Source organism: Prunus avium, chromosome 6, assembly GCF_965620075.1.
Source record: "Prunus avium chromosome 6, drPruAviu1.hap1.1, whole genome shotgun sequence".
Taxonomy (NCBI): Eukaryota; Viridiplantae; Streptophyta; class Magnoliopsida; order Rosales; family Rosaceae; genus Prunus; species Prunus avium.
In genome coordinates, this window is record NC_142289.1 from 26,901,660 (window position 1) to 26,973,748 (window position 72,089).

Consider the following 72,089-nt stretch of genomic DNA (forward strand, 5'->3'; position numbering starts at 1 on the left):
AGCCAAGGAAAAGATCCGAGATGGTTATACAGCCTTAGATCATATTGGAACAGATTTCAATATTGCAGATCCCCTGAACAAAGGCTTGCCTAATCATGTTTTTCATAGGCATGTTAGAAGTATGGGTTTACAGATCAGTTTTGATGCTTGAAGTCTGTGGGAGTCAATGAGAGCCAGAGTTAGTTTTATTTTCTTTTAGCTAGTTTAATCGAGATTGTTTTACAGTTTATTTGATATTGTTATTCAAGTTTTCCTTAAAATTATGTTTTTACTTATGAATGTTTTGGCATATGGATGAAGGAAGAATCTGCAAAAATTTTGCTAGCACATGTGTTTTGCATTTTCGTATCCATGAAGGAGCCATGCAAGTTTATTAAGACCTTGGTAGTCTTGTAAGGGTGAGCTAAGCTTTGTTTTGATCATTAAGTTTTCTAAGGTAGATCACAACATTGCTTTGATTCTAATTCAGTTGGCAGTCGCATGGGTTGATATACATTTGTATGTGTGGTTGTAAAAGACTTGAGTTTGGTTGCTCAATGTTCTTTGACAGTTCCATATGAGTTTATATCAATGACAGTGGCTTGGTAAGAAACTGAGAAGGTTGAGTTCTAAATTGGCCATTAAGAGATTGCTCTTGAGTCACAATGAATATTTGACCAAGTGGGAGAATGTAAGATAGTTTATTATCCCAATCCTTACAGAATTGGTCTTCTATTCATTATCGGATTGCAAGACTCAAGATTGATCAAGAACTCAACACACCTCTCAACTTGCAGCCTCTGTATCAGTGTTCCATATGGATTACAAGGCTAAAGGGGTTTCTAGTTCTATGAGAATTAGGATTAACAGTTCTATAGCAATAAGGATACCTCAAGGAGTCTCTTAATGGGCAAGACTCCTTGAGTGATGCATATAAATAGAGCAGCTCCCTCTAAGAGCCGACACACAAAATCTCATCAAGTAATTCACCCCATCTGGAATCTGAGAATTAGGCAGTCGATTATCTTAGAGAAGAGTTGTTCCCCAAGTGTTCGATAAAAGGCTTCAATGGCAGATCAAGGTTAGTGTTCAAGTTATAATGGCTTTAAAGTTTACATCAATACCATCCTCTTATTCCACAATTAACCAACAATTAACAACCCTTTTTCTTCATCCTCTGCCTCACTCGCAGCCGCACCAACAAGTGACGCTTTGCTTCTCTTCAACAGGTGCGAAGCCTCACTTGTTGGGTCTTTAAAATAATAATTTATTCACCCTGAATGCCCAAAAACATCCGTGCGCTATTATTGTCTTGGGAAAGCAAAAGCTAGAGGAGTCTGGGGAAGGAAGGTGGAGGAAATAAATTTTTTATTTTTTTCTCACAAATGGTGAATAAAATTGTTTTTTTTAAATAATATATAAACTCTGTCTTAAGGCACAAAAAAGGCTTTCGTGCTCCATTCAAAGCACAAGTAAACTATAATAATCACTTATCACTAACAATGAGTTGACAAGATGGAAACTTATATTAATATTGGGCAACTCTAAATTAGGGGCATTTGGCATTTCACGTATGTTTCATGTTTCATGTTTTGATGAAGTAAAAATATTCATCTCAACTACCAATGCTCACCAACTCAAGTAAGCAAAAACTAATTGCCTTTTGTATTGTATCTGTTGGTCTTTTTTTTCTTGTCAGGTATTCTTTTCGCCGTATATCGTGATAGGCGTGCTCGGAAGAATATGGTAGCTGCTAGACCGACACCAATGCCCCGATTGTATCTTTTTGGCTCACGCAGATGCTATTTCAATCTTGAACAAAATTGAAAGTTGAATCAGATTGACAAAAATCTAGTCCAGCCCTGTCTTGGGCTTAACTTCCGGATTCCTTCTGATTCATGGGTTTTGCTTTATAGGCGTGCCACTGTTCGATATAAGACCAGTCCAACAGACCTGGTATGAGCGAGTGTGATGGGTATTTTGCGAAGTTTGCGCCTTCTTTCTGGACTTCTGTTCAAGCCATTGTGCTCCAAGTGGGGTATTGGCCTGGATTGGTTCTTTTCTATGCCCCAGTCAAGAGGACTTTAATATTCTTTCTCTCGTGTATATATCAGTCCTGGTTGGTGCGAGCAACACCTACCCAGGCAAGGGAAAAAGACAAAGTTCTTGGTTAATTAACACCTTGCGCGGGTTTATAAACCTAAATCTGAATTTAAATATATTTATATATGAACTAACCACAAATTCGGGCCTAACAGTATGATTTTTGGGCCCAACTGGTTTATATCCCTCAAGCTTATAAGGCCTGATTCGGGCTAAAAACCTTTTATGATCTTACAACTTAAATAAAATAGAAGCAGGAGAATGCTTAAATATCGCAAATATGAAGAAAGATGCAGATACAGGCATAACAGAGTTCTCTAGAAACGAGTTCCATCCTTCTTATTTATTCAGCTCTTAAATCAACGGTGGAAACAATAAAGATCCATATTTATTGGTTCCAAACTATGAAATACATTATCACAGTGATCTAAGGTTATAGCCGGCTAGATTATACAAATTCAAATTGAACATTTTCAGAAGTTAGTCATACCATGAAGATGGCAGAGCAATAAAAAGATGGACACAGAAGTCGTCTGGCTATCTGAGATCCAAGCGAGTTCGATTGGAATATCTTGGGTGCTTTTTTAAGTGTTTTACAAGACGTTGCGTCTGATTTTTGGAGAGAGAGTCCCCTTCTACTGTGCTGGAAGCTCTCTATTTATAGGAGCAGGGGAGGTCTTAAGTGATGATGACTGAGCGAGGATGTTTGGCTGTTGTCCAAAGTCAGCTTGCTGACTTGACGTCCTGGACCGGTCCATAGTAGGGGTGATTGGACTTTCTGACGAGAACTGCCGGTTCTTCGAAACAGCTCCCTGGTCTGAAGCGTTTTGTACTTGACGATTCACTACTACATTTTTTAGTTTGCGCGACAAAGATTTGCGTGACGAAGACATATCCGTCGCACTATGATGTTTAGCGCGACGAAAAAATCAATACTTCGCACAAACTTCCATGGATAATAATTTTATAATTTTTTACCCTCGCGACTAATATATTTGTCGTGCAAAGTACACTTTGCGCGACAAATAGTTTTACGGTCGCGCAAAGATGCGGAAAAAAAACCCAGGAAAATCGCATTTGGAGGCAAAACTTGCGCGACAATATATTCGTCGCGCGAAATAAGCTTGAGCGACGTAAACATTCCTCGTCGCGCAAAATAAATAGCGGGAAAACAAACAGTGTTTCAGATGTTTCGCGCCACAACTTTGCGCGACGAAATGGTGTATTAGTCGCGCAAGGTGGCTATCGTGCTGCGTGCGTGTCAAGTTGGCTTTTGAGCGACAGAAATTCGCTTTTGCGCGACTAACATCCTCGTGCGACGAAACGTTTTATTCGTCGCGCAAAGGTGTGATGTCGGCACGTCTTTGCGCGCCGCGCAAATCGATTTTGCGCGACGGATTTTGCCCGGTGCGACGAAAAAATGTGTTCGTCGCGCGAAGATGTGATGTCGGCACGTCTTTGCGCGTCGCTGAAGTGGAATTTGCGCGACGGAATTTGTCTTTTGCCCGACGAATTAAGACTTCGTCGCGCAAAGCCGTCTTCTTTAACAGATTCATTTCAACCATTGCAGAGGCAAACTGAAAAATCAGTTTTGCCTCTGCTTCTGCCCCTCTCTCTCTCTCCATTCTCTCCATTTTCTCCGCTGCAAATCAGTTCAAGACATATTGAAGAAGGTATTTTATTTGTTTTATATTTATTTTAAATATCAATTTAATTTCTTTATATATTGTTTTTGTGAAATTATATTTGTATTCCGTTGTTAAATTATGCACGGCAATGTACGAAGTTAATTGAAATTAACTTCGTACATTTTTTATTGTAAAGCTTAGTTCCCGTTCGAGGTTAGTTGGACAGCGCATGGGTGGGTAAACCACGACTACGGTCCAATTAATTCTTGAATTGTCCCATATTTTGGACAGTTTGGAAATGTATAGTCGTGTCACGTAGTTTACAGCTACAGGATTAGGTTTCGATTGTGGAGATTTCGGTGTCATCTCGGTACGTTCTTCGGGTGGTACGTAGGTATTTGATATCTACGGTACACCTCAAGAACTGTAGCGAGATGCTGCCGAAATTCATCCACGTCGAAATCTAATCTCATGTAGCTGTAAATTACGTGGCATGACTATGCATTTCCGAATGGGATAGGGCCCTTACTGGAGGCATAAGGTGACGTTATGATTTTCTAAGAATACAACATAATTGTTGTATTGTGATTGTGGTTCCAGGAATTATGAGCATAAGTTGGATACAGAACCCTAACAGGTGCGCAGACGAATACTTGGTTGGAATCGAGGAATTTATTCACTTTGCACGGTCACACAACCCAGGTGCAACTAGAATCAGATGTCCTTGTAGGAGGTGTAACAACATGTTGTGGGATACAATTGAAAATGTTCAATTTCATTTAGTAAGGAATGGAATGATTGAGACATACAGCAGGTGGAACCATCACGGGGAACAATTAGACATTGGTTCGTCTTCAAGGGCCACAAGAGTGGACAATGTTGAACATATTGTGGATCCTAATGAACAAGTCATGGATATTATACATGATGCTTTTTCATTTGCATCAACCAGCAGCAATTAGGAAGGGGAAGATGACGTGCCTACACCAGTGGATAGTGCAGAGTTCGAACAGTATGAAGAACTGTTAAGAAATGCCAACCAAGAGTTATATCCGGGGTGCGAGAGCTTTTCCGTTCTGACGGCGATTGTGGAGCTAATGCACGGAAAAATAAAATATCGTATGTCGAACCTGTGTTTCGATTACTTTTTGGGAGTTTTCAAGAGAATGCTTCCGACGGACAATTGTTTGCCGAAAGACCACAGACATGCACAGAAGATGTTGAGTGGTCTTGGATTGGGTTATAAAAAAATCCACGCTTGCAAAAACAATTGCATGTTATTCTACAAAGAGTATGAAACATTGGATACATGCCCTATATGCAATGAGTCGAGGTTCAAACAGACGTCTCAGAATAGAATGACTAAGGTTCCACAAAAAGTCATGCGTTATTTGCCCCTGAAGCCAAGATTGCAGCGATTGTATATGTCGACGCATACTGTCACAGACATGAGATGACTGATCGGTTCATAATTGTATATTATTTCTTACCCTTCTAGCTTATGATTTGGTTATGTTTTTGAGTTAAACTTGTGCTTTTAATCCTTTTTGTGTTTATCTTTCAGTTAATTGAGCTTTAGGTAACAATGATGGCTTTGGAGAACATAATTCATGCAATTCAAGCATGTTAAGGCCTAATTTGGATGAATTGATGAAGAGCTTAAAGACAAATTCATTATGGCTACAGCCCCCTGCCAGTCCAGTTCCGTAGGTCATATTGCAAGCTTTGTTTCAGCAACCTACATAGCTCGGATGAGGCCGCATTCTTCATGAAAGTTGCTCCAATTGGTGTGTACTATAACATATCCAAAATTCAGCCCCATTGGATAAATCTGGAGTCCGTTACCTAGCAAACACAGAACCATGCTCAGGATGGATCTTATCAGCGCGGAAAATGAGTTAGCAATTTGTTTCGGCCTTAACTTCTTCCTCCGACCTTGGATTGGCCCAAATAACATATGGCTGGAAAGAAGACATTCTGAACTTCAATTTAGAGTGCTTAAAGTCCTAATTTGATTAAGAGATGCCCAAGTTGTAAGCCCTTGAAGTTGCTGGTCATGCTGACCTCAGCATGTGCTGATTGGATGCTTGGTCATGGTGAGCTAGGTATGAGCTATCATTTCTGGTTGGAAGCTTGGTCATGGTGACATGAAGATGAGCTAGGGCTGCTGGTGGGATTTAGTGGTGAAGTGCATCACCCATTTCAGATTTTCTAATACAAGTGCATCAACCATTTCAGATTTTATAATTCAAGTGTTGTATGCATTAGTCTTATTGAATTCTGATTTTCACTTCCCCTAGGCCTATAAATAGGGAAGTTCTCTAAGCTTGTAATAACACCCCAAGGGGGGGAGCTCTCAAGCACTTCTCTAGAGCTCCCTTCCCTTATCTCCCTCAAATTCTCTTAATTTCCCTTTGTAGTTCTCAATTGTTGTAATATGATCCTTTTACTAAATCTTCAAACACTTCCCAAACACTTCTCTATTCTCTTCCAAGCATTCTCCAATTCCTCAAACACATGTCTCTTCCCTTCCAAAGTTCTCAAAGTTCTCCAATTTTCCAAACACTCTTTCTTCCAAAATCCACAAAGTTCCCAAACACAATTCCCATTCTCTTCCAAATTCCCCATGTTCTCAAACACTTCTCCCATTCCTTCATCAAATTCTCTAAACTTCTCAAACACCCTTCTCTCCCTTCCCTAAGTTCTCAAATTCTCCAAGTTCATAAACATTCTCCAAACTTCTCAAACACCCTTCTCTCCCTTCCCTAAGTTCTCAAATTCTCCAAGTTCATAAACATTCTCCAAACTTCTCAAACACTTTCTCCTCCCGTCTCTACGTTCTCAAATTTTCCAAGTTTCCAAAATCCACAAAGTTCCCAAACACCACTTTCCTTTCTTCTCCAAAAAGCCTACATATTCTCAAACACTCTCCAAACACTTCTCCCATTCCTTCATCAAATTCTCAATGTTCCCAAACACTCCTCCCTTCTCTTTCTCAAACACATCTCTCCTCTCTTCCAAAAGTCTCCAAATCTCTCAAACACATGTCTCAACCTTTCCAAAATCCTCAAAGCTCTCAAACACATGTTCTTCCAAAATCCTCCAAGTTCTCAATACTTTCTTCTCCCTCTCAAAGTTCTCAACACTTTCTTCTCTTCCTCAAAGTTCTCTTAATTTCCTTAATGTTTTCGTAGTTGTAATTTATTTTTCTTGTAATGTACATTCTTTCTTCTTGTTTTGTTTCTTTTGTTTTTATTTATGTTTTGTGTAGGAAAACTGAATTGGATCATTCAATCACCAATCCCTGTGGAATCGACCTCGCACTTACATACGCTAAACTATCAACGGTTCGTGCACTTGCGAGTATCACAAGTTGAGGATGCAGTTGAACCCATTTTGGTGCAGCTGAGTCTACGCAACAATGACATAAGGAAAAACGGGTAGACGACGATGTGATGTGGCATCCTGCAGATGGGGAGGCATGGAAAGAGTTCGATCGAACGTTCCCCGAGTTTGCTGCTGATCCCCGAAATGTTAGGTTGGGACTTGCCACTGACGGATTCAATCCGTACGGGGTTCTAAACCAACACCACAGCACTTGGCCGATTTTCGTATTCCCATATAATTTGTCGCCTTGGAAATGCATGAAAAAAGAGTACATGATGATGACTGTTTTGATAACTGAGGATCCTAGCAGGTCAATCGATGTGTACTTAAGGCCGTTGGTTGATGAGCTCAATGATTTATGGACAAACGGTGTGCGTACGTACGATAAATCCACTGGGAAGATATTCACTTTGCGGGCGGCAGTTATGTGGACTGTGAATGATTTTCCCGCATATGCAATGGTGTCGGGGTGGAGCACAAAGGGTTATATGGCATGCCCTGTATGCAAGGAAGATGTAACTTCTGGTTGGCACGCTGGAAAAGTGTGTTACCTTGGGCATCGAAGATGGTTGCCATGGGACCACGAGTGGCGGGAAAAGGATAAAGAGTTTGACGGGAACAAAGAGCGTCGCGCAAGACCTAGAGAATCGTCCGGTGATCAGATTTTGGAACAGCTTAACCGTTTGGATTTTGCTCCGTTTGGGAAAACAGTTAGTCGGACCAGACCTGCTACACATATGAACTGGACGCACAAGTCTATGTTTTTTGAGCTTCCATATTGGTCAAAACTAAAATTGAGGCACAATCTCGACGTTATGCATGTTAAGAAAAATGTGTTTGACACATTGATGGGAACGATTCTAAATATCAAGGAGAAGACAAAGGACATGATGAAAGCTCGTCTTGATTTGGAAAGAATGGGCATACGAAGGGGTTTATGGCTGAAAAGGGGCAGTGATAAAGTTATAAGAGATCTTGCATTTTTTTCCATGAAACCGAATGACAGAAAAGAGTTTCCACAGTTTGCATCGTCTGTAAAGTTTCTTGATGGATATGCTTCTAATATCGCACATTGCGTGAATGTTGACGGGGGTAAATTTACTGGACTCAAGAGCCATGACTGCCATGTGTTTATGCAACGCCTACTTCCTGTGGGGATTCGACACCTATTTCCGGAAGATGTAGTCAAGCCAATCATATTGTTGTCCATATTTTTTTCCCAACTGACGGAAAAAACGTTGCGAAAGACGGACATTGATCAGTTGCGCCATGACATTGTCCAAGTCCTATGCAAGTTTGAGATGATATTCCCTCCAGCTTTCTTCACAAGCATGATTCACGTGATGGTTCACTTGCCAGAAGAGGCATTGCTTGCTGGTCCTGTCAACTATCGCTGGATGTATCCAATAGAAAGGTATATAATTGTCATCATTTCTGTTGTTGCTTCTTTATCACATGCTTGCTACTTGCTAATTTGCATCTTTTCGTTTTAATTTGGCAGGCTTCTCGGAGAGCTGAAAAAAAGCGTACGCAACAGAGCGAAGCCCGAAGGATCAATTGTAGAGGCTTGGGTTCAATATGAGGCGCTTACTTTTTGTGGAATGTATTTAAAAGACGTGGACACGGCTTTCAATCGACCTCAGCGCAATAATGACGGAGGTGTGAGAAATGAGCAACTTTCTGTTTTTGCCCAAAGTGCACGACCCTTTGGAGATCCTGTACGAGGAGAGTCGTTTTCCAGAAATGACATGGAGGTAGCGCATTGGTTCGTATTGAACAATTGTGATGAGATAATGGCATATTTAGATGAGCATGAAGAGATGATGAAGTGAGAACATCCATCGCATTTGTATTCCAAGAAACACCGTGAATTGTTTCCAAAATGGTTTTTGGAATATGTAAGTTATAAGTGTTTTGTAATTGACATATATATTGTAGTATTTAATTTTCTCAAACTAACATGTGAATGTTTTTGTATAATATTAGGTGAATAAGTTGAAATCAGATAATTCCCCCACTTACAGTGAAGAGTTGTATAACTTGGCATTCGGCCCAATTCGAGCTGAATTATTCTCGGGTTGTCATGTTAATGGCGTCAAGTTTTTAGGGACTGCACGAGATGACAAGTTGTGTACACAAAACAGCGGTGTCCATGTTCCAGGTGGAGGCGAAAGTACGGACATTGATTTCTATGGCAAACTCACAACTGTCGTGCAATTGCTTTACAAAGACCGATACCAAGTCATCATGTTTAAGTGTCGATGGTTTGATACAAACCCAAATAGGCAAGGAAGTGTTAAAATCGATCAAGGGTTACTATCTGTGAACATGAACAGAACTTGGTATGATGACGACCCATACATTTTGGCAAACATGGCAAAACAAATTGTCTATGTAGATGACCCTAAAGCAGGGAGCGGGTGGAAAGTTGTTCAGCAGATGGATCACAGGAACGTATATGCTATACCAGAACTAGACCCATATGACGTTGATGTCGCTGACCAACGGTCAGAATCTTGCATGGAAAATGATGCGGAAACGCTTCACGATACAAATGTTGTTCAGGAACCGTTTCAGCTCGAAGGAGTGTCTTCAAGAGAAATACCAATTCAATCCATTACAATTGACCTCGGTGATCTTCCTAGATACGATGCTGCAGTGGGCCCCAACAACGACGATGATGTAGTTATGGAGGAGGAGGAGGAGGATTGGGAGACTAAAAGTGATGATAGCGAAGACAACGAAGGTTATTATAGTTCGGATGATGAATAATGCAATTTATTTGTGACTTACTATGTTTTAGTATAGGTAATTTCTTGTAATGTAATTACGTTAGTGTAAATATATTGGCAACTCTACTTTTGTTGAATATATGTAATTGTTATATCTAATTTCCCATTATATATGTATGTTGAAAAATAAAACGGAGTTTAAAAAATTTGGATATACTTACTGAGAAGTTTAATGTAAAAAGCAATGAACTCAAGTCATTCATACTTTTTTAATTAAATTATTTTACATTTAATTATGGCGTAAATGCAAATTATTACGGTTAGGAAATGAATCTCGTGTCTGAAAAGTTGCAGATTTTCCCAATTTCATCATATACATCTCAAATTGAGAAAGAATCTCAATGCTCTTGCAAATGGTTTACTTCAAAAGGCTCTCAATGCTCATGTACTTGAGTTGTACTAAAAAAAAAAAAAGTACTCTTGTCTAAAACGACCGGTCGTCATTTTTGCGGGACGGAAATCTTCGTCCGTAACTGTTTTTGACTTTTGGTCTGCGTAGTGTTCTTTGTTTTTCTATGCTGAATCCAACCGTATAAAGAAATCGAAATTTGAACATACGGTTTGGAAGTTATAGATTAAAAACTGAACAGAGGTCGGAATTGCAAAAAAGGGCCAAAGAATCTGTAAAAAAACGACCGGTCGTCGGAAATAACCGACCGGTCGCCGAAGCCTCTGTATAAAAACGACCGGTCGTCACTGTTAACCGACCGGTCTTATCTTTGCGCGACGAATAATACTATGGCGTCGCACAAGGAGGTTTTGCGGGACGAACAGTTTCGTCGCGCCAGTTAACAAATATGCAATAATCTTTGATTAATAGAAAATAATCTTGCGCGACGAAAATATTTACCCGTCGCAAGAGGAGGTTTTGCTGGACGACGAGTTTCGTCGCAGTAGTTAACACATATGCAACAAATTTTTGAAGTAATAGAAAATAATCTTGCGCGACGACAAAATTTACCCGTCGCGCATAAGGCATGTCCCAAAAAATCTCAACTTATTGCGAAATAACAGAAATAACCTTGTGCGACGAAGACTATCGTCGCGCCGTTATCTGCGCGACGAATAATAAGGCCTCGTCGCAATCCTCGTTTAAAAAATAATCAATATAAATTATTTATTATTTTCTGTTTCACTTTGCTCGACGTATATGTATATAGTGTAACTAATCGTCGCGCAAAGTGTGTTAAAAAAAAGTCGAAATTAAACTGTAAATATTTTTAAATGAACATCAAATTCAGTTATTATATTCATACGAGGTCAAGGTTTGTAGACGTAAAAAATCATCAAATTTGGAGTTAAATTAACCGTTAAAATTTGATTTTTCATTTGTAACGGTCGAAAATTTTGGTCCCGTTACATCATGTATGATTGTATATTTTTTCCAAATTTTGGCGTGTACGATCTCTGAGTATAAACCAACAACTCTACCGGTTGGTTCGTTGAAACTACTTTCCTAGAATGCGTGTGTCATGAAAACACTATATTAAAAAAAATGGAATACATTTTGTATATGTTTGTTAAATAGAACATACGAGTTTGTGGTATCCACTATTGTAAATATTTTTAAATGACGATCCCATTCAATCATTGTATTCATATACAGTAAAGGAGTGCACCCGTAAAAAATCATCAAAATCGGAGTTAAAAAAACCGTTAAATCGTGATTTTTAGTTTATAACCGTCGAAAATTTTGATCCCGTAACATCATCTATGAATCTTGCATTTTTTTCAATTTTTGGTGTGTACGATCTCCAAGTATAAACAAACAAGTTTGACGGTTGGATCGGTGAAACAAGTCTCGTAGAATGCGTAGCCCCATTAAAACAATATATTCACTAACATTTTATATTGTTTACTTTTTGTACTTTGCGCGACGAATATTTGTTTGGTTCGTCGCGCAATAATTGATAGCGCGACGCAAGGAAATTTTCCGTCGCGCAATGTGATTCTCAGGATTTAGGGTTCTGAAAGGGTTTAGGGTTTAGGTTGTGCGACGATGTTGTCGATTTCGTCGCGCAAGTTCTCAAATTTTTGGCGGTTCCGATCTCGCCTATTAAAAAAATTTCGCGCGACGCCGTTTATTTTTTCCGTCGCGCAAAGTACGAAATTTAACTTTGCGCGACAGATGTTTTTTTCGTCGCGCAAAGACGCAAACATTTAGGGAAAGAAACACGCAGTTTTGGTCTGTCTTCAACCTCTCTCAGTCTCTCAGTCTTGAACCCTAACTCGCAGCCCCGATGCATTTCCGATTCGAACCCTAACTCGCAGCCGCTCTCTCTCCTTTCCCTCTATTTCATCCCTCTCTATCCCTCTCTCCTCCGTCCCCACTCATCCCTCTCAGTCCCTCTCTCCTCGGACCCCTCTCATCCCTCGCATTTCTTGGCTCCTCCGGGCCGCTCTCTCTCCTCCGTCCCCACTCATCCCTCTCAGTCTCCTCCGTCCCCACTTATCCCTCTCAGTCCCTCTCTTCTCCGTCCCCTCGCATCCCTCTCAGTCCCTCTCTCCTCCGTCCCCTGTCAGTCTGTCGCCTCCTCCGTCTCCGCTCATCCCTGTCAGACGGCGGCCCCCCACTCTCTGTCTCCCTCGCCACCGCCGAACTGCCGTGCTCTCCGGTCTCCCTCGAAACCCAGTTGGTAAATTTCCCAACTCTCCCCGATTAATATTTTCAATTGTTAAGTTTTATTTATGAAATTTTCAGATTAAGTTTGGAATTGTTTTGCTGTTTCAATTTGTATATTTATTTTGAAATTGTTTAAATTGCTGCATAGTCTGATGGTTGGTTAGGATTTGTATTGGATTTGTATTGCGGCATCCTAAGTGTTTAAATTGCTGTTTCAATTTTGTTTTTGTATTGGATTTGTATTTTTCATTTCAGATTTGATTGGAGGTGTTGAAATTGCATTGTGGTGTTGGATTTGTGAATTTTTAGGTGTATTGCTGTTAGATTTCAGATTTGATTGAAGCATCTGCTGCTGTTTTTTGTATTTTGATTAATTTTCGGGGGCTTTAAAGTATGTGCTACTAACCAAATTTTGTATTTTGCTTTGTATTTTGATCACATACCGACTATTTCAAAATTGGGCAGCAATTTGATTTTTCTTTATTATGTGCTTCTGTTTTTTGTAATATCATACATGTTTCTGTTTTGTTTGCTTTCAAAAATGTGCTTCTGTTTTTTGCCATATAAAGAATACATGTTTCTGTTTGTTTTTTAAATATTGAATTTGTTGTTCATTAGGCTTTGAGGTTTTTGTTTTTACAAAATAATAATTTTAGCCAAGGATGTTTTTAATTGTAAGACCTTATCAGATGTCACAACTTATCAGACGTCGTAAGACGGTGATGAGTTCACCTAGTTCAGCTCCCACGACTGCGGTGTCAGCTCCCACTGGTGTAGCACAGTCGCACGACATGCCAGTTTCTCCCCACGTCTCCCGTGCGCCGGTGTCATCAGAGTCATCAGTGGCGCAACCAATTAGTGCCAGGCGGCGTCACCGCCCTCCCAGCACGACCGACACCACGTCGCCATCTGCTGCTAGTGCGTCGGGGTCACAACCAGGTAAAGAATTTCCTTCAACTCCAGTTGTTTCAGACCAAGAATGTTAGTAGGATTTGTTATTTAACGTTAATTTTATATTTCTTTGCAGCCAAGAAGAACACCCGAGGACCCTGTCGCCAGTTGAGGATGGCCAAAGTCACCCGGGTGACCAACAGTCGTATAAACATCGCATACGACGCGCGGCATCGGGCTGCACCAACGGCTGACCAGCACAGCTCATTGGCCTATGACATTGGATCCGTCGTTCGGACTTATTGCCCGATCAAATGGAAGTCCTGGAAGGTCATGCCTGATAAGGTGCGGATGGAGATGTTAGGACACCTGTCGGTATGTATTCTATACCTTTTCATTGTTGTTCCCTTCAAATTTTATTTCTAATATTTACACTACTACAAAAAAGGCAAAAGACGACGGGAATTCACCGTCGTGAATTTGGTTTTCAAACCGTCGTAAAATCGATCGACGTCTTTTGCAAAGTAAAACCACGACGCGAAATCACCGTCGTTGTTATAACAAACAACGTCATTAACAACCAAACAACCGACGTCTGTATACTGAAAAATGAACCAAAAAATTGTCCTGGAGAAGAATAGACGACCTATTTTATACAACCTCCGTCGTGTAAAAGAATACAATACGTCTTTAAATAAATAAAATATGACGTTATTAAATCATACGACGTCCAATGTATTTATATAACCGTCGTGCAATAGTAATGCCACTTCGTTTTTTACATTAATATTGACGTGGAAATAGCGGTTAGGGTAAATCACCGTCGTTGTTATAACAAATAACGTCATTTACAAAAAAAAACCGACGTCTGTACACTGAAAAATGAACCAAAAAATTGTCATGGAGAAGAATAGACGACTTATTTTATACAACATTCGTCGTGTAAAAGAAAACACTACGTCTTTAAATAAATAAAATATGACGTTATTAAATCATACGACGTCGAATATATTTATATAACCGTCGTGAAATAGTATTGTTACTTCACTTTTTCCATTAATATTGACGTGGAAATAGCGGTTAAGGTAAATCACCGTCGTTGTTATAATAAACAACGTCATTTACAAAAACAACCGACGTCTGTATACTGAAAAATGAACCAAAAAATTTTCATTTAGAAGAATAGACGACCTATTTTATACAAACGCAGTCGTGTGTATGTATATACTACGTCTTTAAATAAATAAAATACGACGTTATTAATATTTACTACGTCTTATATATTTACATAACCGACGTGGAAAATATGTTAGGCTCATGACTTACGACATATTTATTTCTATAAACGACGTAGTATGTGATATACAACGTCGTGATCATGTAAAAGATAGCCGTGTTTCTCTATTTATACGTCGTCTTTAGTAAAATAATAGTCGTCTAATCCATCCAAGACGTCGTATTTTGTAACGTTCAGGTTCGATATCTGTCCTTTTAGACGTCGGTATTATTGTACTGAAGTCATGTTATTTGTAATTACATGTCGGCTTTTTATCCTTCTCCGACGTGATATCGTTAATAACTGTTTCACAATAACGTCGTCTTTTTTCACTTTTAGTTCGCTTTTAGACGTCGGTTAATTCAATGCCGTCGTTGAATGCTCCAAAACGTCGTTTTTGATTGACAATTTTATGGCAACAGACGTATGTTTTTCACAGTTTTATAAGGACCGTCGTTTTATAATACTGAACCAGTATTTTATGTACTGATTGTTTTGTGTCCAAAACCTGCATAATGAAAGTGAAGAAAACACATTACAATTTATTGCAAAATTAATGTCATACAGTAGTGCTGTTTAGGGCATAAATAATTTCATAAATTACAAGAGCATCATTCAATCCATATATCTTCACACCCATCTCGAATATTTTGACTCCCAAACTCACCCACTAGTTCATCAAATGTGTCAACATTTGGCATCCCTCTAGTAAATGGCTCACACTCAATTCTCACATCACCTAAGACATCATCACCAATAACATCATCATTATATTCTCTATTAGGCGCTGATAACACTACCGACCAACCATGATGCATCGGGTCGTCAACAAAAAATACTTGTTTGACTTGAGAAGCCAAAACAAATTGGTCATTCCTATGTCCAATTTTACTCAAATCTACAAGGGTAAATCCAAGTTCGTCGACTACAAGGCCGGAAGTACTATCTATCCAATCGCACCTAAAGACTGGGATTGTAAACTTTTGGTAGTCAAGGTCCCAAATTTCTTGAATGACACCATAAAAACCCATATTTGAGAGAATTGGGTTTTTATCCTTGGCACTAGCAACTTGCATGGTATGTGCAAGTAAATAAACTCCACTATTTTGAACTGTCCGCACATCATCTTGTGCCTTGATGTTAAATTTAACACCTTTAATAAGATAGCTCCTATATAATGGCACTGCCATGTTTGGACCAGCTGCTAGCCACCTTAAATTTTCTGATACCCCATGATTGCCTCCCTCATCAAGTTCACTTTGAACCTGCAAATTAATCATATCTTAATTCAATCTAACATAGAAAGAAGAAAATTAAAAGTCCAATATGTTATTGAATAACATATACCTTGAAGTGTAGCCATTGAATGAAAGTGCTATTGTGCTTATCTTGCAGCCACTTTGTTCTCTTTCTAAATTTTGGATAAGCGGCCTTGATGTGGATCATATATTCCCTACATGACACGAAAAATTCAAGCATTACGGTCCCAAACATATAAGATAAACATAAGGAATAATTTAAAATGGAAACTTAAGGAATAAAACTCATACTCGATATAAGGTAGAACTTCCTCCGTATTCTCCAAGACATATAGATGTGCTTGGTTCAACAGGTCCCGATCAACTAAGCTCACTGTGCAACCTGATAATGGCTTTGAAACTCCTATCTTCTGACTTGATGGCACTCCAATTGTACTAATATCAGATAAATGTTTAGTGCAATATTCTACAGCTTCTTCAGCTATATAACGCTCCGCAATGCAACCTTCGGGATGAGTACGGTTCTGAACATACCCCTTTAGAACTTTCATATATCTTTCGAACGGATACATCCATCTAAAATAAACTGGCCCACATAGACGAACTTCTCTAACAAGATGTACTACTAGATGAACCATGATATCGAAGAATGAAGGTGGAAAGTATTTTTCAAGCAAACACAAAGTAACTACTACATCTTCTTCCAACTTATCTAGCTTGGAAACATCAACCATCTTTGCACATATAGCATTGAAGAAGAAGCACAAACGAGTTATTGCATACCTTGCAGGCTTCTCCAAAACAGAACGAATTGCCACAGGGAGCAATTGCTGCATTAAGGTATGACAATCATGTGATTTAAGGCCAAGAAGTCTTGAATCTTGTAAAGATACAAGATTTTTTATATTTGAAGAATAACCTTCAGGGACCTTCATACCATAGAAAGAATTGCAAACCGCTCTCTTCTCTGCTCTTGACAAATTCCAAGGCCCTGGAGGCAAACGAGTACTTCTTTCTCCATACTCGGGTTGCAAATCAGTTTTGACCCCCATGTTCAATAAATCTAACCGAGCAGCAATCCCATCTTTATTTTTTCCAGGGATCTCCAGCAATGTACCAATGATACTATCACAAACATTCTTCTCAATGTGCATAACATCGAGGACATGCCTCACTGGAAGGTATTTCCAATACTCAAGATCAAAGAATTTTGACTTCTTCTTCCAACAAATTCTGTCACCATCATTTTCACCTCCACCTCCCCCTTTTTTCGATCCCCATTTGTAATTAATATCTTCAACCATATGCAGCACTTCTTCTCCCCTTAATGGCTCCAAAGGCGTGCCATATTCAGGTTTCCCATTAAAAGCTGCACGTTGCCTTCTATATGGATGATTAATTGGTAACCATTTTCTATGCCCAATGTAACAAATTTTGTGGCCATTTTTCAACCTATGACTAGGTGTATCATCGCCGCATATTGGACAAGCTTTATATCCTTTAACAACACAACCAGATAAGTTTCCATAGGCGGGAAAATCATTAATGGTCCACAGTAATGCAGCTCTGAGTGTAAAATATTCTCCTATGTGTGCATCATACACTCCTCTAATCCCATCCCACAAAGATTTTAAATCATCAATCAAAGGCTCCAAGTAGACGTCTATATCATTTCCGGGTTGTTTAGGACCGGAAATCAATAAAGTCAACATCATGAACTTTCGTTTCATGCACAGCCATGGTGGGAGATTATATGTAACTAAGATAACTGGCCAGCAACTATATCTGCTACTTAGAGAACTGTGGGGATTGAATCCATCAGATGAAAGAGCCAATCTCAAGTTTCTCGGCTCATTACCAAACTCAGGCCATTTATCATCAAAGAGTTTCCAAGACGGGGAATCCGCCGGATGAGACATCTGACCGTCAATTGATTTTCTAGCAGCATGCCAAGTCAAATTCGCAGCTGTCTCATGTGATTGAAACATCCTTTTAAACCTTGGAATTGGAGGAAAATACCACAACACCTTCGCTGCCACACCCTCTTTCAAGAATCCATCTTTGGTTTCCTTCCACCTTGAGATACCACAAGTAGGACAATTAGTTGAATCTTCATACTCCTTCCTATACAAGATGCAATCATTGGGGCATGCGTGGATTTTCTCATAACTCAGCCCCAATGCACACAAAGTCTTTTTTGCCTCATACAAAGAGGCCGGTATTGTATTTCCTTCTGGAAGCAACTCGCCCTGAAGTATCAATAATTCTGTAAAACATACATCACTCATCCCATGTTTTGCCTTCAAATTATACAACTTCACTAATGCCGATAACTTGGTGTACTTTCTACAACCAGGGTACAATGGTTGATCTCCATCCCCAATCACATTAGCAAACTCATAAGGATCGGATCCAAAATCACCAAAATCATTATCATCCATCTCTATTTCTTCAGACACAAAACTGTACCTACTATGGTCATCATCTTCTTCAACATTTCTACTAGCATTACTAGTTGCAATTGGTTCCCAAGGTTCTCCATGAAATGTCCAATTCTTATAGCTTTGGTCAACTCCATTAAAGTATAAGTGATCCCTTATAATTCCAACCCCAAACAATTTCAAATTCGCACATTTAACACATGGACAACGGATATGCGTTGTAGTTAGAAGATTTTCTACAGAAAATTGCAAAAATGCTTCCACCCCTAACTCATATGCCTTCGATCTTCTATCCGAGTGCATCCATGACTTATCCATCTCCGACACTATATCCTATTATCTATAATAAGGTGAAAAGACAAGCAATGACTATCACTTATATCAGATTATATAAGGTTTTAATAGCAAATAATAGAGTAAACAGACGACGGTTTTTAAACAACAACAGACGTATTACACATATATAGACGACGGGTTTGAAAAGAAACGTCGTCTAATGCTAGCAAGAAACGACGCCAGCGAACTTGAACCACGACGGTAGTTAAAAACTGCGTCGTGGTATATATTTACAAACGACGGTTTGTTAAAAAAACCATCGTCGTATGCATAAAAAGATATCGAAATCGCAGTTTATTTTCAAGAACCCAAAATATATTCAGAACACAACATATATAAGGTGAAAAGACAAGCAATGACTATCACTATAGCAGATTATATAAGGTTTTAATAGCAAATAATATAGTAAACAGACGACGGTTTTTTAACAACAACAGACGTTTTACACACATATAGACGACGGGTTTTAAAAAAACGTCGTCTAATGCTAGCAAGAAACAGACGCCAGCGAACTTGAACCACGACGGTAGTTAAAACAAGCGTCGTGGTATATTTTTATAGACGACGGTTTGTTAAAACAAGCGTCGTCGTATGCATAAAAAAGATTTCGAAATCCCAGTTTATTTTCAAGAACCCAGAATATATTCAGAACACAACATATACATTAATACTAAGCACGAAACAAACATATACTAAGCATGAAAACATTAAATCCATTCCCGATTCATAATAACAGAGAGTATTAAAAGATCCGACAACATTAAACCCTAAACCCGATTCATGAAAACAATAAACATTAAATCCATTAACCCATACCGTCGACAACATTAAAACATCACAAAACCCTTTACCACAGAACTGAATATCCTTCAATGAATTTACAAGCATGAGATTAGGGTTTGCACTTACAGGTAGGCAGAGCTCACAGCTTATGGCCAACTTGGATTCGACGGAGTTGTAAACTTGGCCAACTTGGATTCGACGGAGAGACCAACTTTGAATTAGAGTTGAAGTGAGAGAGCGGAGCGAAATGTTTTAGGACACAGAAATTTTGGCAACTTGTATAAGAGTTAGAGCGAAATCTGAAAATTTTAGGTCGAGGTGAAATTTTTAGAAAGCGCGCTTTTTAAAAAACATCGACGGAAACAAAAACACAATCGTCGTTAAAAGTTCAACCTAAACATGACGCTTATTTTAAAAATGACGTCGTTGTAAATATCCTTACGACGCAAAACCAAACTACCGTCGTTAAACCCTAATAGACAAATATAACCTAAACCCTAAACCCTAATAAATAAAACCACAATTATATATATATATATTTTTTTTTAAAAAATAATTTCTCCAAAGGGATTAGGGTTTTATGTCCTAAAATATCTCGTCCATAAAACCCTAAACCCTAATCCCTTTTCTAAATTTATATAAACCCTAAACCATGAAAGTATAAGTGATGTTGTGACTCATGAAAACATTTCTCTTTTTGGTTTTAATTTTAAATTTGTATAACTCAAACTTAATTTTTTAAAGCTTAAGGGGGAAGAAAATATCTCAATGACTTCATAGGAGTTGACGTTGCATTTTTTGGATTTATTTTCAATTTATTATAAATATTTTGAATTAAATAGAATAAAATATTATTAATAAAACCCACAAACCACGTCGGCGTTAATAAATTAACGACGTTTTAAATTATAATAAACGACGTAATTTTTAAACAAACGTCGTTTAAAGTTAAAACCATGGCCATTTTTACACAGAAAACGACGTACAAACCATTTTCCACAACCTAAACGTGTATATGTAATTAATACACGTCGGTATATTACAAAAAACGACGTGTTAAATAATATACCATGACGCGAGAGATTAATTTATCGACTTATTATTTTGGAGCATACTACGACGGTACCTACAACACTACTGTCGTGTTTATTTACCACGTCCTAAGTTCAAATTACCGTCGTATTTTTTCAATTTATACGTCTGCCTTCTCTGTAAACCGCCGTCTTATTTTTATAGCTTTTTAAAATTAATTAATTTTTCTTTTATTTTGGTAATATCTTTCTTAACACAAAACAAAATTTAATTCTCAATCCTCAACAACATTTTCATCTTAAAAGGCAAATCTCTTCGTGTTAAATATTGATCAATATTTACACAATATATGTACACAAATTTGGCAAATACATCGTGGTTTCTTTTCTGCCTTCACCCTCAGCTTGTTCAACTGTTTCTTCCTCTCATATGCAAGCTGGGCCCTCTCCTTCCTCTTGTTCTCAAGCTCCTGCACAGCCACAGATGAATATCTAATAATTTCAGAAAATCAAAATCAACAAAGTGTGAAAAGCTCACTCCTCGATTCCTGGTTACATTGTAGTCCCCTTTTCCACAGTGATCAACTTCAATCCTCCTGTGTAGCAGGGGGAACCAGCCTTAGATCCTGTTGTGGGTTGTGCGTCTGCAAACCCATGCAGGTTCTAAAGCTGGTTCCACCCTTGCTACACAGGAGGATGTAGCAAACCCATGCTTGGTCTTGTGAGGAATCATTCTGCAAACCCATTTGCTTTCAGAAAGACAATTTCTTGTGAGGAATCATTCTGCAACCCTAATTGAAAACTGAGAGTTAAAAAACGCGTGAAAAAATCATATTTAAACAAATTATATAAGTACAACGTCGGTTCTAATATACATAGCGACGTCATATTTTAATAATCAACGTCCGTTTAGATAAACAAGCGCCGTCATAACTACATCGGAAATCCAAAAGTCACTTGGCGAGTATTAAAAAGAGAACGACGTCGTTTTCAGAACCCCAAAGTAACCACGTCGGTTTATTAAAATACAGTCGTTCGGCAGTTGTGATAACTACGTCAGTTATGAATTATTTACCGTCGTTATAAATTTATAATACGACGGTTTGTAAACCCTTTTACGTCGCTTGGTAAAAACTATCATTTTAAAGAAACCAAGGTTTAGAAATGCGCTCTTCGTAAATCATCGACGGAAAACAATAAAACCGTCGTTAAATATGACATCTATACCCTAAACCCTAAACCCTAAACCCTAAACCATAAAATATAAACCATAAATTATATATATATTTTAAATAATTATAGAAAAGGATTTATGGTTTTAGGGCCTAATATATATTAACCATAAACCCTAAACCCCAAAAATAAACCTTCATCCCCCTAAACCCTAAACCATTAAAGTATAAGTGATGTTGTGACTCGTGAAAACATTTTTCTTTTTTGTGGTAATTTTAAATTTGTATAACTCAAACTTAATTTTTTAAAGCTTAAGGGGGAAGAAAATATCTCAATGACTTCATAGGAGTTGACGTTGCATTTTTTGGATTTATTTTCAATTTATTATGAATATTTGAATGAAATGGAATAAAATATTATGAATAAAACCCACAAACCACGTCGGCGTTAATAAATTAACGACGTTTTAAATTATTATAAACGACTTAATTTTAAAACAAAACGTCGTTTAAATTCTAAACCATGACCATTTTTGCACATAAAACGACGTACAAAATATTTTCCACGACCACAACTCTTAACTTCTCGCCGTCTAATATCAAAAAAACAACGTCGTCTATAGAACCAAGAGCGTCGTTTGAAAAACCTCTTACGTCGCTTTTTTAAAAACTGTGACGTTGTTATGTGTATACAATGTCTTTTTGAACAAACTACGGTTTTTCACAACATGAAAACCTCAACAAATTTACAGGGACGTTGATTTCAACAAAAACTTGCGAATTCTAACCAATTTTGTACAAAAACTTGTCTAATTCTAACAAAATTTGTACATTTTATAAAAATGTTTAAGTATGCTAAAATTCCTCTACTCCATATGAACACACACAAACTCTGCCCATTCTTTCCTAACTTCTTCAATGGCAGCTTGGGGGTATGGCGCTTGATCATTTCCTTTGGCAAACTGCAGTCCATAAACAAAGATTAATCTCACAGACGACGCTATTATTCATTCACCGACATAGTATATATATTCAACGATGGTATTTTTAATTTACCGTCGTTGATAATATAAAAACCCACATAAAAATAAATCTGAAAATTTTCTTCTTACCATCTTCTCAAATTCCAGGGAAGTATCCTTTATGATGTCTCTCATAAAGCGCATGACATAATACCCGCATTCTACACTGCTTGGTTGCTTTGGAGTGCCGGGCAGAGTTTTCCAGAGAGGTGTTTTACGGCCTACTCTGCCTATGTGTGTATTATACATTTTTAGAGCAGAGTTCACAATGTTTTTCCCGTCCTCATCCACAAACCGATTTCCAGGCAGTGGATCCAGAAAATATACGGTTTCCTTCTTTGCTCTTACAATGATCAAGACCCAATGACGGCTGCACAAAATAAATATAAAGGTTAAATAGTGTTATATGCAGAGCATCATACAAACAAAATCCTGTTTTTTGTTTTGGAGACTAACCCTGGATTGTAAGGCATCAGGAAAATCTGTTCACCATCTGTTTTTTGAAGACGATTGGCTACGAGATGTGATCTTTCAGTTAATGAACCAGCGTCAGCACTAACTAGAGCAGGGTCTATAAAGCCAACCATATTCACCATATTTGCAGCTTTCAGATGATCAAACAGGCACCTAAATATATGAATTGAAACCATGAGTGTTTTTTTTTTTAAACAAAAGGAGAGTGTCAAATGAATATTTGATAAGGACAAACCTCATATATATTGCAACGACAGTAGCCCCAATTTCTTCCATGCCAGCAAATTGGGTAATATCTTCATGCAAGACGAAGGTGTTACGATCTATGCCAAACACCTCCTTCTCAATCATAAAGCTCATAGCCTTCTCCTGAGGCTTTAGTGTCGATTCAACATAACTACAAAGGGATTGTAAAGAAGATGGCAACTCCAGCTTTGTATAATCTGGTACTTCAGTACTCTGTTTGAACAAATAAAGCAACATAAGTGACGTGGTAAATAAATAACAACGACAGTTTAAATAACAAAACGTCGTCTTAAAATGAGTTACACGACGGTAACAAAATACCGTCGTAATGAATACTTTATTACGTCGTTTAAATAAAACCGACGTCTAATTCAAATGCAAAATTCATAATTAATGAATTTACCTTTTCAATTTTCTTTTCTCCAACACTGGATTGCTGTTTTAATAAATAAAGAGATATATATATATAAGAAAGATTGTACAATAATTTAAACATTCAATTAAAACAAACGACGGTTGAAAGAAAATATAGACGTCTGAAAATTGAAAAAGAAATGAAAAAGGCAAAGTTAAGAGAATTTACCTTTTCATCTTTCTTTTCTTCAATCTTTTCACGATCCCCAGATTTCTGTTATAAGAAATAAACTCAATATATATAAGACATAGTACAAAAAGGGCACAAAAAAAAAAGTAAAAAAATTAAATTAAACCGTCGTGGTAATAATAACAAACGACGGTATTTAATAATTACAGACGTGTATATTTAATCACACGACGGTAAATAATAAACGTCGTGGTATTTCATATACTACGACGGTATCTAAGCTTGTACAACAATTTAAACATTCAATTAAATAATTGCAGACGTGTAACATTCATTAAACGTCGTGGTAATTCCTTTATTGAAAAAAAAAATTGAAAAAAGCAAAGTTATGAGAATTTACCTATTCAACTATCTCAAGTATCTTTCCTTCTACTCTCTTTTCAACTTCCCCTGATTTCTGTTATAAGAAATAAAGAAATATATAAATGACATTGTAGAAAAATTAAAACAAATAAATAAACCGTCGTGGTAAACATTAACAGACGACGGTAAATATAAACAGAGAAACAGAAAATTCAAAGTTCAAAGACGTTACCATTTCCTCTTGCTGTTCCCCATTCTTGGCAGTATACTCCTCAAATTGTAGGGCTCTAACATCAAGTGCCCCAGAACAGCTTGCTTTGTCAGACATTGGATTTTTGGGACTTTGCCCTTGGATTTGGGGCAATGTATTCAGTTTCAGCAGGCTTGGATCAAAATTGGGGATGATTTTTGAAAGCTGACTCAGCAAATTTTCCCTCTCAGCTTCTACCAATTGCTTCGTCCTAGCCTCCATCTTTAAACTCTCTTCCCTTGATCTAGCCTCCATTTTCAAAGTCTCTTCTTGAAGGACAAGTCTTACACTTTCCTTCAATTGATCAGCAAACCTAACCTTCTGTTGTCTAGGTAAGTTGAAGTATTGCTTAGGGGAAACCCCAGCCCCTACACCTCTAACTCTTCCTGGATGCTCGGGACCCAAAGCCATTGTCAAAACATCATTGGATCCTGACAGAGAAATTGTGCCTTCAGAGACTTGCTTTTGCAAATCATCCTAACAAAAAGACATAATAAAAAGTCAGAATAAGGAAACAAACGACGGTTATTTATAAAAAATAGACGTAATATAATATTTCACACGACTCAATAACATAACAATCGACGTAATATAATATTTAAGACGACGCTAACTAAATACCGACGTCATTAATATATTAACACGACGTCAATAATAATACACCGACGTCTTATGATATAATTACAAAAAACAGAGCATGGATTCCAGATTCAGACCTTTAACGTCGCCTTTTAAAATATTTCGACGTAATATAATATTTCACACGACTCAATAACATAACAATCGACGTAATATAATATTTAAGACGACGCTAACTAAATACCGACGTCATTAATATATTAACACGACGTCAATAATAATACACCGACGTCTTATGATATAATTACAAAAAACAGAGCATGGATTCCAGATTCAGACCTTTAACGTCGCCTTTTAAAATATTTCGACGTAGTAAAACTTTTCACACGACCGAAAAATATAACAGCAGACGTAATAAAATTTTTAAAACAGAGTGAGTAGGCTTACAATTAATTTTGCTTTCTCTGCAGTCTTTGGATCCGGGATGTTACCATGTTTGTCTTCTCTTGCTTTTTTCCATAAGGTAGATCGATCAATATCTACCCCAGGCATGATTTCCTTCAAGTCCTCCTTAAAACCAACATATCCTTTTCGAGACAATCGATGATTGTACTCGAGTTTCTCCCTCCTCTGTGATTGTTCTTCATGCACAGCCTCAAATTCTTTAGATAACCTTGAAGCTACAAAGGCATCCCATTGAGCTTTCTCTATGAATTTGTATGTTTCAGGGGGCTGCCTTAATCTATCCTGCTCCTTGATGAATGGAAGGATATGAAACCTCGTTAGTGTGGACTTGAAATCTTTCCATTTCTTGGTGGCAGAAGATAGCACCATTTGCTTGCCCCCTTTACCAACCACAAAAGCCATGTCAACGGCTTCCCAAATTTGCTCTTTTATATCCTTGGATATTTGAACCCATTTCTTGTCCACAAGTGGGACTCTGGAGCGTGCCAACACACCAATGTAGGACTGCATCTCATTATGTGCACGGCCATAAGGTTTCCCTTCTTCATTGTACTCAACAACAGGCTTGATTTTCTGAATTTTTCTCTGCACAACACGGCATTGTGCTCATACCTCGACCTGACTTTGCCTCCTCAGAAATAGTTGCCGTGCTGGCTGGTTCTGTCTCAGAAGATGAAACAAACTTCATCTTCTTCGAGGCCTTGGTTTGAGGATTTACAATTCTAAGCTCCTTCTTCGAGGATTCATTTTTTTTCAAACCAGACTCCTTACTTTGGGATTGAGAAACCATGGTTACAGACAAATTAAACCTGCAAGTGAAAATATATCAGTGAAATTAAGAAAAACCACGATGATTATTTATAAACTACGACGTATTATAATATTTCAAACGACGTAAGAACAAAACAAACGACGTAATAATAATTTTACACGACGGTAATTAATCACCGACGTGATAAAATATTACAACGACGTCAATAATAAACAACCGACGTCTTATGATATAATAAAAACAGAGTATTAAATATTACAACGACGTTAATAATAAACATTCGCCGTGGTATTGAAAATAAAACGACGTAAATATTAATATACCGTCGTCTATACCACAAAAACAAATTAGGAACAACGTAAAATATTTTCAGCAGAAAAATAATTAAAAAGATTTTCGAAACAAAAACCATTGTTCAGAGAAATCAAACATGCGATGAAAGCTTGGAAACTTAAAATGATATCCTTAAAAATCAAAAACAAAAAAAGGATATCATTTTAAAAAACAACGACGAACACTTTCACACGACGCTAGGGTGACTGACAAACCGTCGTGGTCTATAAATCTAACCACGTAAATAATAAGCCACCGTCGTCTTATTTAGTTGAAGTAAAAGAACCAGAGTAGTGTTCAAACTTGGAAACTTTTCGTCTTTGTCTGCAAATTTTATCAAACTTGGAAAGAAAAAATGTAAAAAGATTTAAAAAAACGAAAATGATATGCGCATGCAAAACAGGAACAAAAATCCTTCCAGAAATGCTTACCCTTTGCTTGCGATGAAAGCTTTCTTCTGGAGTTTGGTGTTTCAGTTCAGAGATGAAGACGAAGAGGAGATAAGCTTGAAAGTTTGAAACAGTTCTTGGAGAATGAAAAATGAGAAAAGCTTGAAAGTTTTTCTTGGGTTTGGAACCAATGCAAGTATGGGTCAGGAAGGCGAAAAGTTTAAAATAATAAAAAACCTTTTCATAACAACGACGCTATTAATAGTATGCGCCCTAGTATGATACATTATACGGCGCTATTGTTAACACTGCCCTATAATATTACTTTCAACGACGGTATGTTTTAATGAAACGACGTTTTGAAATCGAATTACACGACGCATGTTTCTTCAAAAAAGATGAATCGTCATTTTTCAATTTACCAAACGACCTTATATTCAATAATAACGACGTTAAAAATTAATACCACGTCGTTTTAATTACTCATACCGACGTGTAATTTTTTTAATTACACAATAAATTAATTTTCCAAAAAATTACAACGTCGTTTTTATATAGCGTCGTTGTTAAATAATTTATACGACCTTATTTTAAATTTAAACAACGTGTATGTTATATATAAACGTCGATATTTTAAAACACCGACGTGGTATATAAGATTTGTTTATAAATAATGGGTTTTCTGTCTTTCTGTCGTCTTCATTTTTCAATTAGGGTTTCAACTTTTTCTCAATTCTCTGGAGGCACATCACCTCTCTGTCTCATCTCGCTTTCATTTTTCAGTTTGGATGTTGATGTGTGGGCGCGTTTGTGTATCTGAAAGTCACAAACACGCACACATCATCTAAAAAATTGTCTTTCTGCACAGAAGGAGAACAAGGTCTGCATCAGCCGTCTTTCTCAGCTCCTCCATGATGGGGTTCTCTGGGTTGATCTCCATGGTCTTCTTGCTCGACATGTACCCAGCCGCTCTGTTATCCCTCAAGGCCTGAGCCTTCATGATTCTTTCCATGTTGGCAGTCCAGCACGGTCAGACGGTCAGACACCACAACCTTCTCCACTCTGTCACCCAAAACATCCTTCACAACCTTGCAGAGTCCCTCAAACTTCTCCTTCAACTCTTCCTTCTTCTTTGCCTCGTCTTCACTCTCATCAAGCTTGAGACCTTCCTTGGCGGCTGAGACAAGCTTCTTGCCCTCAAACTCCTTGTGAGAGTAATTGGCACATCATCCACTTCTAAAACATTGCCTTTGTTCATTCTGGTTCGATTATGATGAGGAACAGAGTTCATTCTGGTAATGATAGACGAATAATTGCATAAAATTTGTACGTCGTTAATTTAACAAACCGTCGTGGTTAGTACAATTATGCGACAGTAGAGTTATGGATACCGTCGTAGTATATTATAATTAAAAAGTCGATAAATTTATATTTACAGTCGTGGTAACTTAATTTAAAGCGGCGATTTTTTTTGTAATTAACCGTCGTAGATTCCTTTGAATTTATGCGTCGCTGACTAAGAAAATTGGGTCGTGTTTATTAATTAATTAACACGGCGTCTTATTTTTATATCGTCGTCTTTACTTTCTACGGCGGTGATTTCATAGATGCAGTCGTTGTTTTTAGGTTCAGATTTTAACTCTGAAAATACCTTTGTAATAAGACGACGCTTTTTTAATTTGGTGCGTCGTGGTTTCAAAATATCTATACGTGTGCCGTTTTTAAGGTGTTTAAAGTATGTTTCTACGACGGGTTTCTATTACCGTCGTCTTTTAAAAAACAACGATGGTTTTTTGATCTACCGTCGTTGTTTACTGGTCGTCTTTTGCCCTTTTTGTAGTAGTGTTAATGTATGTAATGAATTTATTTTAGACAAACTACAATTTGGAGAACGTCAGCGAAGAGTTGTTGGCCTACATCAACAGACTCTTTGCTGACAGGTACAAGCAGTGGAAGAGCGACCTGCATCACCATTTTCAGGCATATGATGATCCGCAGGTTGCTCTTCAAGAGGGTTGCCCGAAGGGGCTTGAGGGCCGGGAGGATAGTTGGCAGTGGCTCTGCGGTCATTTTCAAGAGGCCGATTATGTGGTATTTTTATATATTAAATTGAAACTTATTACATGTTTCTTACTAATGTGTATTTAATTTTTTATATTTCATTTCACTTTCAACTAATACGTTTTATTTTTTGTATAACAGAAGAAGCCAAAGCAAATAAGGGCAATAGGCAGAGGAAGACTCTTCTCCACCATTCAGGTTCCAGGCCCTTCTCTTATAGGATGGAGGGATGGGGAATGCCAGGCAGCGGCCACCTAGACCCCGTGAATCATCGGAGTCAAATGAAGAGGTGACTGCTTTGAAGACAGAGGTGGCGGACCTCAAGAGTCATTTGTCTCATATTCTACAGTCCCTCGCTCACTCCGGTATTTCAATCCCGCCTTTTACTCCCCCGTCGACCTCCAAGCATGGCAACCACACCTCTCCCCCTGTCAACAATGTCCAAACCTCCGAGCTGCATTTGCCAGACGACAATGTAGATCTTGGAGGGTTGTTTGATTAGATTTTAACATTCTTAATTACATTTTAAATATTTCTATTGTACTAAATACATTATGTTATAACATTTTACATATTTCTCTTTATTACCTTTTCTAATTGCAATTTCATTTCATTATTAAAAAACAAAAAAAATAAAAAAAAACCAAATTTATTTTTGTTACCAAAATAATTAAATTTAATTTTAAATTAATAATAATATATTTATTTTTGCGCGACGATATTTTCCGTCGCGCAAATTTACTTTTTTGAAAATACACAACCGTAAAAATAAATTTTAAAGAATTTATTCTATTTTGCGCGATGAAAGATTTTGTCTCGCTAAGTAACTGCGACAAATATATTTCGTCGCGCAAATATTTGAGTCACGAATACTCTCGTCGCACAATACTTGCGCGACGAAGGTTAGTCGTCGCGCAGTGTCCTTACAACGACTGTGTTTCGTCGCGCAAATATTTTAGACACGAATATACTCTCGTCCCACTATTTTCGCGCGACAATTATTATTCCTCGTGCGATGTTAATGCAACGAACATATTTTTGTCGCGCAAAACTTTGACCGACGAAAAATCTCATCGTCCCGCGACATCTGGTGCAACGAAGGTTTACCGTCGCGCCATTTGCGCGACTATTTGAATATGTTCATCGCGCAAAGTCATTCTTTACGATCTTTGCGCGACAGATTTTGCGCGACGGACCTTCTGTCGCATTACTATTTGTGCGACACAAATGTACTTTGCGCGACCAAAATGTCTTCGTCGCGCAAATACAAAAATCTAGTAGTGATTTGATATGCAAGTTGGCTCCTTACCTGGCTTGGTGGCTTCCTTAGGCGGCTGGCTTTCTTACTAGAAGAGGGAAAAGTCAAATCGTCATTAAATGTTGATGGTCATTCTCCAACTTCGCGTGGGTTTGGAACAGTTTCCGATTTTTCATCTTTCAGTAGTCCAATCGCTTTGGGCCCTCTGTTATTGGGCTTCGGTTTTGGTCCTGTCTTGGTGTTTATTTTAAACAAGAAAAGTCCTCTTGAAAAATGCAATTTACAGACAACTATTGGGCTTGGGCCCTTGCCACGCTCTTTTTAGGGAGGGAGTCATTTTTGGTCCATTGACCAAAATTGGGTACAAACATTGCCCCCCGGTTTTAATGGGCTTGGGTCAAGTCTATTAAAACTGACCCCCAGCTTCCTACGACGTCAAATCGTACGAAAGGAGAATTTTTGAAAGTAACGCGCCAAGTTCGTGATAGCAACTGTCCTATCACGTCTGGCAATTAATTCGGCCTGTCACAAACTTCTCAGCTTCTTATTTTCAAAACTGTTTGCCCAATACGCATATCTCCTTCGAACCTGCTTTCGTGCTTGTCGTCCTTTCCTTTTCCCTCAAAAAACCTAAACCAGAAAAAACCATCTTCGCCATGGCTCCTAAGAAATCGAAGGCTGCGAAAGTTTCCACTGGGGTTCCTGAGTGGCTTTCCGAGCAGGGTGCGACGGAACACGCCGATGAGTTCCATTCAACCCTGGCTCAAGAGCAGACGAATGTTCTATCGCCGGTCTATTCTCCCTTCCAAATAACCCTGAGAGGCCATTTTCAGACACCATTTCTGGGTCCTTACTATCATCAAGCTCAACCAGAGGATCTTCTTTCGTTAGATACTCGGTTGGTTCGAGCCCCATTTTCGTATGGGTTGGAGGACATCGATTGGAGTTCTTGGGAGGCCAACCTGGAGCGGCTGGGTTCCAACCCTGATGTGCCTGTGTCTGAGGTCTACTTCTCCTGGTCAAACTGGGTGGACGAGATGCAGCCTTTATTCACGGATGTTTGGAAGCGGAATGGGATATATCACGCCATTATGCTATCGAAAAATCGGATTGATCTGAATCCTTCGCTGCTGGGGGCCGCCCTTTGTTTCTGGGACAACACTTCGAACACCTTCGCTTTCGGGCCCGGTCCCATGACTCCCACGATTCTGGACATGGCAGCCCTTTTTGGCTTCAAACCCTGGGGTGGGAACATTTATGCGCTAGGTGACAGCATGGTGTACACTAACTCGAGTCAAGTGAAGAAAAGTTCTTACACTCCATGTCCATAGTCCATATTGCTCATTTGCTTTGAATTTTCAACTGCTTAGGGACAACAAAGATTAAGAACCTGGATGCAAACATTGGCTCCTTGAGGGTGAAACTTGGAGAAGAGGACCTGAAACGAGTTTCTGATGCTGTCCCAATCGACCAAGTAGCTGGTCATAGAACTTACTTAGGCATGACGCATTTGCAATGGAACTTTGCCAACACTCCTCCAAAAGTCTAAAGGAACTTTTGTATTGATAAGTTAAGTGGGATTGTATCGAGTTGAGTACTGAATGGAAGCAAATCATCTTATATATTTTGACAGAAAAAAATCGCATTTATTAAGGTATTGCTTCTTCTTCAATCCTTGCTTGGAAAAAATAATCATTCCTGATTTGTTCCATGAAGAATGCGTCAAGTTATTTTAAAAAATAACAATAAAAATCGCTATATATATACAAGAGAACTATACATTGTACATACTGTGTACAATTAGGGTTAAATCTTATAGTTTGCAGAGCTTTGGTGTACGGCTGCTCTCCTATTCAAACGTTTTGTTCAGTCATGGAGATGATCATGCATCCGGTTAGTAGTTTTGCCAAACTTTAATTCATTTATTTCAATCATAAAATAGTTGATTCATGGTTTGATTACTAGATATAATAGGTTGACTTCATATTTTTCCATGACAATCTTTTTGGGTACAAGAATCGACATCCATAGTCACACAAAATAGCTTGTTTTGTTATTTTCAAGAAAAGAAGATGGCTAAAATTTATTTTCTTCATAGGAAAATGGATAATTATTGTAGGAATTCATGAATTTTTCACGGAATTATATAATCATGGGAATGTGAATGCATCGGATTCTATCAAACCTTTTTTTTAGTGATTAAATTTTTTATTCTTTCAGTATTACTCAAATTCCATTTTTGCTTACTCTAACTTTGTTTCGCTATATGTTTTCACACTAGACCCTTTATCAAACTCCCTGTTGGTAAGTTATCTCACTAGTCCGCATATGTTTAGTTCGACAACTTTCCTCAGCTAGAGATCATATCTCTGCCTTCACTCCGGATCCCTTTGCCGCCACGCAATCCACTCCCCGCCATGAGTGAAAAGATAGCCAGCGTCAATGTCGGCTGCAGCAACAGCAAGAAACTAAAGTGGTTCCCATGGGGCACCGGTGGCCTTATTGTCTTTATCGGCCTCCTAGTGTTTGTTGTGTTCCTCGTTCTCCACCCCTCCAAGCCAAGCTTCAACCTCGAAGACGTCACCTTTTATCAGTTCAACGTCTCCAAGGTACCACCCTACGCCATCACCATCATCATGCAGGTCACACTGTCCTCTAGAAACCCTAATTCTCGGATAGGCGTAGAGTACCAGCCTCTCCACGTCTACGCCACATATCGAGACCAGCAGATAACAACGGCTTATCTCTTGCCTCCTACGTACCAAGGGCACAAGGAACCTGTGGTGTGGTCACCTCCTTTGACTGGCTACGACATGCCGATTTCGCCATATTCGCAGCAGTCTTTGGATCAAGATTGGCATGCTGGGGTTGTCCTGATGAATATCAAGCTTCAAGGGGACGTGAAGTGGAAAGTAGGGACTTGGATTTCGCCCAAGTATCACTTGTACGTGCATTGCCCGGCAAATATCAGGTTTGGGGATTTGAGCAACGGTGGTCCAAACCTCATCAAGGGTCAGCCGGTGGATCATTGCGATGTGGAGATTGCTTCTTAATTTTATTTTTTGTTTTGGTAAAGAGGAGGGCTAGCACCCAGATCACCTGCTTCTTAATTCATTTGATTTCTCTTTGCTTTTTCATTTTTTGTGTTCTTGTTTCTTTTTGGGAGGATATATAGATTTAAAGGACTTCAAATTCTTATATGTTAATAAATCCCCTATCTATGATTATCTAGTCTAACCAATGTCATTGGAGTGATTAATGTAATTTAGTCATCATTCTCTGACTTCTTGGATGACCAAAAAGCAAACATCGTCAAATATATACTTGAATTTTGTTATATATTTCCCAAGCAAAGACCAAGAGATGTTAGTAGGAATGGTTGTTTAATACTCTGGCTTGTGAGGCCAATGTAAGTGTTTGACTTTAATATTTTTAATAAAACTATTGATTCGGAAAAAAAATAATTCAAAGAAGCTTTTGGTCAACAGTCTTACGAAAGAAGGAAAATAGTATTACATGTGTAGAAATGCAACGGGATTAAGACTGAAAAAGTATGAAAGTAATATTTGCCATCAAGCTGTAATGAGATGTGTATTTTTAATTGACTATTTCACATCACTTTTGACTATTTCACATCACTTTTAACTCTTCTTATGTGTTCCCAGCGCACCTCGATTTGACTATTTCACATCACTTTTGAAGATGCTCATATAATACAAGTAGTTTTATTGAATATACCGTACGTCTTCTTATGTGTTCCCAGCGCACCAGTGGTCTAGTGGTAGAATAGTACCCTGCCACGGTACAGACCCGGGTTCGATTCCCGGCTGGTGCATCACTCGTCAGTTTTACTTTTCTCATTTAAATTTCTTTTTGACGTGCCAGTCCACCAACCTCCTTGTCCGAAAAAGACAGTCCACCAAACTGGGAGGAGCGGACCCTAAAAAACCTTTAAAAAGAAAAGGAGAAAACAGAGAGCCGAAAATTTAGAAAGATGGCTGAAGATAACACAGTCGAAATTCCTAGAGTTAAATTGGGAAATCAAGGACTTGAGGTAGGCACATCTTACTCTTCAACTTATCCTTTCCTGTTCATAGTTTTCAAATTACAACTCTAAAACCCAGTCAGTTGCATCTTTTTCCAAAAAGCTGACTTCTTGGGTGGAAAACAATCCAATGATTTAATCTTAAAGCAGGTTAGACTTTGTATTAACAAATCCAATTTACATTTGGGATTGATCTAAAAGGAAAGGGATCGAAAGAAAATACATAGAGGAAAAATAATATGGCCGAGGGGAAGGGAATTAAGATTCCAAGACTGAAACTTGGAAGAGTTTTTCCTGCTTTAGTTCAGAATTTATGATTTCCTTTCAGGTCTCAAAATTGGGGTTTGGGTGCATGGGCCTGACTGGAGTCTACAACTCTCCTGTTGCTGATGAGGATGGAATCTCGATAATCAAAGATGCCTTCAGTAAAGGAATCACTTTCTTTGACACATCTGATGTATATGGACCTCATTTGAATGAGGTTCTTATTGGGAAGGTATGCATGTCTCTCCGCTTCTGAATTTGTCAACTTCAAAGATACAGCTGCTGATGTATATGGACCTCGTTCGAATGATTACACTAACTCCACAAGTTAAGAGAAGCAGAATAAGAGCTAAATGTATATGTCTCAATGTTTTGTATGTTTCTGTTTTTGTCGAGAAGAAGAAACTTGCAGCTGCCTTACAATACAAGTAATGAAGGACTTTTCTATTGATTTTCTGCAAGCCTAATTGCAAAGTTTTAATTTTCTAGGCCTTGAAGCAGTTGCCAAGAGAAAAAATTCAATTAGCCACAAAGTTTGGTATTACTGGAACCGTTGACCCTCCTGCTATTATAATCAAGGGTACTCCTGAGTATGTCCGTTCAGCCTGCGAAGCTAGCTTGAAGCGTCTTGGTGTGGACTACATTGATCTGTATTACCAACATCGGGTGGACACTTCAGTGCCGATAGAGGAAACTGTATGTGATTCTCTTCCTTATTCAGCTGCAACCACCACAATTGTATCATGTTAGTAATTTAGATCTGCATGTTAGTTTGATTAGATACGTTTTTGTTTTCTTTCTGGAGTTTAGATTGGTGAGCTGAAGAAACTGGTTGAAGAAGGGAAAGTAAAGTACATCGGTTTATCAGAAGCTAGCCCAGACACAATGAGGAGGGCACATGCAGTTCATCCCATCACAGCTATACAAATGGAGTGGTCCCTCTGGACTCGTGATATTGAGGAAGAGATTATTCCACTTTGCAGGCATGTTCAAAATCCTATCTGAGCTATGCAAAAATATTGGTCCTCTGAATTGGTTTCATAATTGTGCAAATGTTGTCAAACTCAAGCTCTACCTATTATAACTCTAATATGTGTCAATTATCTCATTGGATGGTGTAATGTTATCACATACAGGGAGCTTGGCATAGGTATAGTTCCATATAGTCCTCTTGGTCGCGGTTTTTTCGGTGGCAAAGCAGTTTTGGAAAGTGTGCCTGCAAATAGCTTCTTGGTAAATGTTTCTTCACCAATTTTTCTGCTTAGTTCATTGTAATACCAAATGTTCCCAATTATATTCTTTAAGCTGTGATTAATTTTTTGCATCTTTCCATGAGGAAGCTTTGAGGCGACTTTACTTCATCTCCTTACATTTATTATTTCCTGGGGGAAGGAATGTTCAGAAACCTTATCCATTTTTCTTTTTTATGTTTTCTAAGGCCTCAAATCCTCGGTTCATAGGCGAGAACTTGGAGAAGAACAAGAACATTTACAATCGAATAGAAAGCCTTGCAAAAAAGCACCAATCCTCTCCTGCTCAACTAGCACTAGCATGGGTTCTCCACCAAGGAGATGATGTTGTGCCCATCCCAGGTGAGCCATCATTACACTTTTGTTATCTGCAACTTAAATTAACAGACATGCCAAAGGTGAATTAGTTTAAGGACTCTTGGTTAAGTTGTTTTTTCTTTGAAAATAGTTTTAAGATGTAATCAGAGATAGAACTTTGATTATGCTTCTGAGTGACAGCATGTTGTACACTAACTTGAGTCGAGCGAAGAAAAGTTCTTACACTCCATGTCCATAGTCCATATTGCTCATTTGCTTTGAATTTTCAACTGCTTAGGGACAACAAAGATTAAGAACCTGGATGCAAACATTGGCTCCTTGAGGGTGAAACTTGGAGAAGAGGACCTGAAAGAAGTTTCTGATGCTGTCCCAATCGACCAAGTAGCTGGTGATAGAACTTACTTAGGCATGACGCATTTGCAATGGAACTTTGCCAACACTCCTCCAAAAGTCTAAAGGAACTTTTGTATTGATAAGTTAAGTGGGATTGTATAGAGTTGAGTACTGAACAGTCATGGGTACATGCATTATACATCCCATTTGTAGTTCCGACTTCTGAGCACACATATCCCATTTGTAGAAATGCGCTTGTTTTCGTCGATGTTGGTGGTCGTTACTTTCTGATTGCTTTTCGATTTTTGGATAGTGAATTTTCAGAGTGAAATGGTGAGGGTTGTGAGTCTCTGAGTGTTTTTCCTTGAAGTGGGAAGGAGTGCGACTGGACGGAATGGGAAGATGTCGGGGGCGTGAATTTCGTTGTTGTCGTGGGCGTGATTGGGTGTTGCTGTCGTTTTGGGTAGAAATTTGGCGTCGCTGCTGTCGTTTTGGGCTTGGGCTGTTCGGGCGTGTTTAATGCTGACAGCTGGAGTGTTTATTTTGGGCTTGGGCGTGTTTTTATTTTTGGTCAAATGCTTGGGCATGCTTAATGCTGACAGTTGGGGTGTTTATTTTGGGCTTGGGGTTTTTTAATGCCGACAGCTGGAGGATTGAGTTAAAATGAAGGGAGTTTCACTAAAACACCTAAAATGGGGGCTGAAATTATAAAAAAACCCAACACCCAAAATATTTTATAAACACACTCAAAACCCATTATTACACACACTCAAAACCCATTTATAAACACACCCAAAAAATATACAATTGTTGATTTTGGGGTTGATTTTGGGTGTGTTTCTATATTTAAATAGTGTGTGGGTTTTTTTATAAATACATGTATAGGATTGGGTTTATTTATAATAATCTATAAAATGAAATAGTAAAATTTGGCAGGATTTAATAATGACATCTTTCGTAATTTTAACGTTTTTTCAGTGCTTGATTGTAAAATTACATCTTATTTTTTACGCATTGGTCTTATATTATGTGAAATTATATTCTTATATTTCATATTAGTAAACTATATAACATTTAGCTGTGATGTAATGGATGCATGACATTTATTTTCCCTCTTCAATTGCAGTCACCAAGCCAAACGTGTGCCTATGTAAGTCGTTCTTATGTCCACTATAATGAATGAAATTACATGATATGCCATTGGTTATAAATGGAAAATTTCAAGAGACACATCCCTAAAATTATGTTTTCTCCTCCATTTGTGCAATATGAAAACCATATTTTTGAAAACCCTAAAGCAAATAGCATGCATACATTTTTTTTCTACATGTCTTGCATGTATGAGTTCTTCATTATAGCACGTTCTTCATTATACCATTGAGGTATGAAGTTGGATAGGTCCCTTGCCTGTACTAGAGAGACATTGTTTCCAACCTTACCTATTGGTTGGTTTTGGGAGAAAGGTTTCTGCGGTGGGGGAACAATTGGGGTTTGGATGAGAGAGAGAGAGGGGTCTGACAGGGATGAGAAAGTTTTTAAAAAAAGGAGAGAGATAATTTCTTATTTTATCTATTTTAATTAGATTATTTATTTGTTTTATTCCACGTGGCGCAATATGTGTGTCCATGTGGACTCACTGATTTCCACGTCAATGTTTTAACGGAGGAATTGATGGAAGCACTAACAGGTCACAGATGTATTAAAGTGTTACAAAAATAAACGTTCAATATAAGATTGAGACGAAAAAATACTTGATGTATCGAAGACTGAAACTCGGTAAACTTCAACATAGTAAAATGAAAATTACCCATAAACAATTTCTTTTTAAAAAATAAACAATTTCTTAAAGTAATAAAACATTAATATTTTAAAAAACTAATTTAAAACAAAAAACCAAAGTGGGTATGTAACTTGCCACATCATCAATTTCACAAACAATTAGATGGTTAAATTAACGGAATGTGTAAATTGATTGAATATTAAAATATTGGGGTGTAAATTGATGAAATTGAAACTTCGTAGTCCATTTCGATAATGCCCCCAAACTAAAAGGGATATAATGTGGTTAATATTTTTTTTCCCTCTACTTCTTCTTTATGTAACTTTTCTCTTTTTCTTCCATCTCATTTTCTCTCCTCTCTTTTTTTCTTTTCTCTTTTTCCTCTTTCTCTGTTTCTATCTTCTTTTCTTCTTCTTCTTTTTTGTTTCTCTCTCGTTTTTCTTCTTTTTCTCTCTCCTATTGTCGGTGGCCTTCGTCAATCGTCAATTTCGTTATTCGATTTTGTAAATCTCGAATCTAAGTTTGTTTGCGGTTACTGATAGTTCCCTTACTTTCCTCTGTCACGTCATTTTTTGGGCTGAGTGAGTAATTTTTCAATTTTAGTCTTCCTTAATTTGGTTTCTTGTGGAATGGGCCTTGCTTTTGGCTTACCCAAGTGTCCTTTGTTTTTTTCACTTATATTTTTTTTGTTTTTCTTCTGTCTTAACTTCATGTTGTTGCGAAGCAAGTTGCTTGTTGTTTTTTTGGGAAATATTTTTGCTCACCACTTTAAACAAAGGTGTATGCTCATCACTGTCCTTAATATTAATTTATATAATCATGATTATGCATACAAACACGTGTCAAACAGTGGCGGAGCCATGATTTCAAATTAGAGAGGGCCCTTCACAAATTTTTTAAGAATAGGCTAAATTAATATGACACTAAACTACTCCTTTTGGCCTACTTCATAACATCATTTTATACTGATTAATAATATATCCATTCGTTATAATCATAATTGTCCATAATTTCATATTTTATAATGCTTAAATACTAATCTCATCATCTACATTATTATAGACTCAAAAATTAATAATTTATATAAAAAATTCGGTATAAGTCCAAAATCGAAAACAAAATTTGGATGCTGTTTGTACCATATCTGACCCTCCACTCATTCAGTGACACGTGGATTAATGAAACTCCCCAACTGCCCAAGGCTCCTAACGATCGGTATCGGCTACCGATGGTATGGCTTCAAAGCAGCGAAAGGTCGATGCCGCCTAAGCAGAGTCCACAAACGGTACCCCCTACCGATTCTGCAGAATCAACCTCGAAGGGCCCGCCTGAAATATCTAAAGACTCGTGTCAACCTCATAGGGCCCTCCCACGAGTCCCACATCGAAATTAAGTACTAAGAGCATACCAAATGCCCTCTATAAATAGGCCCCTTCACTACAATACAAGGGTAAGACTTTTCAGCTTGACTTTTATGTTAAATATATTGTTAGCAGCAAAAGCTCTTAGAAACAAACTTACTTTGGCATCGGAGGGTCTTAGGCTGGTTCCACACCGGTTCTAGAGACCTTATGAGTCTCGGCTTCCTTCTATTCAGGATCAGCATCCAAGGACAGGAAGAATCCGCGTCTAACACTCAATCGATCTCTAGATCGTCCACATCACTTGTAAGTTGCACTCATCTCTATCTGTTCAGTTTTAGTGCCAACAGATTGGCGCCGTCTGTGGGAATCGCTTATCGATCAGCCCATATCTCAAAACTCTGAGACCAAAAAATGAATCCATCTTCGTTCCTCCCTACCGATGGCCCCATCCTCGGCATCGGTGACGAGCCAAGTCCTACTCCCCTGCTTCACACACCACAGACAGAAACGCCTGTTCGGCCAAACACTCTGGAGGCTCGCATGGAAACTCTACAACAAGAAATGGCAAGAATGCAGGAGCACAACAATATCCTCGCCTCTAAACTTGATGACGCCCAGAGGCAACTACATGATCAGCAAACACACTCAACCCAGTTGCAGAACGGTCTGGAATGAACCATGCAGCTTCAACAGGAAAAGTCGTTTAAAAGCGTGCGGAAGCTGATCGGTTCATAATTATATATCATTTTGTACCCTTCTAGCTTATGATTTGGTTATGTTTTTGAGTTAAACTTGTGCTTTTAATCCTTTTTGTGTTTATCTTTCAGCTTTAGGTAACAATGATGGCTTTGGATAGGAAATGATGCAATCCATGCATGTTAAAGCCTGATTTGGATAAAGGGAAGAAGAGCTTAAAGACAAACTCATTTTGGCTACAGCCCCCTGCCAGTCCAGTTCCGTAGGTCATATTGCAAGCTTTGTTTCAGCACCCTACACAGGTCGGATGAGGCAGTATTCTTCATGAAAGTTGTTCCAATGGGTGTGTACTATAACATTGGATAAATCTGGAGTCCGTCACCTAGCAAACACAGAACCATGCTCATGATGGATTTTTGTCAGCGAGCAAAATGAGTTAGCAATTTGTTTTGGCCTTAACTTCCTCCTCCGAGCTTGGATTGGGCCAATACTTGTGTGGTTGGATCATACACATTCTGAACTTCACAATGGACATCTTAAAGTCTTCATTTGATTCAGCCTAGCCCAATTCGTAAGCCCTTGAAGTTGCTGGTCATGCTGACATGAGAATGAGCTGGTTGGAAGCTTGGTCATGGTGAGCTAGGCATGAGCTATTGTAGCTGGTTGGAAGCTTGGTCATGGTGACATGAAGATGAGCTAGGGCTGCTGGTGGGATTTATTGGTGAAGTGCAGCAACCAATTCAAATTTTCTAATACAAGTGCATCAACCAATTCAAGATTTTATAATACAAGTGTTGTATGCATTAGCCATATTGAATTCAGATTTTCACTTCCTTTAGGCCTATAAATAGGGATGTTCTCTAAGCTTGTAAACACACCCCAAGGGGGGGAGCTCTCAAACACTTCTCTAGAGCTCCCTTCCCTTCTCTCCCTCAAATTCTCTTAGTTTTCCTTTCTAGTTCTCAATTGATTGTAACAAAAAATCCTTTTACTAAATTTTCCTTTAAGTCTTTCAAAGTTCTACTTTAATTTTCATTGTTATGTAAATTCTTTTCTTTAGTTTCAAGTTTGATTAGTTTCCAAGTTTCAATTATGATTTTTGTTCTTATTCATTATGCTTATAAGTTAATATGCTAGTTTGAATGATTGATCACCATTTAGGCTTGCATGTTAGCTATCTTGGTTTGAATTAAGAGTAGACACCATGCTTTAATTCGAATTGAACTATGAATAGGAAGAGTATGTATGGACATTCGACAACAGGGATTAGATACATGCTTGGTTGTTTAAATTGTTCTTCTATGCTTAATGGGTTCCTAATGCTTAATTTTAGGTTAGACAACAAATGATCAAATTAGGGAATTAGGAACACAAGGTTATGACCAAACACCATGGCTTAATCATACTTTAGCTAGAATCAATCCGTTAATCTAATTGAACTTGGGAACTTATCTGCTTGAGTTAGTTATTTCTTTCTTCCTTGTTTTATTTATTTCCTTTCTTTTTCATTTCTGTTTTGTGTAGGGAAACTAAATTGGATCATTCAATCACCAATCCCTGTGGAATCGACCTCGCACTTACATACGCTAAACTACCAACGGTTCGTGCACTTGCGAGTATCACAAGTTGAGGATGCAACTGAATCCATTTTGGTGCAGCTGTATCTACGCAACAGAAGCCCAACGCTCAGGATAGAGGGAAGCAGCAAGCCACAGGCAAGCCATCTGCCTCCCGAAGGCTGTTCGTACCCTCCCCAAGAGAGCGTCACCCAGAATATCAAGTTTACTTCGATTGTCTCGATAGGATCAATGATCGGCGCAAAGAGCGACAGCCTTCGCCCATCCCGATCCAAGTAAAACTCAACGATCGACGTCTGGAGGCACTCGGACCAAAATCCTCCGTACGTCAAAGGTACGACGCGATCGGCCTGGAAGAAACGGACGAATCAGACTATGTTCCAACTTCACCAGGGACCACAATCTCCCACCGATCGGCAGGACCTTCAAAAGAGCAAGATGACCACTGATCGAATAGAGAAAACGATCGGCATACTGGAGGCTACGAGAGAAACTCCAGCCGAACGGCAGATCGAGAGACTCGAGGCCATAACGCTGCGCACACACAGAGAACCGAACAATTGAACCCTTCAGTGACAATCTCCCCTCCACCGATCCCACCATCCGTCTCCTCCCCCAGAAGATGAACCGTATTGAGGAAGAACAGAACCAAGCTCAGACACCAACGTGGGGAAAGGTACAACCGGGACAATTCACCAATCGCATCCGAACGTTCAGACACGAAAAAGAGGTCCAAGAACTCCGAATATCATTCTACTCAGGGTTAGAAGACCCTGTAACTCACATCCACACTTTTCAATCAGCTTTGGGTTGCAAAGGGCTCACCGACGAAGGCCAATGCTTATTGTTCCCCTCCACCCTGGCCGGAACTGCCTTAAATTGGTTTTACCGATTGGAACCAAGTACGGTTGATTCTTTCGATCAGTTGAAATAAACTTTCCTCAACCATTTTGTTATTCAAATCGATCGCCTGTACTCTGCCGATGACCTCTATACCGTTCGGCAACAAGACGACGAGCCCTTGAGAGAATATGCGGCTAGGTTCAGCCATGAATATTTCCGATGCCCTGAAACTGACGATAGGGCAGCCTTCGGTGCTTTTAAAAGTGGCCTCCGGTCATCTCAGTTCCGCTACTTAGTTCACAACAGCAACTGGACAACCTACGCCGAACTAATGAAACAAGCGGCTATCCACGCCAAGGCCGAACATTTCAACTCCAAAGGATCGACTTCGGCCCCACCAAGCAAAGCAGCAACGGCCGATCGGCCTTCGACACAAAACTATGACCGATTCCCAGCAAATTGGACGATAAATCAGGCCCCCTACCAAACGGCACCTCCTGCCTCTACTCCGTACGAAGCAAGAAACAAGCGAAAAGACAACTTCCGGGATCGGCAGGACAACAACAAGAGGGGCAAGGACTCCGGGAGGCGAAGCGACTTCGGCAATCTGAAGAAAAACCGGCCCGAAGAAACCTTCACTTTGCTCAATACCACTTACGAGCACGTCCTCATGACAGAGAATCTGATGATACCGAAGCCGAACAATCTCAAGCTCCCTCGGCAGAACGAGAAGGACATAGGAGTCTTCTGCCGATACCACCAGTACAACGGCCACGATACAGAATCCTGCATCGCCCTTCGAAAAATTGTCGAACGCCTCATCAATGAAGGAAAGCTGGATCAATACCTAAGTACAAAAGCGGCATCAGACCAACCATTGAATCGGCATATTAGTATGATCAGTGGAGGGGCACGCATCGCCGAAACCAGCAACCGTTCCGTCAAAAACTACGTACGTGCCGTTCGGCAACCCCAGATCCTCAGTGTAGCGGGAGGACGCAACAACAAGATCCGGCGACTCGGTTGGGAACCTATCACATTTTTTGAAGAGGAAGAAAGAGGCATCATCTTCCCCCACTCCGATCCCATGATCATACGAGCCGATATTTCAGACTTCGATGTGGGCCGAATCCTCATAGACACCGGCAGTTCGGTCAATGTACTATTTACCGACGCTTTTAATGCCCTCGGTATAGATCCTCAACATATGAACAAAGATATTACCCCTCTCCTAAGCTTCTCTGGTGACATGGTTGAACCGATTGGCAGTGTCCAGCTCCCGTTCGCAGTCGGCACTATCCCCAAGCGAACGGTCATCTACACTCATTTTCTAGTAGTCGATTGCCCAATGGTATATAATGCCATCATCTGCAGGACAGCGCTCACGAAAATGAAGGCCATGCTATCACTACACATGCTCCTTCTCAAGTTCCCCACACATGCTGGCGTAGGCCAAGTGCGAGGGGATCAGTTGTGTGCACGAACATGTTACGTTTCGGCGACAAAGGAATCGGCAAGAGCTACGCTTCGCGAAGCATACTCAGTTTCTACTAAGATGACTGTGCTGAATGGCAGGGGGACGGACAAACTGGATGATCCCAGGGATGAGGCCATCATCCCACAAGCGCAACCCGTTGAAGATTTAGAATCGGTCATCCTCTCCGAAGAACAGCCGGACCGACAGGTCCGAATCGATATCACCTTGAGTTCGGCACTGCGGGCTGATTTCATCACCTTCTTGCGTGCCAACGCAGAAGTCTTCGCCTGGTCATACAAGGACATGCCCGACATCGCCCCAAACGTCATCAGTCACAAACTCAGCATTTGTCCCACCTTCAAGCCTATCCGGTAGAAACGGCGAGCCCATGATGCCGAACGGTACGAAGCAATGAGGCTCGAAGTGGATAAACTGAAGACAATTGGCTTCATCCATGAGGTAACCTACCCAATTTGGTTGGCAAACTCGGTTTTAGTCAAGAAATCGAACGGCGCCTGGAGAATGTGTTAGGACTATACCGATTTAAATAAGGCTTGCCCAAAAGACAGTTTTCCTTTGCCAAGGATCGATCAGATGGTCGACGCCATGGCAGGCCATGAACTTCTTAGCTTTATGGATGCATACTCAGGCTACAACCAGATATTCATGAGCCCTGCCGATCGCGAACATACGGCATTCATCACCGACAAAGGACTTAACTGTTACAATGTCATGCCGTTCGGCTTGAAGAACGCTGGAGCAACATACCAGCGATTGGTCAACAAAATTTTCTCCGAGCTCATTGGCACTTCGATGGAAGTGTATGTGGACGACATGCTCGTGAAAAGCAAAACGGCCCATAGTCATCTCCACAATCTTTCCCTTATGTTCGATGTCTTAAAGAAGTACAACATGCGCCTCAATCCAAACAAATGAGCCTTTGGCGTCTCCTCGGGCAAATTTCTTGGCTTCATGATCAGCCAATGAGGCATTGAGGCCAACCCTGAAAAAAATCAAGGCACTGCTCAACATGCAGATACCGAGGACGCAAAAAGATATCCAGAGCCTCATTGGGCGTGTCGCCGCTCTGGCCCGATTCATATCAAAAGCTACCGATCGGTGCGGTCCATTCTTCAAGGCCCTCAAAGGAAGCAAACGGCAGATTGTCTGGACTCCCGAATGCGATCGAGCCTTCCAAGACCTCAAGGCCTACATGAGCAGAGCGCCCCTATTAACCACCCCTCTTCCCGGCGAAGACCTCATTCTCTACCTCTTGGTTTCGGCAACGGCACTCAGTTTTGTGCTCATTCGCAAGCCGAACGGCATAGAACTCCCAATTTTCTATACTAGCCATGCCCTGCAAGATGCCGAGATTCAGTACCCTGAGCTGGAAAAACTGGCCTACGCTCTCGTCCTCTCAGCAATGAAAGCTTCGGCCATATTTCCAGGCTCACAACATTACCATTCTCACCAATCAGCCTCTGCGCCAAATACTACAGCGACCGAAGACGTCAGGTCGGCTAGTAAAATGGGCCATTGAACTCAGCGAATTCGACATCCACTATCATCCTCGACCTGCCGAAAAGGGACAAGCCGTCGCTGATTTCATCTCCGAGATGACTACATCCCAAGCGGGAAGATATCGCCCTCGAACCAGCTTCGGCAGCACCGGTCGCCCATCCGACCGAAGGAACATTTAATCCATCAATTCCCCTGTGGACTCTCTATGTAGACGGCTCGTCCAACCTACAGGGCAGCGAGGCTGGCTTAGTACTAAAAGCCCCTGACCAAACGACCATCGAATATGCCATCCGTTTCCAATTCCAGGCTTCTAACAACGAAGCAGAATACGAAGCTCTTTTGGCAGGCCTTCGGCTCGCAAAAGAGATGGGGGCTAAACAACTAAAGATATGCAGTGACTCACAACTTGTCGTTAACCAGGTACTCACTGAATTCGAAGCCAAGGATACTTCGATGGCTGCCTACTTGACACACGCCCGCCGATTGCTCCACCACTTTGCCGCGTATTAGGTTCAACAGATCCCCAGATCCGAGAACAACCACGCCGATGCCCTGTCACGCCTGGCATCGGCAATTGACGACAACGTAGGCCGCCACGTGCCGATCGAAATCTTCAAATTTCATTCAGGTCTGGGGGGAAGGTTTTCAAATTTCATTCATTTGTGTTTCCATTTTCGTTCATTTGTCACTAATTTTTTTTTTCTAAATGTCATACAATCGATGCTATGGAGCTGCCATTGAGGTTTTCATATCAGAATTTTGCACTTCACAAAGCTTTGGCTCTTAGAATTCTGGTGGCTAAAGTACCATGCTCAAATTCTTGAAGGAAAATAGTGGAGACTACCCTAGTGAGTTATATCGAGCCTAATTGCTTTCTTGAGAGGGTTTAAAGTGTTCTATTTCTCATCCATACTTATTTTCTTCAATTCACTCTAATTGATCTCATCATTTCATTTTGATCGAATACTAAGGATGATTCTCTTTTGCAGATATCATATGCTTGCTCTCATTCATGAATGAACTCATTGAAGTGATGCTAGGCTATGTGTGTATAACCATTCTATATGCTTTCTTTTCACCCTACCCATATGTGTGTTCCATTAGCCCTCTTGAAGCCAAACACTCAAAGCCTTTTCTTTTATCACCCTCATCATTTTCCCTACCTTTGTATCTCAATCTGAGATACTTAACCTCTTGTAGCCATACCCTATAACTTAGAAATATACCAAGGTGTGCCAAGATAAAGTTTGATGCAAGGAAGTTGCTGCCGTGTACCTAAATGAAATTTGGTGTGAGTCTGTGCAATAAAGTTAAAGAAGTTGCAAATCAAATCAGCAAAGATGAAAGTGTTTCAATATGATCTAAGTGTGAAAAATAAAGTCTATGCCAGGTGATACCATGAAGTTTGCTGCCATGCCAATCTAAATCAATGATGCCTTGCAGATTAATGAAGCATGCAACCTTGGTATGTTCTTAAGTTATTTGTTTTTCCTTCCAATTCTTCCATTTCCCCTAAACCTTAGCCTTTCATTACAACATTGTGAAAGACCTAGCTGATCTTTGAGGATGTATTCATGGGTGCTGGTAAGTATGTGTGTATCTCTATTCTTAGTATTTAATTCCTTTCATGAGATCTAACCAAATTTGTGCTTCTATTTCATACACTCACTTATGCTTTCTTGAGAGAATTAAAACATAGGTTCTGAGTGATTGAGTGTTATCTGTGAGAATTAGAGTCGAAGCATGTTCTCTATTCAAGGTTTGAGTATGCTTGCTTTGAAACTGTGTGCCTTTGAGCTATAGCTTCCACTTGTACACACTGATTGATGACCTATCTTGGCAACTCTATGGTGTTGGAGGTATGACTAAAGTTTTCTTTCATTTTCATTAGTTGATTTCAAAGTTGTTTTTCTAACCATTTTGTTTTGTAGAGTTAGAAAAACGTTTGTGGGTATCGTATCTGTTAAACCCTCAGGAGACACAACTCCTCCTACTAGGGATGCCTAGAGGTTTAAAGGCTTGTTGCATACGCTCAATGCAATCGAGTTACCTACGAAAGTGGTCTAGTTAGTTTTGTTTTTAACTTTGTTTTGTGTTGTTTTGCTCGAGGACTAGCAAAATCTAGGTTTGGGGGTATTTGATCGGTTCATAATTGTATATCATTTTGTACCCTTCTAGCTTATGATTTGGTTATGTTTTTGAGTTAAACTTGTGCTTTTAATCCTTTTTGTGTTTATCTTTCAGCTTTAGGTAAAAATGATGGCTTTGGATATGAAATGATGTAATCCATGTGTGTTAAAGCCTGATTTGGATAAAGGGATGAAGAGCTTAAAAGACAAACTCATTTTGGCTACAGCCCCCTGCCAGTCCAGTTCCGTAGGTCATATTGCAAGCTTTGTTTCAGCAATCTACACAGCTCGGATGAGGCAGCATTCTTCATGAAAGTTGTTCCAATGGGTGTGTATTATTACATATCCAAAATTCAGCCCCATTGGATAAATATGGAGTCTGTTACCTAGCAAACACAGAGCCATGCTCAGGATGGATTTTATCAGCGCGCAAAATGAGTTAGCAATTTGTTTTGGCCTTAACTTCCTCCTCCGACCTTGGATTGGCCCAAATGATATATGGCTGGAAAGAAGACATTCTGAACTTCAAGTTTGAGTGCTTAAAGTCTTAATTTGCTTAAGGGAAGCCCGATTCGTAAGCCCTTGAAGTTGCTGGTCATGCTGACCTCAGGATGAGCTATTGTTTCTGGTTGGAAGCTTGGTCATGGTGAGCTAGGCATGAGCTATTGAGCTGGTTGGAAGCTTGGTCATGGTGACATGAAGATGAGCTAGGGCTGCTGGTGGGATTTATTGGTGAAGTGCATCAACCAATTCAGATTTTATAATGCAAGTGTTGTATGCATTAGTGAAGTGCATCAACCAATTCATCTTTTATAATGCAAGTGTTGTATGCATTAGCCATATTGAATTCAGATTTATCACTCCCCTCTCCCTATAAATATCACATCCATTCCACATTCAAGACACAACAAATCCTGGGATTCACAACCCCACAATTCACTCCAACCATCCTCAAACACTCTCAAAATCCCAAACACTCCAACAATCACCAAAACAACTCCAGCAAACCTCTCTTCCATTTCCCTACGAATTTCATCTTCCTTAGCCATCACCACTCACTCAAACTCATCCCAAATCACCTCCATATCCTTCATACATCTTTCTAGAAGTGGGGAAGCTCTTGGAGAAGCATTAGAAGTGGAGAAGCACTTGGAGAAGCCTTGGACACCACAAGAACTTCAGAAAAAGGGTTTTTCTACTCTTATTGCATTCATTATGTTTTCTCATTTATGTTCAAGTCTCTTTTCCATTATGAGTAGCTAAATCCATAACTAGGGCTTCGATGTAACCTAACATGAATATTCTGGGTTTATAAGTTTGGAGTTTCAAGTTTGATTCATGATTCATGTTCTTATTCATTATGCTTATAAGTTAACATGCTTGTTTGAATGATTGATCACCATTAGAACTTGTTTGTTAACTATCTTGGTTTGAATTAAGAGTATACACCATGCTTTAATTCGAATTGAACTATGAATAGGAAGAGTATGTATGGACATTCGACAACAGGGATTAGATACATACTTGGTTGTTTAAAATGTTCTTCTATGCTTAATGGGTTCCTAATGCTTAATTTTAGGTTAGACAACAAATGATCAAATTAGGGAATTAGGAACACAAGGTTAGGACCAAACACCATGGCCTAATCATACTTTAGCTAGAATCAATCTTTGAATCTGAATTAGACTTGTTACTTGAATCTTTATAACCCAGAATTGAATTGTTATGGTGATTCGAATGCCCTAGTCTCAAAATCTGTTTTCCAACTCTTAAAACCACTCTTTGTTACATTTGTTTACTTGTTTTTGTTTGAAATTTCATTTTGCTTCTTTTGTTCAACAATCACAACCACTCTTGTTTTAAATTCTGTTTTAGACATAACCTCCTACTTTCTTGAATTTGGGAATCTAAGTACATAACTAGTTTTAACTTCTCAGTCTTCGTGGGTACGACCTCGTACTTGTCTTGCTATACTACTAATTGCCCCGTACAATTGCGAGTTAACATAATATTAACAACAATGACCCCACAGCAAGGAAACTACGTCTTACGAGAAATTCACGAAGGAGCCTACGGGGACCATTCTGGGGCCCGATCTCTAGCCTTCAAGACCATTCGGCAAGGGTATTATTGACCAACTCTTCATGCCGATGCTACTAAACTCGTCCAGAAGTGTGACCATTGCCAGCGTTTTCGTTCCATTCCAAAACTGCCTGCCGAACCGCTCACTCTGATTGTCAGCCCATGGCCCTTCGCTCAATGGGGTTTGGATCTTATCGGCCCCATGCCCCAAGGAAAGGGACAGCTTAAATTCGCCATCGTCGCCGTCGACTACTTTACAAAGTGGACCGAGGCCGAAGCATTGGCAACCATCACCGCAGCCAGGGTTGAGCACTTCGTGTGGAAGAACATAATTTGTCGGTTCGGCTTCCCGAACGCAATCATCACCGACAACGGTAAACAATTCGACTCATCTCAATTTCGGCACCTATGCCACCGATTCAACATCAACTTGTTCTTCGCATCTCCAGCGCACCCACAATCAAACGGCCAGGTAGAAGCCATCAACAAGATCATCAAGAAGACACTGAAGAAGAAGCTTGGGGCAGCTAAAGGAGCCTGGCCCGATTTGCTCCCAGAGGCGTTATGGGCCATCAACACCTCCTACTGACGGTCGACTGGCGAAATGCCGTTTTCCTTTGCTTTTGGTACCGAAGCTGTTGTCCCAGTCGAAATCAACGCACCCGCGTGCCTAACGACATCTTGCACGCCAGAGCGAAATGAGATGCTGCTTGCACTCAACCTTGACCTCATCGAAGAACACCGTTCCCAGGCTCAGCTTCGGAATGCCGCCTACAAACAAAGGACTTCCCGATACTACGATTCGCGCGTCAAACGCCAATCGTTCAAAGTGGGTGACTGGGTTTTACGCAAATTTTCTCTCGCCACCAAGGACTCCAACGAAGGCACCCTTGGCCCTTCATGGGAAGGTCCTTATGAGGTCGTCACCGTCTGCCGACCGGGAACTTACCGATTGCGCGGTACCGATGGCCATTGATCAATGCATAATTCTGTATCATTTTGTAACACTCTACCCCATTGTTTGGTTATGTTTTTAAGTAAAACTTGTGCTTTTAATCCATTTTGTGTTTGTTATTCAGTTCATTGAGCTCTAGGTACCACTTGAGGCATTTGAAGCAAAATGGTGCAAAAACGTGCAAAAACTGGAAACTGAGTTAGAATTTCATTTCGGACTTATCTTCTTCATCCGAGCTTGGATTGGGCCAATACTTGTGTGGTTGGATCAGACACATTCTGAACTTCACAATGGACATCTTAAAGTCATCAATTGATTCAGCCTAGCCCAATTCGTAAGCCCAAGAAGTTGTTCATCATGCTGACATGAGGATGAGCTGGTTGGAAGCTTGGTCATGGTGAGCTAGGCATGAGCTATTGTTTCTGGTTGGAAGCTTGGTCATGCTGACATGAAGATGAGCTATGGCTGCTGGTGGGATTTGTTGGTGAAGTGCAACAACCAATTCTGATTTTCTAATGCAAGTGTGTTAGGTCATTGCCATATTCAATGTAGATTTCCCCTTTCCTTCTACCTATAAATATCACTTCCATTCCAAACACTTTCATCAATCGAATCCTGGGATTCGCAACCCCACAATTCAGCCATCCTTCACTCCATCCTCCCTCAAACACTTCCATCATTTTCCCAATTCACTTAAGCCATCCTCAAACACTCCCACAAACCTAAACACTCCAGAAATCAACCACAGCCTCATACACTTCTCCCACAGATCACTCCATCCTCCACCATCCCATCAATTCCCAAACACAATCCATACAATCCACACCATCTACACCACTCTTCATCTCTGGCTGCAGCATACATATTGGAAGCTGTGAGAAGCTCTACAACAACATAATTCGTTCTTCACGGGTTTTTCTTACTCTCTCCATGTTTATTATGATTCAAATGCATTTTCCATTAATGGAGTGTAACTAATTACCATAACTAGGGTTTCAATGTAACCTGACAAGACAATTTCATGTTTCAAGTTAATGTTACCCTTTGTTGATTACTTCTAATTTTCTGGTCTCATTCACTTGTTCTTAGTTGAATCTTTATGCATGTTTAAATAACTGGCCACTATGAACACATGCATGTTGGTTATCTAGTTCAAGTTTACATAAACACCATATGACTCTTGAACCGATTAGTGAATGAGTGGGTAATGCATTTAGGACAAACACCATGTTTAAATGTTTACTTGGTTCCTTTGTGTTCTTCTTAAGCTTAATGGATTCAGATTCATAGCTTAGACTAAACACCATAGCTAAGTTGTGTTTTCTGAGTACTTGATTAAAACCAAACACCATATGGATAATCATACATAAGAAAGAACGAACTCCAGAAATTGTAATCAACTTAGGTGATTGTTAACTTGTAGCTCGAAATTGGATTGTCATGGTGAAGTTGAAACCATAGTGCTTGTCTTCTTTGTCTCTAAATTTTCTAAACATCTACTTGCTGGTCACTTGCTATTTTGCATTCCCTTTTAGTAGTTTTCAGTCACTTGTTGTTTTGCATTCCCTTTTTGTAGTTTTCACTCCAAACAAACTCAACACAACCTCATTTAAATTCTGTTTAGTCTTAGGATTACTTGTGAGTCTAAGTAGTAGTAATAAGTCTCTTTCATCCAAGTCTCTGTGGAACGACCTCGTTCTTGCATTCCTATACTATAATTGGTTCGTGCACTTGCGAGAATTAGATAGAGTAAAATCTATCCAACAAGAAAATGGCGCCGCTGCCGGGGACTTGATTAAGAGTCTTGTTACTATTATTTACTCTCTTTAGTTTTTCTTTGTTTTCAGGTATTGCATGTCGAGCAAACCATTGCTTGAACAAGTTGTATCAGCGGTCAAGAAACACTCTCAATCTGGAACCATTAGGATCCAACCAATCCGTGGTACACAACAACCATCACTGGCTGAATTTGAACAAAGGCTTGTTAAAGCAAGGGAGGCAGCCATTGAATCTATTCTCAATCTCTTAGAAGCCGAAACCTCCAATTTAGCAAGCTTAGAAGAGTACTCTCTGTTCAACATCTTTAATTCAGATCAAGAAGAAGAAGAGGAAGAAGAAAAGATGGCAGCCAATGACCAACGTGCTTTGGAGGATCTTGCTCAACCAATCATACCAAATTCACCTTCATGCATCTTGCTGCCCACAGAAGCTAGAAACTATGAGCTTAAATCTTCTCACTTTCAAATGCTTCCTTCTTTTTATGGTTTACCTAACGAAGATCCTTTGGCTCACATTAAAGAATTTTATACTGTTGTTTGTACTTTGACTTTGAAGGATATGTCTGAAGCAAATTTGAGGATGAGGGTTTTCCCTTACACTTTGAAAGATAGAGCAAAGACTTGGTTGATGTCATTAACCCCTGGATCACTAACCACTTGGGATGTTGTTGCTAAGAAGTTCTTGGAGAAGTTTTTCTCCGCCCAAAAGACAGCCACCTTGAGGTCCAAGATTTTCAACTTCTCACAACATGATGGCGAACCAATCAACGAATGCTGGGAGCGTTTCAAAGGAACTCTAATGCAATGTCCACATCATGGGTTACCTCTATACTTACAAATGCAAATTTTTTATGATGGACTAACCGAAACTTGTCAATCTACTGTAAATAATGCTGCAGGTGGAGCTTTAAAGAAAAAGAATGCTCAAGAGTCATATGACATATTTGAGATGTTAGGATCCAATGCTCAACACAAAGATACAAGAGGTAAGGCTGGTATCTATGAGATTAGTCCTAACAATGAGCTTGCTTCACAGGTGGCTGGTTTACAAAGGAAGCTTGACGCCGTGCTCAATATGGTACCTAAAGCTCCTCAAGTTGAAGTTTGTGCTATTTGCAATGTTCAAGGACACTCAACTCACATGTGTTCAGCTAGTAATGCTTATCCCGAGTTTGTCCAAGAACAAGCCCACATGATGAATTCTTACAACCAAAGGCCAAGAAATGACCCCTTCTCGAACACTTATAATCCTGGTTGGAGGAATCACCCAAATTTCTCTTGGAGCAACAATCAAAATAAAAATCAAGCAAGTTCATCATTCCAGCCTAAACCAAGTTCATTGGAGGACACAGTCAAAATGTTGGCCCAAAATACTTTGCAATTCCAGCAAACTACTAATGGTGCTCTTCAACAACATTCTGCTGCCCTTACTAAGATGGAGATTCAATTGGGACAAATTGCTGATACTTTGAAACAAAGGGAACCTGGAAAATTCCCTAGCCAACCAAATGTGAATCCCAAGCATCATGAGCAAGTCAAAGCAATCTCAGTTCTCAGAAGTGGTAAGGTTATTGATAATAAAGTTGGCAAAGAAATTACTAATCATGATGTCGTGAATGCAGGTGATGAACGCAAGGAAGAGACGACACCAAAAGAAGCAATTCCTATTGGCACGTCAACAATTTCACCTATATTGCACAAGGCCGAGAACCCTTATGTGCCACCAATTCCTTTTCCTGGACGTCTTGCTAAAAGAAAATAGGATAAGTCTTCTACTGAAATCTATGATATACTTAGTAAAGTCAATGTTAACTTGCCTTTACTTGATGTGATCAGGAACATGCCAACTTATGCTAAATTTTTTAAGGAGTTGAACTCACACAAGAGAAGGTATAGTCCTCATGAGAAGGTGTTGGTGTCTGAAAATGTGAGTGCTGTCCTTCAAAGAAAACTTCCTCCAAAGCTCAAGGATCCAGGTAGTTTTACCATCGGCATAACCATTGGAGATAAACGAGCTGAGAAAGCCATGTTGGATTTAGGTGCAAGTATCAATATAATGCCTTATTCAGTGTACTTGCAACTAGGTTTGGGAAAGTTAAAATCCACCACACTCAGCTTACAACTTGCTGATCGCTCAGTGAAATATCCTAGAGGTATAGTTGAAGATATTTTGGTTCAAGTTGATAAGCTAATATTGCCTGCTGATTTTGTAGTGTTAGACATGGAAGATGCACCCATTCATGATCGTGAGCTACCTATCTTGCTTGGAAGACCATTTATGGCCATAGCAAACACTCTTATTGATGTGAAAAATGGCATTCTGAAAATGACAGTCCTTGGCCAAACCATAGAATTCAAAGTGTTTGAATCCTTAACTCATCTTTCTAATTCACTTGATTGTTTTTCAATTGATTGTTTGGATTCCCTGGTTTTGTCTAAGTTTGTGCAGGCACAATCTGATGATGCTTTAGAAATTGTTTTGACACCTTTAGGTGACCTTGATGATGAATTTGAGTTCATTGAAGTGGCGGCTGCCCTTGAGGTTTCGAAACCATTCGATTCTTCCATTTCGCCCATTGTTGAACCTCTTATACCTGCCACCACTAAACTAGTTCCCTCCATTGTCAAGCCACCTAAACTTGAGCTAAAACCTCTTCCACAACACCTTAAATATGTTTATCTTGGTGAGACAGAAACCCTTCCCATCATTATTGCTTCTGACCTTTCACCACTAGAGGAGGATAAGTTGATTACAGTTTTGAGAGAGCACAAGAATGCCATCGGATGGACCATTGCAGATATCAAGGGAATAAGCCCTACAATGTGCATGCATAGAATTTTGATGGAGGATGCCAAGCCAACTCGTGAGCCCCAAAGGAGACTCAACCCACATATGAAGGATGTTGTAAGAACTGAAATACTCAAATTACTTGATGTAGGAATCATTTATCCTATCTCAGATAGCAAATGGGTGAGTCCTATCCAAGTTGTCCCAAAGAAGTCAGGCATCACAGTGGTCAAGAATGAGGACAATGAGCTGGTGCCAACAAGACCAATCACAGGATGGAGAGTTTGCATTGATTATCGGAAGCTAAACACTGCCACTAGAAAGGATCACTTTCCTTTGCCTTTTATTGATCAAATGCTTGAAAGGCTAGCTGGTCACTCACATTATTGTTTCCTTGATGGTTTTTCAGGTTACAATCAAATTGCAATAGCCCCTGAGGATCAAGAGAAGACAACATTCACCTGCCCTTTTGGAACCTTTACGTATAGACGAATGCCATTTGGTTTATGCAATGCCCCAGCTACCTTCCAACGATGCATGATGGCTATCTTTTCAGACATGATAGAGAGGTTCATTGGGGTATTTATGGATGACTTTTCAGTTTTTGGATCCTCTTTCGATGATTGTCTTAACCACTTGTCATTAGTGCTTCAAAGATGCCAGGAAACTAATCTAATTATGAATTGGGAAAAGTGTCACTTCATGGTGAAGCAAGGTATTGTGTTAGGCCATGCTATTTCCAGCAAAGGTATTGAGGTAGACAAAGCAAAGATTGATTTGATTTCTAATTTGCCATCCCCTACTTCAGTGAAGGGTGTGAGGAGTTTTCTAGGACATGCAGGTTTTTATCGTCGTTTTATTAAGGATTTCTCCAAAATCACTCGTCCTCTATGCAATCTTTTGGCTAAAGATTCTGTTTTCAACTTTGATAAAGATTGTTTGGATGCATTTAACACTTTGAAACTTGAACTAACATCAACTCCAATTATTAAGGCACCAGATTCGTCTTTACCTTTCGAATTAATGTGTGATGCTTCTGACTATGCTCTTGGTGCAGTTCTAGGTCAAAGAGTGAATAAGCTCCCTCATGTCATCTATTATGCAAGCCGAACATTAAATGATGCTCAGCTCAATTACTCAACAACTGAGAAGGAGTTGCTTGCTGTAATTTTTGCTTTAGAGAAGTTTCGTTCATATCTTGTTGGTTCTAAAGTGATTGTCTATTCTGACCATGCAGCACTTAGGTACTTGTTAACCAAGAAGGATGCTAAGCCACGCTTGCTTCGATGGGTATTGCTGTTGCAAGAATTTGATTTAGAAATCCGAGATAAGAAAGGGTGTGAGAATGTTGTTGCTGATCATCTCTCTCGTCTCATCGATGGTAACCACGAGAATGAAGATGTCCTGCCCCTCAATGAATCTTTTCCAGATGAACAACTATTGGCCATTCATGATCAAGAACCATGGTATGCTGATCTTGTTAATTATCTTGCTAGTGGTGTTTTGAGAGATGATCTAACTTTTCAGGAAAGAAAGAAGTTCCTTGCGACAGCCAAACATTACTTATGGGATGATCCATATCTGTTCAAACATGGCCCCGACCAAATCATAAGGAGGTGTATCCCAGAGAATGAGCAGCAAAGCATACTCAAGTTTAGTCACGAATTTGCATGTGGAGGTCATTTTGGTGCCAAGAAAACAGCAGCTAAGGTTCTTCAATCTGGTTTCTTTTCGCCCTCTCTTTTTAAAGATGCATTCTATTTCTGTTCTAAATGTGATAGGTGTCAAAGAATGGGAAACATAAGCCGGAGGAATATGATGCCACTGAACAACATTTTGGTGGTGGAGCTGTTTGACATATGGGGTATAGATTTCATGGGACCTTTTCCTTCCTCTTTGGGTTATACTTACATTCTTGTTGCTGTAGATTATGTATCCAAATGGGTGGAGGCATTGGCTACAAGGACTAATGATCATAAAGTTGTCCTGAAATTCCTGAAAGATGTGATTTTCACTAGGTTTGGAACTCCTAGGGCTGTCATTAGTGATGGTGGCAGCCACTTCTGTAACAAACCATTTGAGGCCTTAATGAAAAAGTACAATATCACACATAGAGTGGCAACTCCATATCATCCTCAAACTTCCGGACAAGTCGAGATCAGCAATAGAGAGATCAAGAATATTTTGGAGAAAACTGTCAATCCAACTCGAAAAGATTGGGCATTGCGACTCAATGATGCACTTTGGGCATATAGGACAGCTTATAAGACTCCCATTGGGATGAGCCCTTATAGACTTGTGTTTGGGAAGGCTTGTCACCTACCAATGGAACTTGAGCACAGAGCATATTGGGCAATTAAAAAGTTCAATTTTGATCTCAAAGAAGCTGGGAATGTCAGAAAATTGCAAATCAATGAATTGGAGGAGCTAAGGAGCGAAGATCTACAAAGAGAGGACCAAACGCTATCATGACAAGGCCATCCTCAGGAAAGAATTCAAGCCAGGTATGAAAGTTTTGTTGTATGACTCACGCTTACGTCTCTTTCCAGGTAAATTGAAATCTAGATGGCTGGGGCCTTTCAAGGTGCTTCAAGTTTTCCCTCATGGAGCTGTTGAGATTGAGAACCTAAGGGATGGGACAACTTTCAAGGTGAATGGGCAGCGATTGAAACAATACTTGGATGATGTTGTGGAAACACAAGTTGTGGACTCCCTTGAGTTCACCACACCCTAACTATTTGCAATACCAGGTTATGTTGTTTTTATTTTAGTTAGAGTTGTTTCCTTTCGTGCATTTTATGTCTAGTATGTTTTTTCATTGTGTTTCCTTTCTTTTAAACATTGAGGACAATGTTTCATTCAGGTTTGGGGTGTGGGATGAAACTTGTTGAATTTTTGAGTCTGTTGTTGAATTTCTGAGTCTTAGTGAAAGATTTCTTTTTGCTTACTAATTAAGATGTATATGCAATGTCATTGTCACTAATTCTTTGCTAATGTGTTGCCATGAAAGTGTTTGCATCAGAATTTCTGCCGTACACACTGTCACACAATTGGAATTTTGGTTCACAAGGTGCCATACTCAGATATCTTTAGAAGAATGGTGGAGACTACCCTAGGGAGCTAATTTGAGCCTATTCCATTCCTTGAGAGGGTTTTATTTGTTTTTACTCTTACAACTTCTCAGATTTCTTTTATGTTGATCTCATTATATTCATCGAATACTAAGAACTATTTGATCTTTTACAGATACTATGTTGCTTGCTGACATTTGTGGAAAGGATGTACCCATTGATATGATGTAGGCTATGTGTGTTTAAGTCACCAAAAGGCTTTGATATCTTTCCTTATTGTGTGCTTCCTTTACCCAATTTTGCATCCAAACACTTAAGCCTTTCTTTCATCACCCACATTACTCCTACCCTTGTATCTTAATCTAAGATACCATCCCTTGTTTAGCCATACCCTATAACTGGAGAACATGTCAAGATCTCAACAAAATGAAGAAGCAAGGATGGGCATTATACCAAACAAATGGAGAGAATCAGTGTGCTAGTGCAATTCAAGGAGAAATGCAAAAGAGGGCCAAATTCGTTTAAAAAAAACAAAACAAAACATGTGATTGATCAAAGTTCAAATTCAGTTCAAAGAAGCACAAGTCATTGCCTTGGAGATTCAAAAAGTATAGCCATTTACCTTTCAGCAAGAAGAAGCACTCTTGGCATGTTCTTGAGTTCTTAGTTTTCATTTCCCTTCTTTTCATAACCCCTACCCTCAGCCTGACATTAAAAGCTTGATTAAGACCTAACTGATCTTTGGGGAAGTCCGGTTCATGGGTGCTGGTATGCAATGTATTCTTTCTTTGTTCTTAGCATTTGATTTCCTTTCTTGAGATCTTATTTCCAGAAATCGTTCTTTTGTTTTATGATTATTTCATATGTGAAATCTTGTTTCCCTTTACATAATGTCACTCACATATGCTTGTTGAGAAACTAAACCCTAGGTTCTTTGTGAAGATTTGAGCGATACCCGTGAGACCTAGAGTTGAGGCGATTTCTATCTAAGTATTTGAGTACGGTGACTTCAATGCTGGAATTCCTTTTGCAGTGGCGATACACTATACACCCTGATGTGAAGATCTGAAGTGGCATGCCATTAGTTTTGAAAGTGTGATTGTGCATTCATTGGTTTTCCTTAGTTTGTTTAAAAGTGATTCTTTAACTATCAGTTGTCTTGCAGAATTTGTTGATGTTTGTGGGAGTCATCACTGTAAACCCTCAGGAGACACAACTCCTCCTACTAGGGACACCTAGAGGTTTAAAGGCTTATTGCATATGCTCAATGCAATCGTGTCATCTACGAAAATGGTGTAATAAGTTTCATTTTGTGTGTTGTTTTGTGGTGTTTAAGTTTTAGTTTTGCTTGAGGACCAGCAAAATATAGGTTTGGGGTATTGATCAATGCATAATTCTGTATCATTTTGTAACACTCTATCATTTTGTAACACTCTACCCTATTGTTTGGTTATGTTTTTAAGTAAAACTTGTGTTTTTAATCCATTTTGTGTTTGTTATTCAGTTCATTGAGCTCTAGGTACCACTTGAGGCATTTGAAGCAAAATGGTGCAAAAACGTGCAAAAACTGGAGACTGAGTTAGAATTTCATTTCGGACTTATCTTCTTCATCCGAGCTTGGATTGGGCCAATACTTGTGTGGTTGGATCAGACACATTTTGAACTTCACAATGGACATCTTAAAGTCATCAATTGATTCAACCTAGCCCAATTCGTAAGCCCAAGAAGTTGTTCATCATGCTGACATGAGGATGAGCTGGTTGGAAGCTTGGTCATGGTGAGCTAGGCATGAGCTATTGTTTCTGGTTGGAAGCTTGGTCATGCTGACATGAAGATGAGCTATGGCTGCTGGTGGGATTTGTTGGTGAAGTGCAACAACCAATTCTGATTTTCTAATGCAAGTGTGTTAGGTCATTGCCATATTCAATGCAGATTTCCCCTTTCCTTCTCCCTATAAATATCACTTCCATTCCAAACACTTTCATCAATCCAATCCTGGGATTCACAACCCACAATTCAGCCATCCTTCACTCCATCCTCCCTCAAACACTTCCATCATTTTCCCAATTCACTTAAGCCATCCTCAAACACTCCCACAAACCTAAACACTCCAGAAATCAACCACAGCCTCATACACTTCTCCCACAGATCACTCCATCCTCCACCATCTCATCAATTCCCAAACACAATCCATACAATCCACACCATCTACACCACTCTTCATCTCTGGCTGCAGCATACATATTGGAAGCTGTGAGAAGCTCTACAACAACATAATTCGTTCTTCACGGGTTTTTCTTACTCTCTCCATGTTTATTATGATTCAAATGCATTTTCCATTAATGGAGTGTAACTAATTACCATAACTAGGGTTTCAATGTAACCTGACAAGACAATTTCATGTTTCAAGTTAATGTTACCCTTTGTTGATTACTTCTAATTTTCTGGTCTCATTCACTTGTTCTTAGTTGAATCTTTATGCATGTTTAAATAACTGGCCACTATGAACACATGCATGTTGGTTATCTAGTTCAAGTTTACATAAACACCATATGACTCTTGAACCGATTAGTGAATGAGTGGGTAATGCATTTAGGACAAACACCATGTTTAAATGTTTACTTGGTTCCTTTGTGTTCTTCTTAAGCTTAATGGATTCAGATTCATAGCTTAGACTAAACACCATAGCTAAGTTGTGTTTTCTGAGTACTTGATTAAAACCAAACACCATATGGATAATCATACATAAGAAAGAACGAACTCCAGAAATTGTAATCAACTTAGGTGATTGTTAACTTGTAGCTCGAAATTGGATTGTCATGGTGAAGTTGAAACCCTAGTGCTTGTCTTCTTTGTCTCTAAATTTTCTAAACATCTACTTGCTGGTCACTTGCTATTTTGCATTCCCTTTTAGTAGTTTTCAGTCACTTGTTGTTTTGCATTCCCTTTTTGTAGTTTTCACTCCAAACAAACTCAACACAACCTCATTTAAATTCTGTTTAGTCTTAGGATTACTTGTGAGTCTAAGTAGTAGTAATAAGTCTCTTTCATCCAAGTCTCTGTGGAACGACCTCGTTCTTGCATTCCTATACTATAATTGGTTCGTGCACTTGCGAGAAATAAATAGAGTAAAATCTGTCCAACAGCCATACCCTCGGTCACCCTTGGAATATAGAGCATTTGAAATATTACTACAAGTGACTGCACCTTCGGTCATCACTTTTTGTACAAGTGACTGCACACTACTACAAAAATTGAAATAGACGACGGGGAAACGCCGTCGTCTTTTTCTTTTTCAAACCGTCATTAAATCGACAGTCATCTTTTTGAAAGTCAAACTATGACGGTAATTCACTGTCGTCTATTATATGTAAAAACGATGGTTTTTAAAAGAACCGTCGTCTATTACATGTAAAGACGACACTTTTTCTGAAAAAACCGTCGTTTATTGATTGTAAAGACGACACCTTTTTTTATAGAACTGTCGTCTATTAAATATAAAGACGACACTTTTTCTGAAAAAACCGTCGTCTATTTAATGTAAAGACGACACTTTTTCTGAAAAAACCGTCGTCTATTAAATATAAAGACGACACTTTTTCTGAAAAAACCGTCATCTATTTAATGTAAAGACGACACTTTTTCTGAAAAAACCGTCGTCTATTTAAATGTAAAGACGACACTTTTTTTGAAAAAACCGTCGTTTATTATATCCAAAGACGTCTATTAAATCTTAAAAAGGCGGTTTTGTTCCAAAAAACCGCCGTTTATTATCTGTAAAAATGATGTACTAATTTCATTTTAGATATCCTAAAAAATTATTTCTTTCATAAAACTTGAAGATTCAATTGTAATTACATTGTTTACTAATCTTGATTCCTACTATATCCATACAAAATACCATATTTATAACATTATAACCTATAATTACAAAATACCATATCCAAAGCATTAACCTATGGTTGTTGTATCTTCCACAATTTGTACTTGTTCTCCACATTCAGCTGTCATCTTGGAGTAGTGTTCTAAGTCATCTTGGTCAAATGGATCTTATATTCTTCTAAGTTGCCTACCAACTGGGCCTTTGAGCTGCACTTGATATAAGCTGCAGCACCTATTTGCCATGTCATCTTACCTGAGCAATCAAAAACCACAATAAGATTACATTATCTTGCTGTCATTTTAACTAACAAAAAATATGCATAAGCTTATGCAGGAAAAGTTCATTTGTAACATAATACAGAAGAACATTTTGACTAACTTAGAGTTTCTTTTGTGACGTGGATGGCGAGCTCACCAAGAAGGCGCGATGGAGATCTGTCATCGAACCTCAAGCGACATCGAAGACCAAATATGATGTTCTAGGATTTTCCCATCTCACAAGGTCTCTAGATCTGTTTTCAAGGTCATCTTAACTAACAAAAAATATGCATCATCTATACAAGCATAAGCTTATGCAGGAAAAGTTCATTTGTAAAACAATACAGAAGAACATTTTGACTAACTTAGAGTTGCTTCTGTGACGTGGATGGCGAGAGCTCACCACGAAGGCGCGATGGAGATCTGCCATCGAACCTCAGGCGACATCGAAGACCAGATCTGATGTTCTAGGATTTTCCCATATCGCAAGGTCTCTAGATCTGTTTTCAAGGACATCGTCGTCGTTGACTGTGAATATGGCGTCGATAGCGGCTAGTGATGACTGATGCGAAGAACGATGGCGTTGATGGCGTCGCTGCGTCGATGGCGTTGACGGCATCGCTGCTTCGATGGCGTCGATGGCTGGTAGGTACGTATGAGGAGTAGAAAGGTGAGAGATGGAGTGTTTCAGATAGCTCAGGAGGGTTTCAAGAAGAGAGGAGCTCAGGAGGTTTCAAGGAGGGAGAGATAAAGTTTTCAGAGACGGGGGAAAATCTGAAAATTTGTCGAGCGCGAATTCACTTAAGTGGCCTTTTTTTAGCGTGTTTTAAAAGACGACGCTTGTTAATGAGAGATAAGGTTTTCAAAGACGGGGGAAAATTTGAAAATTTGTCGAGCGCGAATTCACTTAAGCGGCCTTTTTTTAGCGTGTTTTAAAAGACGACGCTTTTTATAAAAAAATCGTCATCTTTACATATAATAGACAACCCTTTTTAAAAAAAACCGTCATCTTTACTTCATAATAGACGACCATTTTTATAAAAAAACCGTCGTCTTTACATATAATAGACGACCCTTTTCATAAAAAACCGTCGTCTTTACATAAACCGTCATTCGTTTGTTTTAAAATTAAGTCGTTTATTATGATTTACAACGCCTTTAATTTCTTAACGCCGACGTGGTTTGTGGGTTTTATTAATAATATTTTATTCTATTTAATTCGAAATATTCATAATAAATTTAAAATAAATCCAAAAAATGCAATGTCAACTCCTATGAAGTCATTGAGATATTTTCTTCCCCCTTAAGCTTTAAAAAATTAAGTTTGAGTTATACAAATTTAAAATTACCACCAAAAAAAAAAAAATTGTTTTCATGGGTCACAACATCACTTATACTTTAATGGTTTAGGGTTTAGGGTTTAGGGGGATAAAGGTTTATTTTTGGGGTTTAGGGTTTATGGTTAATATATATTAGGCTGTAAAACCATAATCCCTTTTCTAAAATTATTTAAACATATATATATAATTTAGGGTTTATATTTTATGGTTTAGGGTTTAGGGTTTAGGGTTTAGATGTAATAAGCGTCATGTTTATTTATATTGTTAACGACGATTTTTTTGTTTTCCGTCGATGATTATCGAAGAGCGCATTTCTAAATCGTGGTTTCTTTAAAATGACGTTGTACACACTTAACGTCATAGTTTTTTAAAAAGCGACGTAAAAGGTTTTTCAAACGACACTATTTTTCAAACCGTCGTCTTTACATATAATAGACAACCCTTTTTATTAAAAAAACCGTCGTCTTTACTTCATAATAGACGACCCTTTTTATAAAAAAAACCGTCGTCTTTACTTCATAATAGACGACCCTTTTTATAAAAACCGTCGTCTTTACATATCATTTTTCCAATTCACTTCAGCCATCCTGAAACACTCCCACAAACCTAAACACTCCAAAAATCAACCACAGCCTCATACACTTCTCCCACAGATCACTCCATCCTCCACCATCTCATCAATTCCCAAACACAATCCATACAATCCACACCATCTAAACCACTCTTCATCTCTGGCTGCAACATACATATTGGAAGCTGTGAGAAGCTCTACAACAACATAATTCGTTCTTCACGGGTTTTTCTTACTCTCTCCATGTTTATTATGATTCAAATGCATTTTCCATTAATGGAGTGTAACTAATTACCATAACTAGGGTTTCAATGTAACCTGACAAGACAATTTCATGTTTCAAGTTAATGTTACCCTTTGTTGATTACTTCTAATTTTCTGGTCTCATTCACTTGTTCTTAGTTGAATCTTTATGCATGTTTAAATAACTGGCCACTATGAACACATGCATGTTGGTTATCTAGTTCAAGTTTACATAAACACCATATGACTCTTGAACCGATTAGTGAATGAGTGGGTAATGCATTTAGGACAAACACCATGTTTAAATGTTTACTTGGTTCCTTTGTGTTCTTCTTAAGCTTAATGGATTCAGATTCATAGCTTAGACTAAACACCATAGCTAAGTTGTGTTTTCTGAGTACTTGATTAAAACCAAACACCATATGGATAATCATACATAAGAAAGAACGAACTCCAGTAATTGTAATCAACTTAGGTGATTGTTAACTTGTAGCTCGAAATTGGATTGTCATGGTGAAGTTGAAACCCTAGTGCTTGTCTTCTTTGTCTCTAAATTTTCTAAACATCTACTTGCTGGTCACTTGCTATTTTGCATTCCCTTTTAGTAGTTTTCAGTCACTTGTTGTTTTGCATTCCCTTTTTGTAGTTTTCACTCCAAACAAACTCAACACAACCTCATTTAAATTCTGTTTAGTCTTAGGATTACTTGTGAGTCTAAGTAGTAGTAATAAGTCTCTTTCATCCAAGTCTCTGTGGAACGACCTCGTTCTTGCATTCCTATAATATAATTGGTTCGTGCACTTGCGAGAAATAGATAGAGTAAAATCTGTCCAACAGCCATACCCTCGGTCACCCTTGGAATATAGAACATTTGAAATATTACTACAAGTGACTGCACCTTCGGTCATCACTTTTTGTACAAGTGACTACCTTCGGTCTTCACCTTTGTATTCGGCATTATTTTTAACAATTCCTATTCTATACATACAGTAACGCCATAACGGCAATACTATATTCAGAATATATCACCTACGGCATGCTTACTTATAATAGAATACGAAATTGGAAAATAAACCGAATCAAAATGAACTTTAGATAAAACGGCCACAAAAGGGCTATCTGTCTTAGCAAATTGCCATTCGGCATGTTCCAAATATTTATACATATAAAAAATATAGACAAAAATAAACAAGGCTAAGAAGCGGAAAAGCTAATGTGGTGGCAGATGCTTTAAGACAAAGGCGTTGGATGGAATATTTAGAAGATTATGACTTTGATTTACATTATCATCCAGGAAAAGCTAATGTGGTGGTAGATGCTTTAAGTCGAAATCCCCAAGAAGTCATAGCCAGTTTATGTGATCGAAGGTGGAAGATGGTAGAGTCTCTCAATGATTTTGATTTGTACGTAGGTGTGCATGAGGATTGTGCATATCTATGTAATTTAGTAACTCACCCCACTTTGATTGGAAAGATAATTGAGGCACAAGAATCTGATTCTGTGTCTAAAGACATTCGAACTAAGATTACAACTGGAGATACACCAGATGGATGGAGTATCCACGCAGACAGTGGATTAAGATATTTGAATAGATTGTATGTTCCAGAAATTTCAGATCTGAGAAAAGAAGTTCTGAAAGAAGGACATCATTCGTCCTATACAATTCATCCTGGAGGGACAAAGATGTATCATGACTTGAGACGTAACTTTTGGTGGAGTGGCATGAAGAAAGATATAGAAAAATTTGTAGCGAAGTGTCTTACATGTTAGCAAGTGAAAGCTGAACATCAAAAACCGTCAGGTCCATTACAGCCATTACCAGTAGCAGAATGGAAATTGGATCATATAACCATGGATTTTGTTACAGGTCTCTAAAGGGACGAGATGCAGTATGGGTTATAGTGGATCGTTTGACCAAATCTGCACATTTCTTACTAGTCAAAACAACAGATTCCACTGAAAATCTTGGAAAGCTTTACGTTCGAGAGATAATAAGATTACATGGGATTCCAATTTCAATTGTTTCTGATCGAGATTCTAAGTTTACTTCCAAATTTTGGGGAAGTTTACAGAAAGTATTGGGTACGCAACTAAATTTTAGTACTGCTTTTCATCCCCAAACTGATGGACAGTCAGAGAGAACCATTCAAATTTTAGAGGACATGTTGAGAGCATGTATTCTAGATTTTGGTGGAAGTTGGGAAGATCATTTGGTGTTGGCGGAATTCGCCTACAACAACAGCTATCAATCCAGTATTCAAATGGCACCGTATGAAGCTTTATATGGAAGACCTTGTCGGTCACCTGTATGTTGGACTGAAGTGGGAGAAACTGTGTTGTTAGGACCTGATTTGGTACAAGAGACAACTGAAAAGGTTAAACTTATCAAGCAACATCTCTTAACCGCTCAAAGTCGACAAAAGAACTACGCTGATCGAAGAAGAAAACCATTGAGTTTTCATGTGGGAGATTATGTGTTTCTTAAAGTCTCACCGCGAAGAGGAGTAAAAAGATTTGAAAAAGCTGGAAAATTAGCACCAAGATTTATTGGACCATTTGAAATCTTAGAAAAGATTGGTGAAGTAGCTTATAAGCTAGCATTACCACCTCAACTTTCGAATATACATAATGTTTTCCATGTTTCTATGCTTCAAAAGTATGAGCCTGATCCAACCCATGTTCTAGATTGGGGAGAGCTCAACTTAGATAAAGAACTGTCATTTGAGGAAAGACCAATACAGATTTTGGATCATAAGGAACAAGTGTTATGTACAAAAACAATACCATTGGTCAAAGTTCTTTGGTTACATGGGAATACTGAAGAAGCTACATGGGAATTAGAGACAGAGATACGTAAAAAGTACCCAGAATTGTTCTCTTATTCCAGTAAGTTTTAAATTTCGAGGATGAAATTTCTTTAAAGGAGGGTATATTGTGAAGTCCTGTATTTTAAAAATTATATATATACAGAAATTCTCTTATGCGGACATCCGGACGTTATTATCGTGCGGACGCCATGTATTTTGTACTACCCCTCTATGCTTTCCTACCTATTTACAATAGAATCCGCACGATAATAACGTGCGGACATCCAGATAAGAGAATAACTGTATATATATATATTTCATGAAAATAAATATTTTGTTGTCTTGGTACATGATTATACTTTCATGAATATTATCACTAATAAATATATACTTTAATTAAATATCCAAATATGTTTTAAATATCATTTCACCTCTTGCATGTTATTGATTACTTGGTGGCTAAGTTTAGAGGGTTGGAGTAACCAACTTTGATTCATATTTGGATAGACATGTACGTTTACTTTTAGCTAAGCAAGGAGCACAATCATCTTGTGTGTTGTCATCAATATAGCTTGATTTTGCTAAGCTTTGAACACCTCTTGCTCAAAACTCTTATAGCTGGCAGCATTGCAATCACTTACACATGCCAATTGACACCACTTACATGAGTTGACCGACTTTTCCCCTTCTATCTCACCTTAAGCGGACTCTCATTTGCATAAATAGGAACCTTTCCCTTAACTTTTTGTTTACAACATGAATAAATAGTAAGTGATAGAACAAGAAAGTGATAGAGAGAAGAAAGAAGAGGAAAAATATTAGAAGTGTTGGTAGAACAAGAAAGACTTTGGAGGAACTCAAGGCGTTGGATTGTAGAGTTATCTCACGTTGTAAAAACATTGGAATCAAGGTAGGGGTTTCTTGGGGGCCTTTTACAGAGATTGTGTTAATTAAATTTTGTGAACAATATATTATGTGTGATATGATTATTTGATTAATATTCTTGTTATAATTGAATGTTGTTCTTGGAATGTTTATGTGTTCTTGATTGGTTGAACAATGTTGATACATTGGTGATATTTTGAATAGGTACATTGTTGTGGGATATATAGATATGTGAAATGCATAATTATATCATGTCATGGAAATTAGTTGGAGATGTTGGTTGGAGATAATAATGATGAAAAGAGGGTAATGGATATAGTCTTTTGTGTAGTTGAGTCTAACTCTTGGCAGGTAACAGGTCTCAGGGATCCCACAGTGCACATGGTTTTTATTGGGTGATTCGGGACTGGCGAAAGGGAGTTAGGCAAGATGACTAACAAAAGGGGGAATTATGGGACTGGTGAAATGGGTGTTAGTTCATATAAATGGGCATCCGGGACCAAGTGGTATAAGCATGGTATGGGACGTGTAGGTCTGCTTGTCCAGTTATATGAATTAACGGGATTAGATGAAGAGCATTCATGCATTATTATTAACAATGTGATATTTGGCTGTGTGATTGTTTGTCACTTAATTTAATTATATCAATTTCATGTAAAAAGGTTTATGTCCCTACTGAGCTGTGGTTTCGCTCACCCCCTAATAGATTTTGCAGGAATCGAACCTGAAAGCTAGAGCTTGTGATGATTTTGGCATATTTATAAGAGTGTACTGTGTACATAGCTTGTGGATAAATAATGAGTTACTCTTTTAGTAAACTCTTTAGTAGTTCTGGCTTGTAAAATAATATAACTATTTCAAGCTTTCAGATGTTGTTGTTTCGAATATTCTATGTGAAATATTTACTTTATTTATTTAAATGTTTCTTCACATTTTAGTTATAGTTTTTTTATTTATAAAATTCTATAATTAAGGTGTGAATCACATCTTGATTCAAGGTTACGTAAATCCGTGGGTTGGGGCGTGACAAGTTTTCACTCACCTCTCGTGCCGAACGGCAGGCGCACATTGATGAGTTTTGACTCACCTCTCGTGCCGAACGGTAGGTGTTCCTAAAACCAGACCTACACACCTCTCGGACCATTCGGTACATCATGCCGTCTCTTTTCCAAGCTCACTCGCTCGGGCACTTGGGGGACTACATGCCACCATCGGCAACAACGAGACCATCGTGTCCGGATCAGAATGCCGAAGACGTATTCAAGTCCCCAACCAAGAAGTCGCTTCTCAATCGGTAACTTGGGGGACTACTGTTTGTACCATATCTGACCCTCCACTCATTCAGTGACACGTGAATTAATGAAACTCCCCAACTGCCCAAGGCTCCTAACGATCGGTATCGGCTACCGATGGTATGGCTTCAAAGTAGCAAACGGTCGATGCCGCCTAAGCAGAGTCCACAATCGGTACCCCCTACCGATTCTGCAGAATCAACCTCGAAGGGCCCGCCCGAAATATCTAAAAACTCGTGTCAACCTCATAGGGCCCTCCCACGAGTCCCACATCAAAATTAAGTACTAAGAGCATACCAAATGCCCTCTATAAATAGGCCCCTTCACTACAATACAAGGGTAAGACTTTTCAGCTTGACTTTTATGTTAAATATATTGTCAGCAGCAAAGCTCTTAGAAACAAACTTACTTTGGCATCGGAGGGTCTTAGGCTGGTTCCACACCGGTTCCATAAACCTTACGAGTCTCGGCTTCCTTCTATTCAGGATCAGCATCCAAGGACAGGAAGAATCCGCGTCTAACACTCAATCGATCTCTAGATCGTCCACATCACTTGTAAGTTGCACTCATCTCTATCTGTTCAGTTTTAGTGCCAACAGATGCCATCCTTGTAATTGTTGTTGTTGATACAAGTCCTTTGACTTTTGTGCTATGTATGCTTACATTCCTTTTTTGATTTTTTGATATTTACATATTATTTTTTTCATTTTTAAATTACTTGGTTATTCCCATCATGCCCTTAAAAATTAAATAAGGTAAGAAATTAATTTTTATGATAATAATTATGATATTGTCTACCCTAAACCAATCCGAACCATCTCTCAGCCACAATCTCTGCAACTTTCACCAACAAGTCAATGGAGCCAAATTCTTTTCCCATTAAGCCCTCCAACTTCTCCAAGAAGTCACATACCCTATTTACTTAATAATGAGGTACAATATCTTATATTTGCCTAATATTTAGGTATATTATCTTATATTTACCTAGTAATTAGGTACATTATTTTATATTTACCTAATAATTAGGTATATTATCTCATATTTACTTAGTAATCAGGTAAATATTTGTTGGGAAGACATCATCAATAATACTTCTACTTTCATTGTTTTATATGAACTTTTTTTATTTGTTCTTATGCTTGAAACCTCACAAATCAACCTTATGGATAGGTACAGTTTTATGTTGGTGCTTGCCTAAGGGCCTTAATTTTCATTGTAAGATAAAATATGTGGGTCATTACTTTCATGACTTAAATTGTATTTTATCTATATGTTAGGCAAATATTGCAATAGTTAATTGTTAAAGTATTTTACTTGACGAAACTTTTTTTTTTGGGGTACAGATGTGTCATGGCGGCAATAGAATGATTCAAAATTTAAAATATGAAATCCATTTAGAAGGAAAGAATCGATACATTAATTTGGATTTTCAATTAATATTCTTTTTTTATTTACCTCAAAGGGTAAAATTGACACAAGAAAAATTTAATAAAAGTCAATGGACCCAAATCTACAGCAAAAAAGGTATGTACTAAATCCAATGATGGCTAGATATTTTGGATTTAGAAGAACCCTTATTTATATTCCAACATAGAGAAGAAATACAAAAAGGGTTCACAAAATCTAATATTAAGGTACCCAACTCAAACATGACAAAAGAGAGAGAAATAAAAATTTGTGAAGTTTAACTTAAACAAAAGATAAAGAGAGAGAAAGGTTCAAAATGTAGGAGTTTTTAGTGTAAATATCACAAACTAACCTAGAAGGTAAAAGAGAAGAAAAAAAGAGATTAAGAAAGTAAAAAAGAGATTAAGAAGTTTTATGGTTGTAGACAAAAAATACCTAATATTACTATTTATTTTAGGATAAATATCTCCTAAAACTAATCAAATATGTTAAATATTATACATCATATATAATATTATAATACAATAAATAAAAGACGATTTAGGCCTTGAGACCACACTAATCGTTTATTGACTCTACTCCTTATGTCAAGTGTTGAGAAAGACGATTAGTATACATCTTTAATTAAAGACGATTAGTATACATCTTTAATTAAAGTGTTTAGAGTGATAAAAAT

General features: G+C 38.7%; 1 protein-coding gene, 2 non-coding genes and 1 pseudogene across 3 annotated transcripts; 3 read left to right on the forward strand and 1 right to left on the reverse strand.

Moving 5' to 3' along the window:
- Positions 1 to 32,573: 32,573 nt before the first annotated feature.
- LOC110765234 (NDR1/HIN1-like protein 1 pseudogene) lies at positions 32,574 to 33,622 on the forward strand (annotated as a pseudogene).
- Positions 33,623 to 34,221: 599 nt separating this feature from the next.
- TRNAG-GCC (transfer RNA glycine (anticodon GCC)) lies at positions 34,222 to 34,292 on the forward strand. The gene has a single exon. It is a non-coding gene; the product is annotated as a tRNA-Gly (tRNA).
- A 62-nt stretch (positions 34,293 to 34,354) lies between these two features.
- On the forward strand, positions 34,355 to 36,935 carry LOC110765238 (putative aldo-keto reductase 1). The gene is made up of 7 exons (XM_088255317.1): positions 34,355 to 34,511; positions 34,831 to 34,998; positions 35,256 to 35,462; positions 35,577 to 35,753; positions 35,907 to 35,999; positions 36,205 to 36,358; positions 36,612 to 36,935. Exons 1-7 carry the CDS (start codon positions 34,452 to 34,454, stop codon positions 36,788 to 36,790), a joined length of 1,038 nt encoding a protein of 345 aa, XP_088111443.1. The 5' UTR covers positions 34,355 to 34,451; the 3' UTR covers positions 36,791 to 36,935.
- Positions 36,936 to 53,584: 16,649 nt separating this feature from the next.
- LOC148293944 (small nucleolar RNA R71) lies at positions 53,585 to 53,691 on the reverse strand. The gene has a single exon (XR_015836893.1). It is a non-coding gene; the product is annotated as a small nucleolar RNA R71 (small nucleolar RNA).
- Between the last annotated feature and the right edge of the window lie 18,398 nt (positions 53,692 to 72,089).

Coding starts and splice junctions, on each gene's coding strand:
- LOC110765238 (XM_088255317.1), top strand. CDS start 34,452: ATGGCTGAAGATAACACAGTCGAAATTCCTAGAGTTAAATTGGGAAAT. Junction 35,754..35,906: donor TTATTCCACTTTGCAGGCAT/GTTCAAAATCCT, acceptor ACATACAGGGAG/CTTGGCATAGGTATAGTTCC. Junction 36,359..36,611: donor TGATGTTGTGCCCATCCCAG/GTGAGCCATCAT, acceptor TCAACTGCTTAG/GGACAACAAAGATTAAGAAC.